This window comes from Sciurus carolinensis, chromosome 1 (genome assembly GCF_902686445.1).
Source record: "Sciurus carolinensis chromosome 1, mSciCar1.2, whole genome shotgun sequence".
Lineage (NCBI taxonomy): Eukaryota > Metazoa > Chordata > Mammalia > Rodentia > Sciuridae > Sciurus > Sciurus carolinensis.
Window position 1 is genome coordinate 29,654,073 of NC_062213.1, and position 72,089 is coordinate 29,726,161.

Genomic DNA, 72,089 nt, shown 5'->3' on the forward strand with positions numbered 1-72,089 from the left:
AGCCATTTAAAGGAATTAAGTCCTGTCATTTGTGACAACATAGATAGAACTGAAGATTGATATGTGAGGTGAAACAAACCAAGTACAGAAAGACAAGTACTGCATGATCTCGCTCATGTGCAGTCTAAAAACTTGATTTTATAGAAGTTGAGGAATGATTGAGAGATTGATTCATATGTATTAAGTCATAGTTAGATCAGAGTAAGAAGTTTTGACGTATTATAGTATATGATAATGGAATGTATATTTCAAAATGGTAAAAGAAAGGAGTTTGAATGTTTTTTACCATAAAGAGATGATAAATATTTGAGAACATAGATATTTTTAGCCTGATTTAAACATTACAGAATCTATACATGTATGAAAATATCATGATGTCTCATAAATACGTACCATTTTATGTTTTATGTATCTATTAAAAGTAAATTAAAGTTATGAAACTAAAATGAGTTTTAACTTCTAAAATATATATATGAACCATTCAAAAACCCCAGGTAATATGAACCAAGTACAGATAATTGACCATAAATAAATGGAAAGTTGGTCTTATTCCTATCACATATTATCTATTTGACCTAAAGCTTTCTACTCCTCCATTTCCTGATAAAGCAAAACAGGAGTAAAAATAGTTGTGTAATCAGTGTTTTCTTTATAATTAATGATGAATTATCTCTTAGTAAAGCATGTGGCACAAAGCAGGCATCCAGTCAGCATCAGCTATTATCATTTGCTTGATCCTGAAAATGGGAAAGCCCAAGCAGGCTTATGTTACCAGTCACACTACAATAACATGATTTCTGAACTGACCAATCAAATTCTTTAAACCATTTATGATTTAGAAAAAGTGCATATTTTTCCTAGTAAGGGTGCATAAAAAGTATGTTTTAATGAAATTTTAGGTTTATTTCTTTGTTTATACAAAATCTATGTCATTATTCATTTTATTTACCAGTTTTTAACAGTTTGGTAGTGAAAAAAAAAATAAGCAAAGAAATAGATGTTAAAAATCAGAATCCCAATATGAATTGTAGTGATTTCAGGAGGACTTTAGTAAGTGACTTCCTCATTAATCCAGATTAGTTGAACGACCTTCAGTATTTGTTGTTGTTGTTTTTTTTCCCAAATCCCAATGAACAACTTACTTTTGTAATCGAACTAACCCAATCCAACTATGCTGTTGAGTATTATATTTATTAGCTATATCCTCCCAGCTTATAACATGGCAATATAAAGATCTCAAAAAGTAAAGTCCATAAGTGAATGTTCAGCATCATTCCACTCTCTCAAATACCAAGTCACTTATCTTCTCTGTGTCCCAGTTTCTTTGGTTAAGTGGTAATCAAATTACTAAATATGGAAGAGTACAAATGGATTGCCAGAACATTTCCAAAAACTAAGACTGCTAATTTGCTTATTGCTGCCAATTTTGACATCTGTTGGGATCCTGTATTAGGGTTTTCCGGCAAAACTGAACTAATAGAACACAAGCACACATATCCATGTCCATATCTATTTATCTCTCCTCTCTCTTTTTCAGAATATATATATATATATATATATATATATATATTTATATATGCAGTTATCTGTATGTATGTATATATACAGAGAACAAGAGAAAGAGATTTATTAGACATATTAACAAATTGGCTCACATGATTAAGGAGCTTGAGCAGTCCCACAATAGGCAATTTACATGCTGGAGAACCAGGTGAGTCAGTACTATGCCTTATTCCTAGTATAAAGGTTTCAGAACTAGGAAGATGATGGTATACTTCTCAATTCAAGGCAGTCCACGGATCTAGGCATATGCTGGTGGAAGTCCCAGAGTCCTAAGAAAAAGAATAGAATCTGAAGTTCTGATGTCCCAGGACAAGAGAAGCAAGGTGTCCCATCCTGAGAAGAAATTTTGAATTCAACCTTCCTCTGCCTTTTTTTTTTTTTTTTTTTTTTACTTGAGTCCTGATCCAATTGCATGGTGTCTGCAGACATCGATTAAGGACAAATCTTTTTTACTTAGTCCATTGACTCTGATGCTCCTCTCATTCAGAAACACTCTCACAAACACCCCAGAAATAAAGCTTTATTAGCTACCTGTGAGTCCTTTAATCCAGTTAAATGACATCTAAAATTAACCATCACATATGCAAACTCTTAAGGTTAAAATAAAGAAAGTCAATTAATCACTAAGTGTTTATCAAGAAGTGATTTTGTATTCTACACCAAACATCAAGTCCTTCCTCAAAAAAATATTAAATAAATATGTAGGTTTTAAAAGCTCTTTAATGAATCACATAATACAAAACAATGTAAGAGACATAAAGAAGAAGATATGTAATACAGGGAAATAGGAACAAGAAGCAACTGGGAATAACAAACATGCTAGGTAAATGAACCTTTCTACCTTCTATAGTTGTTTCTCAAGGTGACACACAAAAATAAAAGCATCAATATGTTTATATTCTAGGGAAGATGAGGATGCAGGAACAGAAGTATACATTGTCAGATTAATATATGATAGTAGATAGCACAACAAATGAAAAGAGAATTTCTATATAAATGTATTTATATATTAAAATAACAATGTTTTTCTGCCAGGTAAAATAGTTATACTTTTTTAGGAGTAAGGTTTGCCACATCCACATTTCCTTGTGGGGATATGTACATGAAGCAGGAAAAGCAGATATTTCTTGAGTTAATATGTTTGAGTACAAATTTTTAAGAACTAAAAAAGACATGTGAAAAGGCAGTTATCTAGTCAATATTATGTTTAAAAACCATTATCCATAGAGCACCTGTAATTTGCCAATAATTTATAAATAGCTCTATGATGTTGCAAAGGGTCACTGTGAGAATATCTATAACATTTAGACAAATGTGACAGGCAAGTAAAACTGGAATTTTTTCTTAAAATTACTGTTTTGACCACTGTCGCAAACTAAAAATAAAGCAAAATGAACAGGCAGCTCCTTCATGAAAAATAATGGAAACCAACAAAGAAGCACAAATTTTTTACAATTCCTTGTGATAATGACTATTACATTGTATTGTATTACAGTAAATCTGTCAAAATGAACCTACATCATAAACTTCTGTATTTTGAAACATATTAACAAGATCATAAACAGGATACTAGAAAGAGAAGAACATTTTTCATTTTGGGGAAAGTAGGGCAATACAAACCTTGTTGTTTTCAGAGCAATTACTATGAGATGACAGTGACTTATGTGTTCATCAATAGGGCAATACTTATTCGCTCCAGGAGTTTGCGTTCAGAGAGGACCATTGCAAACCAGAGCTAGTTCTTAACTCGGGATCAAATTTAGTTTATTAATGAAAGTCTTCTCATACATTCTAAAAGGGTGAATTGGTAAGTCATACCATTCAATTTCTTGTCTTCCACAATACAGTAAGTAGTTTCCAATAGAAAGCCTGACTTGATGAGCAATTGAAGCATATTTATATCCTAAAGGAACATTCAAGTTCCTTTCAGTGGAGTGTGGATTATTGCAACAATAAAGAAAACATAGTAGTCCCCGCTTACCTGTGGAAGATACATCCCAATACCCACAGAAGGACCTCTTGAACCAGGGAGAGTATTGAACACAATTCATACTGTTTTTTCTACACATACAGATAATAGGGTTTAATTTATAAATAAGAAACAGCAAAAGATTAAACAACAATTAGGAGCAAAACTGAACAATTAAGACAATATGATCTACTGTAAGTCGTGTGTATTACAGTCTTTCTCTGAACATACCCTGTACTGCTTCTACAGTATTTACTCTTTCTTCTTTTGATGGTATAAGATGTTACAAAGTTTATGTATGATATGAAGTGAAATGAATGACACAGGCATTTTCACGTATATAAAGCACTTGTATATGAACACAAGCACTGTGATTCCATGACAGTGTATCCGATAACCAAGAAGGCTGTTAAGTGACTAATGGGTAAGTAATGCACAGTCTGAATACACTGGACAAAGGGATAGTTCACATCCTGGGCTATAAAGAGCAGAATGTTGTGGGATTTTATTATACTACTTAGGATGGTAAAAATTTAAAACTATAAATTGTTTGTTTCTGGAACTTTCCATTTAGTATTTCCAGAACATGGTTGACCATGGGTAACTAAAACTCTGGGTAAGAAAACCACAGATAAAGAAGGAGTACTGTAAACATACAAAATAATTTATATGGTGAAAGGTTATCATTTTCTTGCCTAAAGTAATTAACATAAAAAGATTTTTTTTTTAAATCAGCCATTAAAAAGAGATACTTTAAAGATTTTAGGTAAATGAGTTTTATGAAATGAAAACAAATGTGATGGAATGAGCATTTGCTAAACAAAATGGAAATTTATTTTATCTATTTTTGTATTTGATCTTTAAATGTAATTCAAACACTACCTTGCATAAGAAGTTCAAATATTATATATATTCTAAGTTGGCTGCATCAAAGTTCTTACATATTGACTTAATATTATGTAATAAACTAGTTCATTAGTGTTGATCATACTAGTTCTTCAAATTAATTAAATGAGATCTATGCTTTACATTGAAATCCGTACATTTTTTTAAAGGAATTGTTGCTTATATTTAATGGATAGTTGAAGATATTACAGTGTCTAAGTATATATAATGCCTATGCATTTTTAAACACTAGCATGTGACACATTAAAATATCAATTTTTCATATAATTAATTTTTACGATTTAATTTTTTTAATAAACTAGACTTCGACTACTTTATCATCAAATATTCTGTTGTGGAATAGCCTAAGACAAATTTTTAAAATACTAATTATATGAGAAAGTGTTTTTGAAATTACTATAATATATCTCAGGTAAATTTATAAAATATACGCCATTTTAAAGATGGCTTCTACCTTTATCAAAAGAAACTAGCTGATAATCTGCAAATATATCTTAAATAATACTCAGACACTGAATAGACAAGCATTGTTGACAAAATCAATATACAAATAAAATACAAATATTAAAATACAGTATACAATTCAGCTTAAATACATTGGCTTTTTAGTTCATCTGCATTGCAAACTTAGGTTGCCATGATTATTAACACGGACTACTATACATCCAATTCATGACATTTAAAAATCTATGTAATATCTTCTTCACTTAGAATACAAAAGTGAAACATTTTCAACGTGGCACTGTAGGCCAGATTAACATCAGTTTTTAAGTTCCTCTTAGTGATACTATGGAAATGAACCAAGATTAATTATTAAACCAACAGTTAGGAATAACCCAGACTATATAAGCAAGTTCAGATAAAACTTCCTGTCCTTAACCCAGCTTCCCCACTACAGTCAGTCTGGATTTAACAAAAATCTGACAATTCTGGAATTTGATAAGGATAAGGAGATTTGCAAAATTGAACTTGAAACTTCTTTATTCAACTTTACCGTTAGCTGAAAACTATGACCCAGAGCTGCTCTTTCCTCCAAATGATTGGTTCATGGAGGTGCAGGGAAAATAATATTTATCTGATATAGGTGATGTGTCTATATTTAGAACAGAAATGCATATTAATTATATTGAGTAGGGTATTTATGAACTTAAGTAAGAGGCTAAATTAGATTGACTGATAGTTGAGTGAAAGAATTATCATAAAAATAAAGTTGCATGACAGATATGTTATTTTTACATTCCTGTGGACAAAATGTCTTTTAACCAACACAGCTGTAACTAGCAGCTGATCTATGAAATCAAAATTCTTCACCAATCCCTCCAATATCTTGCCATATTAATTAGAATGCTTCCCACTTTACAACAATTTAGCCAGTAAACATGACATCAAAACATAAGATTAACTGATGATTTTGATGATAAAAGTTACACTTGAAGTAGCAAAAATAAAATGACCAATGAAAATTGTGAACTGCAAATATAATGAAACCAAATCCATGTAACATCTTCAGAAGACAAAGTAATGATTTTGAATTACAAATTGTTATGTTCAAGAAATAAAGTTATTTAACTTTTGAAGGAACTATTTCCCAAAAGTTATATTAAATATGCATAATATATATTCCAACAATGCTTTTCAACCTATAAGCTTTTTTGTTACCTTTTTTATTCATGCGGGCATTTGCTACAGAACAAATTTTTGACTGAGTTTATCAATGATTAAATGACTCAGCTAATGACATATAATTTGTCAGTTTAGGAAAGCATTAGGTTCAATTGCATGTAATGAAAATGTCAAAATAATAGTGGTTTAAATAAAATAGACGCTTTTTTCCTTACATAAAACAAAGACATTTTCAATACTTTTGTCTTAAAACTGATTTCTTGGATTCCTTTTCTAAAGGACTCAGGAGACTCCTTGCAGTTTGCAAAATAGGCATATTACATAAGCACATTACAGTCAACAAGAATAAGAGTAGAAAAAGTTGCCCATTTCATTGAAATTCCACTTCCATGCTTTTCTCTAAAATACCCCACAACACTTTGATTTGCTGCTCACCATCTAGAATTTGGTCACATGGCATTCCTACTTATGGAGAGTTTTTGAAATGTGATCTTTTAACTCTCATTTGTTATTTAAAAGAAAATAGAAGTTCTATTCTCAGAAAGATGGAAAATAGATATTAGATGAAAATTATAGTCTTCTGTAAATACTGTTTAGAGGTCATATAAGGCCCTGTTTCTCTTTCTTTCTTTCTTTCTTCTTTTTTAGGTTACTGCGTGCTAACATTTTAAAAATAAATTGTTAATCCCTTAGGTCAGTGATATAGCTACTCATGTAATACTTAAGGAGCTTAGAGAAAGTTCTGCAAGAATGACAGGGACAGTTACATTGGTTTTTCCCAATCTAAATATCAAAATTATGATGTTACTTTATAGTTAGCATATACTATGTTAAGTTTGCTGTATAAAAGCTTACTTACATTTATTAACTTTTTTATTTTTCTCTACAGTTTCCCTGAATTAGGACTGTTTGGATCCATTCTTTGATTTTTTAGGGGCAACATCACAAAAAGATGACAACATTTAATGTAAGACCTAAGGAACGGCAATAACTGATTATGAGTAAAAATTTTAAAAATTAAATCCAACTGTGAGTTTCAATATAATAGTGACCGATAGAATCAATTAAGTGAGTCATGATCAGCTATTAAAAAATAAGATAAAGTCTTTATTCGTACTGGGTTTGCCGCCTGAACACAGTGTAAAATCCATCACTAAATCAAAGCCAAAACAGGAAAGAAAAAGACTCATATAAACATCATTGTCATTGGACACATAGGTGGATTTGGGCAGGCCCACCACTACTGGCCAATGTGGTGGGATTGACAAAAAAAAAAAAAAAACCTCTGAAATTTTTGAAAAGGAGGCTGCTGAGATGGGAAAGAGCTGCTGCAGTTATCCCTGGATCCCTGGATCTTGAAAGCTGAGTGTGAGCATGGAATCACCACTGATATCTCCCTGTAGAAATTTGAGACCAGAAAATATTATATGCCTCTCATTGATGCCCCACGACCCAGAGACTTTCTCAAAAACATGATTACAGGCACATTGCAGGCTGTGTTGAACTAATTGTTACTGATGGTATTGGTGAATTTGAAGCTGGTGTCTCCAAGAATAGGCAAATCCATGAGCATGCCCTTCTGGCTCACACACTAGCTGTGAAACAACTAATTGTTGGTGTTAACAAAACGGATTTCACCTAACTACCCTACAGTCAGAAGAGATGAGGAAATTGTTAAATCAGCACCTACATTAAGACAATTGGCTATATTCCTGAGACAGTAGCATCTCTGCCAGTTTCTGTTTGGAATGGTGACAAGATGTTGAAGTCAAGTGTTAACATGCCTTGGTTCAAGGCATGGAAAGTCACCCATAAAGATGGCAGTCCTAGTGGAACCACACTGCTTGAAGCTTTAGATTGCATCCTGCCAGAAACTTGTCCAAATAAGCATTTGTCTCTACCTCTCCAGGAAGTCTATAAAATTGGTGGTATTGGTACTGTCCCTATGGGCTGAGTGGAGACTTATGTTCTCAAGGCTGCCATGGTGGTCACCTTTGCTCCAGTTAATGCCACAACTGAAGTAAAGTCAGTTGAAATGCACCATGAAACTTTGAGTGAAGCTCTTCCTGGGGACAATATGGGCTTCACTGTCAAGAACCTGTCAGTCAAAGATGGTCTTCATGGCAATGTTGCTTCTGGAAGCAAAAATGACCCACTAATGGAAGCAGGTGGTTTTATTGCTCAGGTGATTATCCTGAACCATCTAGAACTAATCGGTAATGGCTATGCCCCTGTACTGGATTATCACACAGCTCACTTTACAAATTTACTGAACTGAAAAAAAGAGATGGATCACTGTTTCTGGTAAGAAGCTGGAAGATGGTTCTAAATACTTGAAATCTAGTAATACTGCCATTGTTGATATTGATATGGTTCCAGGAAAGCCCATGAGTGTTGAGAGCTTCTCTGACTCCTCATCTGGGTCATTTTGCTATTTGTGATATGAGGCAGACAGTTGTTGTGTGTGTCATCAAACCTGTGGACAAGAAGGCTGTTGGAGCTGGCAAGGTCACCAAGTTGGCCCAGAAATCTTGGAAGGCTAAACAAGCATTAACCCTAACAGCTGCCACCCCAGTCTTAGTGGTGGAAGAACAATCTCAAAACTGTTTGTCTCAATTAGCCATTTAAGATTGATAGTAAAAGTCTGGCTAATGATAATGATGCATCATAAAACCTTCAGATAATGTTTTGCAGACAATTTGGGTTTTTTGTGTGTGTGTGTGTGTGGCAGTTTTACGTTATTAGTTTTTAAAATCAGTATCTTTTAATGGAAACAACATGACCAAAATTCTGTCACATAATTTTGAGACCCATCAAAAGAAAAGTTTAATGAGAAAAAAATAATAAAATAAAATAAAGCATCTAAGTGCATATGTATGTAAGATTTGCTCATGGGTAAATGAAATCATTTTTTTCTAAATTTTCCTGTACTAAATACAGAGTATGGATTCTTTTAAGCAAACTAAGTAAATAAAATAGAAAAAAAGCAGAGATATTACATATGGCAAAGATAAGGATACATATTGTGTTGTAAAACTTTCATTCTCATTTCAGTTTTGCACACGCATACACACAGTGGGTCATAGTATGAGATCTATTTCTTACTGTGAGATCTGGCCACAAAGGTTTAAAAGAGTTTTTGGATAGAGGAGATAGTACATACAGAGGTCATAAAGGAAAAAAAAAAATGTTTGGAATCCAAGGAACTAAAGGAGCTGGTTGAGCCCCCACCTTAATGGGCTCTGGGTGGGACAGGTGTGTAATGGAGATAGGGGGACGTCAGGATGAAGAGGTTGGCAGGGCCTGCTCATGCATGGTGCGTAGGACATGGTCATGAATTCTAATGTTATTCTAGAGCATGGGGGGGACCAGTGGCCATTCTGCATTCCACTTAGAAATGTTGACTCAGCTGTGTGACCAGAATGTTGGAGAACTTCAAGAGCAGTAGCAGGGTTGCTGCTACACAAACTACAGAGGTGGTCCAGGCAAGAGATGATCATGGAGAGCTCACAGGTGGTAGTGATGGTTGGAGGCAGATTCTTTTGGGAAGAGATTGAAAAATGTGCACCACAGTAATGCCAATAATGTAATATCTTAACTGACTTGGAATTTTTTTTCTTTTCTCATACTTCATCTGTAGTTATCAATCACCATACTCATGTGATTTGCAAAAATGTGTAACTACTGAAATTTTATTAAATATATTTGCTTATCTTGACTCAATGTGACTGACTTTTCCCATTCATCTTCCTTCTCATATTCCTTCAGTTATCTTTCTGAATTTTCACAAAAACAAGCACTATGTTTAAAATTGAAAGTACTGTGAAAATGAAGTCACCATCCCTCCAAGAAACACCATGCAATGTAAGATTTAATGTCAGAATCTCCAGCTGTCAATATTAGGCTGTCCTCAGTTAGCTGTTTCCAAGACTGATGGTGCCCCTAGAGTTACAGTATTCAAATTGCACTTTCCTGTTTTAAGAGACACTACAGGGCAATGATTGAAAATTATTTGTTGAAAGTTTGCTTCACATTACTTTGTTTAGTTTTTATTTTCCATTAGAACATGTTTTCTGATTTTTGCTAAGCCAAGTGGAAATAGCCTCCTTCAGATATGAAAGGAATAAGGGGTGGGGTGGATTTCTGAGTAAATTGGAACTCTATTTTGCTGTAGCTCAGTACTTTTCAGTGACTTTTACAGAATGATCAGAACTCTTTTTACTTTTAATTTTACACTAACTTAAATGTAAAAATAAGAGTACAGAAAATTTCCAGGAAGATTTAACATGTACAGATTACTTTACATTTTCTTGAGACACCACTTCTTTGGACCATACTTCAAGATGCTTATGAATAGGGGCATTTTATTTAAAGGGGATGAGTTCTTTCCTCATTATATATATGCACCCTGGTCACTCAAAGTCCCACACAAGTCTTTAAATATCCTGGATGTGGGGCCAGCCTCTTCTTTGCCTTACTTATTCTCTCTTACTAAGAAAACCCAGGTTAGCAATTTGCCTTTAAGCTTTATGTATGTGGGTAACAGTTGCAGTTTTGTGCATGAGATGCACCATTGTCTATAAGTATTCTCCCTGTATACATTCCAAATGTAGGGTCTGTCCAATTGTTTTTCTTAAAGAAAATTAACTCGTTATTCTAGATCTTTTTGACTTGGAATTTTGTGTCACTCTGATGAGATTTTATCTATGTAATTTTACAGTGCTAAAGGACAGAGAAAAGTAGACACGAAGCATTAGTGATACAGATACTATAAATACCTTTTAGAATAATTTCAGAAAAAAAAATTTAATTATACCGTATGATTAATTGATTATCATGAATACAATTTTATGGACATATTTGAGCAACTCACAGAGATGATCTCAGGACAATTCTAAATCTTGATATAGTGCATGAATATATGTTGCCTCATTGAGACAGAAAGTCACTACATACAGGTAATGGCCAACTTGGGTCCGTCATTGTCTAATTCACCAACTCCCACCCATTATGACTTAACACAGAAAAATCCATTACTCTTGGTTTTAATGTACCATATATTTTTATTACACATCAATCAAAAATATACAAGATAGGATAAGCATAGAGATTCATGGGATAAGCACTAACTATACCTTTTATTCCTTGCTCATTTCTTATGGGAACCCTATTTCCTTATATCAATATGAAATATCTGGAAGAAGTGATTAATCTTATTTCCAGTTCTTTTTGTTATATGCATTTTCAGAAGTTGGTATTGTGTTCTGCCTTCAAGTTTCATTAATTGCCTTTTTTTCTTGACATAAATCTCTGCTATTTTACCTTTATTTTTAAATAGAAATCCCACTAATGGAATTTCCAATAAGCAATTGCTCCAGTCTGAGTTTCGTGAGACAAGACTGCCACCTACTGGTAAAATAAATTCAGTTCACAGTTGGAATAAGTTTTCAGATGTATTGCTTTGTGAGTCACAGATATTGTTTTAAAATTACTTATTTCACGAATGAATCAAACATTACCCTATGTAAATTTAGGATTACACAAATGGTATGCCTTTACGCCATGTACAGAGAAACAACATGTATCCCATTTGTTTACAATAAAAAAATAAAATAAAATAATTAGTTATTTCAAAATAAAAACTATAAAATATCATTATCCATATTCATGTTATCTAAGTTCTATTTAAAAGATAAAAATTGGATAATATCTACCAAGTTCAAGAAATTTTTAAAAATCTACAAACTGCTATTTTGATTTCAAAACAAATTAGAACCAATCTATCTGGATTCATTACTATAAAAAATTGTGCTGCAAAGGATTAACTTAATAACTATAGATAGAAATAAATACAGAAATCTCAGGACAGCTTAAAAACATTTGAAGTTAGGAATATATTGTCTTACAAGATGGTTCCATTATTAGTGTTTCTAAGTCTAGGCTAGATAAATATCAGTTAGAAATACAAATCAGTGATTTATGTACTAGACGTGATGCAGACAATGATATTTAAGGCTATTGCTTTTGCTATCCAGACCTGTTTGTACACACCAGAATGTAGCAAGAAAGTCTACCTAGTCACTCAACTGCAAAACTTAACAAGCATCCTTAATTTCCTGCTTCCCCTTCTCTTTTTATCCATTTCTTGGGCAAGTTTTTGTGTTTTACTCTCCATCCAAAATATTTCCTATATTTATCTTTTCACTTAAACTTTACTGCTACCCTTATCCCATCACCATCTTCCCAGTGGAATATTGGGCTGTTAATTGGCCATCTTACTTCTACTACATTGCAATCCTAACAATCATATACTCAATACAGAGTGATTTTTTTTTAAATGCAAATCCACATTTAAATTGCATCATGAGCTGCTCAAGGAAAGTGATTCTGTAATACTGGTGTTTTTCTCATCATGCTATGCCCATCAGAATTTCTTTGTATTCTGAAAATAAACATCACATTAAGCCTCTTAATTCACACACACAATTGTATTTAGAATGTATATAATCAGTCATTAAACCTGTGATTAAACTGGTTATATTTGTGATATATTTTACACATAGTCTCCAGATTTATGAATATTCTAGAAAAAAATAATCTTACTTTTTATAATTGTGATTCCACAAACTTGCTCTAGAAGAGTAATAAAATTTTACCTGTTAATTATTTGACCTTAATTTTTTTTTTCATTAAATAGTTTGACTATAAATTATAGCCATCAAAGACTGCTCTGGATATCTAGAAGACTTGTAACAGCTTACTGAGGTATAACTGACATATGGTAAACTGCATATATTTAAATAGTACAGTTGATATATTGGCATGTTTAAATACCCATGAAATCATGACCCAATCAAGGTAATGACCACACCTCTAATCATGATGCTTCTTCTAACCCTCTTGTAACCTACCTCTAGCTCCTTACTACCTTGCCAACCCCTGCACAGACAACAACCAGTTAGTTTTCCGTTAATAGAAATTAGTTTGCATTTCCTACAACTTTAAAAAAATGAGATCATACAGTTTTTGACTGACTTCTTTCATTCAATAAAATTGTTTTGTGAATCATTCTTTTTGTAGCACACGTCAATATTCCATTCCTTTCAGTGTCCAGTAGAGCTCCACCGTAGGGACAAGGATATAGTTAATCCACTCACTTGTTGGCACATACTTGGGTTGTGCTCTTTGTACATCTTTGCATTACATCTACTTGCTTTCGTTTTCCTTGTGTGAAGATACAGGAGTGACATGTCTGGATCATAGGAGTTGTGTATTCTTAACCTCTTAAGAAGCTGCCGGACCATTTCCAAACTTCCTTCACATTCTTGCATATACACTTGATGTGATAAGACTATTTCATTTTAGTCATTCTAAAAGACATTTAGTACTATCTCATGTGGTCTTGATCACTATTCCCTTAGTAAGTTATGTACATCTTTTCTTGATTTTATTTCCTATCTGTATATCTTCTTTGAAGGCTCTACTCATATATTTTGTTCATTTATTATTAATTCTTTTTCCCATTTAATTTGAAAACAAATATATGATGTAGATTCAAGTCTTTTATCATCTACATTTATTACAGATATTTTTCCCATCTGTGCCTTTTCTTCTCATTCTCTTAATAACTTTGAAAAGACTCAAGTTTTTAGTTGTGATGAGTCAGAATTAGTCAATTTGTTCTATTATGAATCATGCCTCTGATGTCATGTCTTTTTCCCCCCAAGGTGTAAAATTTTTATTACATAATTTTTATTCTTAAGGTTTGGTAGGGTTAGTTTTGCCTTTAGAAGTTTACATTTATATTTAAAATGAAGTGGAGTCCTCTAACTTTGTTCTAATTTAAAGTTGTTTTGAGTTGTCTTCATCCTTGTATTTCTGTATCAATTCTAGTACTGGTTTTTAATTTCTACCAAAAAAATAACTTCTGACTAACATTGAGTTGAATCTATAGGTCAATTTTGGAAAATTTGATATCTAAAATTTTTGAAAAATTTGACTCATGAGTGCAATCATCTATTTATTTAAACACTTCTTTAACTTCTTCCAGCAATGTTTTGTACATATGTGTTCAATTCTTAAGAAGTTTTGTCAGATTTGCCTCTAAGCATTTTATATTTTCAATGCAATTTTAAATAGCATTATTTATATGCTCTCAGTTTGTGCTTGGTTTTTGCTAACATATAGAAATGTACTCCACTTGTGTTTAGTGATCTTGTGTTCTGAAACCCTGCTGAAGTGGTTTAACATTTCTAATAGCTTTTGTAGATTCCATTAGGTTTTTCATATATATTATTCGGTGTGTCAGAACTAAATATATTTTTACTTTTTTCTCTCCAACTGGAATGCCTTTTATACCTTTCTTTTTCTTTATTGTATAGTCCAGAGCTCTCAATTGAATAGAGTGATAACAATGGACAGTTATTTCTTATTTCCTTTCTTAGGAGGAAAGCATTTATTCTTTCCTAATAATGTTCATCACTCATTAATAAATTCATCAATAATGAATATAACATTCCCAATAAGGATGATGTTTGCTAAAGTATTTTCACAGATGATCTTCACCAGGTTGAAAAAAATTCACATTTATTTCTAATTTTTTACATTATTTTAAACATTAATGGATATCTGACTTTATCAAAGGATTTTTTATGCATCTGTCAAATAATCACATGATTTTTACTTTTTAGATGATTAATATAATGAATTACATTTACTGTCCTCCATGTTTATATTTGTGGTTAAATGTATAACTCTCCTGATTGTTCATATATGTGGTTGAATTTGCTATATATTTTGGAAGTTTTTTGTGTGTGCATGTATATATTACATATATATATTCTTGAAGAGTGTCAACTTTCTTTTCTTTTAATGTATTGTCTGGGTTTGATATTAATGTCTGATACTAGTCCAGCTGTCTTTATACAAAGGGTTTCAATTTCTTGGAAGTGCTTCCATTGAATTGGTATCATCTCTTCTTTAAAGATTTGGATGAATTTACCACTGAAACCACCTGGGCCCAGAGTGTTTTTGGTGGAAGAGTTAACTGCAAATTCTGTTCCTTTTTTAGATAATTATAGTGCTAAGAAAGTTATCTACATATCTTAAACTGAGCTTTGGTAGAAAATTTCCATTTTAACTACAATATTAAGTGAGATTGTTCAAAATATTTTTCTGTTGTTTTCCAAAACATTTTTTGCTTGTTCTAAATTTTAATATCAACAAAATCTGATATTCTGTTACCTGAATTGCAGTGCGTACTCTGTGTGACCCTATTCTGTTTGCCTAGAAGTTTAGTAATTTTATTCACTGGAAAGTAACAACTTTAGGTCCCAATCATTTTCTTCCCTGTGTTTATTCATTTTCAGTGTTCTCAAGTTGTGCTTTGCCCTTTAGTGTTTCCTTTCTTGTACTTATTTTACAGTTAATTTACTCTTCTATTCTAGGTTCTTAACGCAAAAACTGAGGTTAAAGATTTAAGAACTTTCTTATTTTCTAATACAGCAATCCATTTCTATAAAGTTTGTCAAAATAACTGCTTTAAAGTTGCCCGAGAAATTTTGACATGTTATGTTTTCATTTGCATCTAATTCACAATTCTTTGTAAATTTTGTTCTTGGTTTCTTCTTTGAACCAAAGATGAATTACAAGTGTTATATTTGCTTTCCAATTATTGGGGAGTAATCAGAAATATTTCCCTTATTAATTTGTAATTCAATTACTTTTTTGACAGAGAACTTAACTTTCATTGACTTGAAGATTTTCAATTTATTGAGACTTCTATGGATCATGGTATGAGCTATCTTAGGAGTCTATGTGCACTTGAAAAGAATGTGCAATCTGCTGTTGTTTGTGAAGTGTTCTTTAAGTGTCAGTCCAAGTTGCTTGACTGTGCTGTTCACATTCTCTCCATTCATACTGATTTCTGTCTACATGTTCTATGACTTTGGAAGATGTGTTGAAATCTTGGGCTCTTAATGTGGCTTAGTCTCAGTGTTCTTTTTGCTTTTCAAATCTCTGAATTTGTTTCACAAACATTTGTAAATGCTATGTCTTCCTATTTCTTAATCATCTTTTCCTCTTTTGCTTTCTATCAATTGAATTTATTTTATGATTCATTTTTATCTTCTTTCTGGTTAGGAGTTTTCAAACTGCTTTTTTTTTCTTTTTTCAGTGATTGTTTTATATTGTAGTATGTTGTAATAGAACACAATAAAGTATAATGTAGATTATGAAGTGATATTCTGCCTCCATATAAAAATCTTATGAGTATCCTTCCATTTTTCCTTGATCAATTGTTGCAATATTGTCATCATGCATTTTACCTTTTGATATGTCATAAAACCCTCTGTACATTATTTGCTTAAATAATTATCTTCAGAATAATTTAAATTGATAATAAACAGTGTAATGGTTAAATTGAATTGTCAACTTGATTGGATTAAGTGATGCTGATAATTAAGAGGCTTCTGGGTGTGTCAATGAGGGTGTGTTTAGGAATGACTGGAATGTGGGATAGCCAAAGAAGTGAGGCAATGGGCTCATGCTCATGGGATTCACTGGTCTTACCATGTTCCCTACCATCCTGAAGTAGCTGGTTTGATAGACCCATGGAAATGGACTGTGTAACTGGAGGCAGGTAGAGTATGGCTGGAGGGAGTGGTTCATTGGGGATGTGTCTATGGAGTATGTATTTTGTGTCTGGAGAGCGGAGTCTTTCTCTCTCTCTGCTTCCTGATGATGGAAGGTACAGAGAAGCCAGTTCTTGATTATGAAAAAATATTGCAGTTGGTTTATAATAAATGAAAACTAATACAAACTAATTATAAAACTATCCTTACCTATCAAAAACCTTGGAAAACTATAATTGAGAAAAAAATAACATTCTAAAATTAAGGTCATAAGAACCTAGATAAAAAAGTAAAAGAGAAACCATCTTTTCAGCATAGCTTTCCATGGGTATATATAACAGAGCTACAGTAAGAAGAAATTGAACTTGAAAATGAAGAGGTTATGCTGCTACCTAATTTACTAGTAAGAAGAAAATTAAAAGTGAGTATCAGAATACCACTGTGAAGATTTTTGTTTAAATCTGATGTATACACTTTAAATTTATTGTATCAAATATGTTTTATTGATCGCATACATTTCACAATGTGTACTGTTCAATCATATTCAACTAGAACTTTCATTGTCTTCATTTAAATAATTTAAGCAATAGAGATTATTGAGTTGAACAGATTTAAACAAGATTTTATTGCTATATAGTCTAACAAAAGGCACCACTAAAACAATGTTGCTTTAAAAAAGATAATTTCTGTCTAGGCATAAATTACTATAATAGAAAAAGGGCTTTGCAAAGAAAGTGTTTAATGTCTCTGATATTTTCCTATTAATCCTGTTTTAAATTTATTAAAATATATCAGCATGACATAGGTATACAAGAGATCATATAAAATATTGATAGAAAAATACACTGAACCTTCCTACAGAAGTCTTTTTTTCCAGTACAAAAATCAGATAAAATGCAACTCATTCTATCTACACAGTATGTCAGGAAAAATATCAACTGAAATACTATTATAACAGATCTATAATGACAAAAGAGAAAGTATTCACATAACAAAATAGATAAAGTATTTACATCTTGGTAAGAATCATGTAGCTCTTATATGAAGAAAACTTCAAAACTTATCCCACATGCATAGAGAAAAGTACTTTCAATAAAGGTTCTACCCGAAGTATCTATTAGGAAAGGCCCAATATGATATTATGAATTTGTTTTCACCAAAATAAACTAGATTCAACCTTGACACAATTAAATTCCTAATGGCTTCTCTTTTATCTGAACACCAATGTTCTAAAGTCGTTCTGATGAAATAACAGTATGAAGTCAAAATAATAAAAATGTAGCTGATGTGTGCTACAATTAATAAGTAAACAGAATAATTTGGGGACTTATAAAGCCAAGAAACAGGCTTAACCATCAGTAAGACTAATATGAGATGACAGTGGCACTCACGGAGGAAGAGAACAGACTGTGCAGTGACCAGAAACAAAACCAGATCCATACCACTCCTTCAGGATAAAAATAAATGCATATTTTATTTACTTATAATAAAACTTTTCTGAAATATGGCTTGTATAAGTAATATTTCGAAAGAGGTTAATACTGAGAAGAATACAAATGTATTACCATTAGAGATCTGAAAATGGGAATATGTTCTTTGTAAGGTAAACCCACACTTTGAAATTATGTTTGTTTTTTAAAATAGATGTATAAATTATGTGATAACAGCAATGCTGGTGCAACCTCTGGACTAATCTGCTAAATTATCATTGTATGAATAATAGTCCTCCAGTGAAATATCCTGGATGGGTTTTAAATAGACTTTAGATAGAGAAAGTCTTCATTGGGTTTTTATTTTTAATAGATCCATAAATAGAGTCAAAGGATCAAGGAAGACAGATCCAACTTGATTGAATCCTGCCAAACCTTTGGGAGCTGCAAACAGAAATGAAATTAAAAGAAACAAAGGGATACTTGTGAATTTTGTCCTCATACAAAATAACATATGCAGTTTAAATTAATCACCTCCCTTTTGTGCTTCAGAGTTCTTGTAGAGTGTAACAAAGGAATGTTCTTGAGTTGAAATTACTTAAGAAAACCCTGTGTGAGCTGCCTCAGACCCTACTTTCTCCATGTAGCCTCTCCCCACACCATACTGCAATCTTTGGGAAGGAGAAACCCTTAGGGGCTTTTTCCCCCACTGCTATTCTCTCCACATCTACTACAGTGCTTGATCTGTAAAGGATGTTTAGCATGGGTTGCTGAAAAAAGATGAGTGATTAAAAGCCAGAAGAATTTGAGGAGAAAAATGAGAAGAGAATGATCACATGTAAGAAAACAGTAGATATAACCACAGAGAGCAATATGAGAACTTATTGAAATTGCATCCATGAGAAACTACAGAACAAATAAAACATGGAGAAGAAAGTGTGAGGATAGAGATGAGGAAGATCCTCCCAGGTCGGCAAATTAGTGAAAGAGGGAAAGACCACCCACCTAAGCACAGGTTTACATTGCAAGGGGAAGATTCTCATTTTAGAAAACTCATGTGGACGGACGTGCAGAGAATAGGTTGACTTAATATTTTTAAAGTATTTTTCAATATAAGAGAGAGCTCTTTTTCCTTGAGCCATCACTTTTACAACAAAATTTTGAAGTTCTCTTTAGAGAGTGTATTTCCTCTTTTTAATTCAACATTATGAGAGAATAACTTGGTAAAAATGTTACCCTATCAGTAATAAGCTTGCAGAGATGCCTCTAAAAAAAAATCTTACAAACTAAGCACAATTTGCCTAACAATCTTAGTTCCACCATGTTATTTGCCTTCTGAGTTTGTAAGTAATTTGTATTATACCAAGCAGCACTTAAAATGTATTGTCAATGACAACTATTATTTTTCTTTTTCTTTCAATGATTGTTCCTTTATTTTACCAGTCAGTGATGCCATTTCTGATTTTTAAAATAAGACTTTCTAGCTACTTTTAAAAAGTCATCAAGAAAGCCTCTGGCACTGAAAATTAAATGTCTCTAGGAATATTTTCATGTCATTAGGATGTGAACTAATGATGAGCTATCAGATTGAGTCTCTACCTGGAAACTGCTCAGCAGAACCAGATTTTAACTGAAGGCAGCCAGTTAAACAGGGCTGTCTTGCCATGCCAGGCAACCCTTAGGTCTCAGACAAGTTGCTGAGCATTTTTCATAACCAATTAATACATGACATCTTAAATAACATGGATTTGCTATTCTTTATTTAAAGAAACTAGGGCAGGGCTGCTAAACGAAAAAATGTTAATAACTGCAACTAGGACAATTAGATTTCTGTTCAGAATTCCTTTCAATTATTTCTAAAGATAACCGAGGTGACCTTAAGATTTTCCACCAGTTGTATTACTATCTAAACCTTTCCTACTACAAGGAAAATGTGACTATTATGCACATGGATAGTTACTGAAAATATTTCTGAAGATGATGGTTCTTTATCATCATTTGGTGAATAACAAATGATCTGAGGTTTTTATATGATCTGTTGAATCATTACAATTTGTTCACATTTCTGTAAGGACTAATCCATTCTTTCAGCTGTGTCTTCAGAGGAGTTTGCATGATATCCCTTCCAGAGAAAAAGGAATCTGTAGACTAGTCCTTTTGCTTCTCTTTGCACAAAAGTGAGCAAAGTCTATATAAATAGCTCTATTTATTAAATACGATAAATTCAGATATCATCGGCAGACTTCATATTTTTTAAAATGTTATTTGAAAACTGGTTGTTTTAAACTCACAAGAGATTTCTAATAGCAAGAAAATTGTTATTGCTGACAAGTATTTAAACTCCCACACATCCTATTTACCACATATTCTATAGTCTACACATGGTATTAATTGCTATAAAATTGAATTGAAGGATATTATACAGACTGTGGAGGGTTTTGTGAGTCACTATACATATTTGCAAGTACAGATTTTTGAGGGCATGAAAAGGGATTTAAAATACTGACAACAAATTATACTCTTTATTTATTTACTTATTTATTTTTAATTGGCAATAATTGTATATGTTTTTAGGGTATAATATGATGCCTTGGTCTGTGTGCACATTGTAGAAAGATTCAAGATAATTTTCAAGATAATTAATCTAATTCAAACTAATTAACATATATCCCTCTTTACCAAATTATTTTTTGTGGTAAGAATGATAAAAATCTAATCTTTAAGCAACTTGAAAATATGCATTTCTTTCTTATTGCCACCAGGCAGTTCAACAGATCACTAAAACTTACTTTTCCACTCTCATTAAATTTTGTACTCTTTGATCAACATCTCTCCTTTCCTATTTCCTCCCCCTCTGCCCAGTTTCTGGTAACCATCTTTTGACTCTCTGTCTAAATTCACTTCAGACTGAAAGAGAAGAAGTATTAATAAGTTATTTTCTTTGGTTTTCCTGAGTCTAAAACAGTCTTAGGCAAAATTTTCCAAGGTCTCGTCTAAACCCAAATCTTACTGTCTCTCCAGCTTCATAGTATATCATTCTACCACTCCCAAGATATCTCAGAAAAGAAGAATCCCTTTAAAGATTCACTAAACCAAGTCAGAAGACTGACAACAAAGAGTCAAAGTATAAATAACAAACATAAAGGGGAAAATGACTAATTTCTTCTTCTACAAATTCCATTTTTGCAAATTTTTACAAAAAAAAGTCACAATAGAAAATGGATAAAGGACCTGACTCAGAAAAAGGGGGGAAAAATGGCTCATGAACATTTGAAAAGATACTCAATTTCTCAAAGAAATGAAAGATAAAACAAGAATAAGGAAATCATTTTCATCCATCAGATTTTAAAATAATGCACATTTTATTGTATTCCATTTTGCCAAAGAAATGGAAATTTGAGACATCGTATTAACATTAGTGGGAAATAAAATGAAGCACTGTGTATGGAGAGTATTTGGAAAAGATTTGCCAATGCTTAAAATGCACAAACATATCTGCTTAGTAATTCTACTTGTAAGAATTTATGTACTTAGATAGGTCATACTTTAGATGTACAATCATGTGAAATGAAAGCAAAGACATACATACTTTGCTGCTCATTTAAAAATCTTCTAAAATGGTAAGTGATGAGAATGAAACTAAATATTCATTTGTACGTGGTGATGAAATACATTATGGAGCATAAATATAATATGCCACAATAAAAGAAAAATTAAGTGCCATTACAAAAAGGTACTACATATTCTAGAACACTATTTATAACATAGTCCTTTTTGTTATTGTTGTTGTTTTGGCGGTTTTTGTTTGTCTGTTTTTTTGTTTATCTATTTTTTTCTTTTTCTGTGGTACCAGGAATTGAACCCAGGGGCACTTAACCCCTGACCCCTTTTCGAGACAGGGTCTTGCTAAGTTGCATAAGGCCTAGCTAAGTTGCTGAGGCAGGCTTTGAACTCACAATCCTCCTGCTTCAGCCCCCTGAGCTGGTGGGATTACAGGTGTGTGCCACCATGCCTGGCTACATGGTCCTTTTTTGAGTAAAAGAAAAAAAATCTTAAAAATGGATGAATAGATATCCAAAACTCACTGGACTTCCTCTGTGGAAAGAACTTAAAGCTATAAGGTAGGAATAATACTATTTTAGAGCAAAAAACATGTATTTTTTATATTTTTAATATTGTATATGTACATGTGACAATGTGTATTTTAAAAGTAACTCTGATATATATATGTCATTCCCAAATGTTTTCCTTTACATCCCCATAATGAATGGGGATGAATTTCACTAATCGATCTCATATTAAAATTTGTATATATCCCAATTTCTCACATCCATGTCACACAGCTAGAAAGAGACAGAACTAGAATTCAAATTGTTCTCTGATCAAAGACAAAATTTAAAAAAAAAAGTTACAAATCAAGTTTCAACTGGTAAATTACAGTGATGTGACCATTTCAGTCAAAACTGAAGTAGATCCATTAAAAGAGGATAAAAAGGAAATGTGCCGTTTCTCCAATTATCTGAGTTTTAAATTCCCTTTAGCACTTTATGATTCCTAAGTTTTTACATTGCCTTCTTTTATTTGTCTCTAAGCTTGTCAGTTTTCACAAAACTTTTCTTTCCCTTTTCTATATGAACATACTGGGATTTATCAGCCCTGTCATAGAGACTTCATTTATTCAGTTTTTCTTGGCAATATGTTTTAGCACCTACTTTATGTCACCTAATTTACTAGGCATATAGATTGAAAAATGAGTAAGACAGGATCCTTGTTCTGAACAGTTTTTCTGTGTTCTTGGATACACAGCTTTACTTGAGTAGTTTGAAATAAATGTTAAGCTTCCAGATTGATAACATCAGTTATATTTACCCACTAACTTGAAAGAAACCAGATTTTATATTTGCTAGAACATATCAAAATCTTGCACTCAACCTAGTGACAAGTTGTTCTGTTTCTCGACTTGTGTATTACACTTTGTCAGTCTTTTGATTTCACAGCCCAGAAGAGATGAAAGCAGAGAAGGAGGCTCCCCCACAGTCTACTGGTTCCTAAATAAGAAAACTTACTTTCTTTATACTGACATTAATGGGGTAAGTTTTATCCTGGTACAGGCAGAACCCTAAAAGAACTGACACTGTCTTCAAAAATACGTCCCAAGTCTTGAGATTCTTAGTGTAATCTTGAAGACAAGCAGAAAGTTAAAAGACTGAAAAAAAAAAAAAAATAAAAGATGAAAAGTCAGAGACTGTAGTTTAGAAAATATCAGTGTACATCACGGAAACCTGTTACATAAATACAATAGTTAAATCTGTGAAATTAACAATTTGTTTTGCATTTAATGTCTTTCCCAGGACTTTATATTTAAAGCTTAAATAAAATTCAGTCTCTATTGCTGAGAAATGTCTTATTTTATCTTCATGTGAAACACTTAAAGGAAGCACAATAGCTTATTCGGTTTAAACCCTAAGACAAATTTATAGGATTTGCTGCATACATGCTTGAAGAAAAATAATGACAACTGATTCTAGTCCTCCATGGAGGTCTGAGTGCTTCACCGCTCCCTGATTTGCATTCTGGTTTCATTTTCAACACCTATGAATAAGTATTATGTCTCTTTTATTCTAGTTATCAATTAGTTTGATTTTTTAAAAATCTCATAGAAGTTGGTGTAGTGAATCCTCAAATTAGATTAATATTGGTTATCTCAAAACCTTCTGACCTACCTTTCTTCTCATGAGGTACCTTCCCACCCAAGACCCCCTTCCTCCCCTCCACCACATACTGTCTACCTTTTGATGCTTGATGGATCCGAAAATCCATGGCCAAACTCTCAGCATCCCTCCTCTCCCGTTGGCCACCCAGCAGTATGCATAATTCTATTTTCACTATACCTCTCCTTCTAGGTTCAAAATTTAATCTCATCTGGGTTTTGTTGGGGGAATTTTTCAGTTTCTGTGATTTTCTTTTGTGCCTCTCGGACTAAGACATCTCCCTCTTTCAATGTGGTTAGCATATACACAAAATCTATTTTGATAACCAGAGGGTAACTGAAGAGAACTTATAGGACTGTTATGCTTTTAGGAAAACAATTTCTACTCTAAGCCTAAGGATTTGCACCACAGCTTTCGACTTTCTTCCTTCATTTGGACTCATTTCTACAGGATTTTGTTATATTCTTTCTAATGTGTTGATCGTGGTTCTAACCATTAATTTGTTTCACTATGTATAAAAGTTATGTCTATTTTTCTTTTACTTTTTATTGTAATTTTAAAGGGGTTCAGAGACAAAGAAGAAAGTAAAATTATATATATTTCAATTGATTACCTGTTTTTTCCACGTAAATATCCATTGTTGGTAAGTATACAGGAAAATACACAGTGCTGTTGACAAACGCAAATTGCTACAACCTTTGATATAGGAATTTGTATTTCCTGTATACAACAAGATCCTTTATGGTGAAGATGTCTTTTGTTCTGCAAAATTCCCTGCCAGGATTACATCAAAAGTGCATAAATACTTTGCCTAACATCAATGCATCATGCACAATTTCATGCACTGTGTTTATTGAATACAGTGAAGATTTGGGAAACATATTCATAACTAAAAAATTATGCAGTAAATAATGGGATCTCATATCATGATTTTAAATGTTATAGAGGTGCATCGGAAGTATAGAAGAATGTCCATTTTGTCATTATTTTGAAAAACTTAAGAGCAGGTAAACCATTTTCATAAAAAAGAATATATAAATAATAAAAAAAATTGTGTAAAATAACAATGTAAATAATAAAGAGATTGTGAGTGGTTTTATTACTTATGTATGCAGTATTTTCTACAGTGAACTTTCAGTGATATTTAAGTGTTTTTTTAATTAAAAAATAAGGCAGGAGAAAAGATTAATAAGATTTTCCTAGTGTCAGCAACTTCATTTTTTGAATCCTAATTTCTTAGAATTTACTTAGGTTTTTTAGTTCAAATTTTTGCTGGAATTTTGAAAATAAGATATGAAGAAATATTTTAAATCTAGAAGTAAAAATTAAATTAGGTGCACTAAAAATTAGCATAGCAAAGAACTGGAAGTGTTTTCAGAATACAAAAGAGAGAGCTTTTGTAATGACCTTGAGAAAATAGGATAAAATTATGTTACTGCCATTTATTTATTTAAATTCTAATATTATTCATCTAGTTTTACATTGCTATTTAATGTACAACTGTTCTAATGTTCAGTTTTTCATTCATGATTCCTTTGTTTGCAAATAGCCAAAATGTGATTAATATTTTTTCATAAAAAATGGAACTTTATTGGCTTATAAAACACAGAGGTCTTTGAAGAGATGCAGATATGCCCAGTTACACTGTATGAAATATTCTTATACAGTCCAGTTTTTTGCTATGTCTCTGTTCTACTTTTCTGTCTCTATTCCCAGGCTCCATAGTTTGGTCCCTTATCCCCTTCAAGTTGAATAATTTTGTTTTTTAACCAAGAATCTCAATTGGAAAACAATATCATCTTCCTAACCATTCCCTAAGTTCACATTCCTGAACTCATTACTAGGTGCAGGGGGATATGAGGATCCATCAGCCACATCCAGGTCACATGATCTGGAGTATGGAGCTGGAGTCAACTCCAAAAGAGTATTCCACCATAAAAACATTGAATGGGAACTTGATTAGAATAAGTTATACTCAATGCAGGTATAATATGTCAAAATAAAGTATTTTACTGTCATGTATATCTAAAAAGAACAAGTTTTAAAAATCGAGTGCTTTCCAATAAAGAAAAGGGTGTTTTGTTCAAGGAGGGGGGTATGAAAAATGGAGGAATGAGACAGATATCATTACCCTATGTACATGTATGATTACACGAATGGTATGAATCTACATTGCGTACAACCATAGAAACGAAATTATGTACCCCATTTGTGTACAACGAATCAAAATGCAGTCTGTAAAAAATTAAAAGCTAAATAAAAATAATAAAAAAAGAAGGCTGAAGAAATGTGGACAGCAAAATAGCAGGTAGCATCAGCTAGACATGAAGATCAATGAACTTACACCATGAGATTCACCATTACAGTCACCAACCCATCCCACAACTAAATGTAGTTTCTTGCCAAATAATGGAGTGATAATTTATTCAAAACTATTACTGAGTTTAAAGCAGTGCCTTTCAATGTTCAAGGTGATCTACATTATACAGTGAAATAAATGAAGCGTAAGGAAAACATTTTATGTTGTCTAGTTTTTCTCCTTTGGGCAACACAGTAAGACATCATGTAAATAAATAGACAATAGACAGATGATAGACCAACAAAAGTGGGGCAAAATATGTAGGCTAGGGGAGTAGAAATCTATCAAAATCAAAAGTGTGCAGTTAATTTCTTTTTCTTTACTGTACTAGTTATATGACTTTGAATGAAATTAACTTCTCTAGGCTATTTTATCTATAAAATTGAAATAGTACTATTTATATATCTCATGTATTTGTGGGAATTAAATGTGACCAAATGTCTGAAAATTCTATGCCAGGAGTAAAACTTTCTCAAGATAGTGCCTTAAAATATTTCCACAAGTAAATAAGCAGTTTGTGCTACTTTTATCACTTGTTTAATGCCATTTCCATTCCATAATTTACTCTTGGTTTTAAAGACAGCTCATTGCTTCACAAATAATAATAAACTTAAATAAAGTCAATGTATATGATTGAAATTAATTGAGGTAACTTTAGGCATTATGTGTCCTTAAAGCACAAAGAAAAAAAAAAAAAAAAACAGAATTAGTAGCAAGAAATTGAGTTGTTTTTAAAAGCTTCCATATGAAGAAAATAAGATATACTTTTACATAACTATAAACTGATTGAAAAGTTATCATTTCAAAAGAAAAAAGTATAATTACTAGAACACACACTCCCAGAGACCTCTGCAGAAGACAGGGAAACTGTTTAAGTTACTGGCTGTTTGGGGTTAAGTGTGTAAGATGTTAAGTCAGCCGACTTCTCTGTGTAGTGCTAAATATTCATTTAGGCTCTGAAAACCTTAAGGTCTCTGTCATCTATTCAACTGCCTGAGTAGCACAAAAGCAGCCATAGATAATACGTACATAAATATATCAATACCTGGGAGTATATGTTAATAAAAGCCTGTGCACAAAAAGGAAAAACAAAACTGGCTGTATCTGAACTGAGGGCAGTAGTTTATAGACCCTTGGTTCATGGCAACATAATCATTAACAAATTTAACTATACCTAAGTCAATTTATTTTTCCTTGTTTATATCTAGGCTTTTCAGGAAAAATCAAAGTAGAAGAAAGGCTTATAAAAATGTTACTTTCTTATGATAAAATATTATATTAAAATAATATATGATATTATGTTATAAACGAATAACCTGGGGATAGAAAATGTCCCAAAAGTCACTTTGTCATGCTAAATTTTGATGTGATTTAACTGAGCAAAATAATTGTTTAAAAAATAATCACTCTGCTATTGACTTACATTTACTCAGCTAGCTCCTTTTCCAAAGTGCCATTTCAATTATTATCAGTTAAAAAAATCAAAATAATTAATTCAAATAAAGTCAGTTACTAATCAACTTCAAAACTTGCCAATAAGCCACACACATACAACTTTCCAGGAAAAAAATCATGTATCTATGAAAAGGTGTAAAAATAATAAGAAGTGTGATAGCTATCATTTTTCTATCTTTTTCACTTTTCTTTCTATCTTTTTTTTTTTTTTTGATAAGCATTTTTCTGGCAACAGCTTCTACAATTTTGAGGAATTATTCTTTTCCATTCAACTATGAGTTTCTCCCATTCTCTATGTAGGCCTGAATACTTGGCCAATAAGAACATTTGCCCCTTCCAAGTCTTAGCTCTTGGCTAGGAGTTGGGAAAATAGATATAGTTCCCTCAAAATCTTCCTTGGAATTCTGATTTGAACTGGGAGAGATTCAGTATGTAATCTGCCAATATTGTGCTATATGTTTATGAAAATATTTTGATCAGACACTTCTCTACATATATGCACATAAAAAGATAAGATTTCTCACCATTTTTTACTAAAATGATATCATAACAGACTTTCAGTTGCCCAATTTACCCCAAAATATGCACTTTTTATTTATACTTACATTGTAGTTATTTTTATTAGTACATTATCTAATGTATATTCAAATGAGTATTGTGTTTGTATGCACTCACATACACACACACAAATTGTTCTCCCAAAGTATTTTACCATATATTCTCTCAAATACAGAATGATATTTACAGCTAACATTCATTGAATATTTAGGTGAGTGTGTGTGTGTGTGTGTGTGTGTGTGTGTGTGTATGTGCGCGCGCGTGCACTAGGGGTTGATGAACATTTCTACTTTTTGCATGTATAAACTAGCTTAACCCCTGAATTAACTAGCTAATTCCCTGTCAGGCAGTTGTTGCCATTTTAGTTATTATTGTTGTAATTACCATTTTTTAGAGGAGAGAGTCAAGAAAGGTTCAATAACTTTTGCTTGGTTTTCCAGTAAGTGGTATAACAGAGATTTGAACCCAGGCAATCTAGTTTCAAAGGAACAGCTTTTAACCACTGTGGTATTAGTCTTTTATGTATCTGAGAATATTGGTTTCTAATACCTTTATTAACATAAATAATATCATTCTTTCAAGTTTTATCAAGTCAATAGTTCAAAAATATTTCCATTCAATTTATTTGACTTACAGTGAGTTTGAACATTATTGAAGCTGATCATTATTGGTCATTTGATTTTCTTCTATGAATTACCAATTCAATGTCTTTCATCTTTTTTCTATTAGACTGCGTGTCTTTTACTTACTGATGTAAAGGAAGCCAATCTGTTATATGTGTTTCAACAATTTTCCTGTTTGTTGTCATTTACCTTTTTCATTTTTAATGTTTTTCTCTGTAAAGCTTTCTTGAATGTTTTGAAAAGTCAAATCCATCAATCATTTCTCTTATGAATTATAGGTATAGTGACTGAAAATGATTCACTATTAAATACACAATCATCTTACTAATAAATATGCACATTCTTACTAGCTTTTTGTCTTGTAATATTAAAATATTTACCATTATGAATTAAAAGATCTTAATTTATGTTCATCAAAATAAATAGCCCATTACCTCTGTCTGTTGAAGAACAAATACTTCCTACTAATTTCAAGTACCACAGAAGTCATTCCCAAACTTCCACAAATCCTCACTCCTGATTCTGAGCTTGTTCCTTCATTCCATTGATCTACCTTTTCCTAAATCAGAACCTTATTTCTTTAACCTCAATATAATACAAACTATTATCATAAAGTCATTGAAGGTATTTTGTAATACTTGTGAACAACAGTTGAAATATATTCTCTCAAATACAGAATGATATTTACAGTTAACATTCATTGAATATTTAGGTGAGTGTGTGTGTGTGTGTGTGTGTGTGTGTGTGTGTATGTGTGCACACTAGGGATTGATGAACATTTCTACTTTTTGCATGTAGGAACTAGCTTAATCCCTGAATTAACTAGCTAAGTCCCTGTCAGGCAGTTGTTGCTATTTTTAGTTATTATTGTTGGTGTTATCATTTTTTAGAGGAGAGAGTCAAGAAATACAGTGGAAATAGGTTCCAAGTAAATTTCTTGTTTTCAGAATTTTTTGACTTTTCTTACAAATCTGATAAATGGACACTAAAGTTAGTGTTGCATATTAACATGAGTGTATTTAGCATTCTTACTATGTTACACCTTCTATCCAGAAAACGTTCTTTCACACTGTTTATAGAGGACTTTTATCTTTTGCAATCTTACATGTCTTCTCATATTTGACCCATCACTTCTTATTTTTTTTGTTTTGTTACTTCTGTGAAAATAGTGTCATTTTCCCCCTTGCATTTGGTTATTTTTAAATTATACAAAATTAATGCTGTAGTTCAAATGTTGAATGACTCTTGAAGGCTCAAGTGTGAAAGCTTTGGTCCCTGCAGTGACACTACTAGGATGTATTGAGCCCTTTAAGAGGTGGGTCCTAGTCAGAGTTCCTTAAGTCATTTGAAAGTTCCTTGCTTTCAAAGGCCTTTGTGCAATCTCAGTCCCTTCTTTCTCCTTCATTTTGCTTCCTGGCATGAGGGGAGCAGTTTTCTTTTGCCATGAGCTCTGGCCATGATGTGCTGCCTAACTACAGGTCCAAATGAACAGGGCCAACTGATCATGAACTGGAACTTCCAAAACAGTAAGCTAAAATAATCATTTTCTCTTTATAAATTGATTTGCTCAGATATTTTGTTATAATCAGGGAAAACTAATAATTTACCTAAATACTTTTATATATTTAAAACTTTCAATAAAACATGAAAATTATTAATATTTACTAAGTTCATGTGTTTTGAAGTACTTATACATGTTACAAAATAATTAATACAAGTTATTTTATGTTTTCTTGCTATGAAAATATTAGAATTATATCAAGTAATTTATAACTGGTCTTGTATCAGCATTTTTCCTAGAATTCAGCTATTCTATTCAATGTCATATTATTCCTAATGGTTTGTAACTGAATTGAGTTTTGCTCGTAGACAGCCCTTTCAGTTATTAATAGGGATACATCACCTTCTTTCTGTGTATCTTTATATCATTTTTGGAGGGAGTACCAGGGATTGTACCTAGAGGTACTTAACCACAGAACCACATCCCTAGCCCTTTTTATATTTTATTTTGAGACAGGGTCTCACTTAGTTGCTTAGGCTGGCTTTGAAATTGTGATTCTCCGACCTCAGTATCCCAAGCACTGGGATTACTGACTTGTTCTGCCACACCTAGCTTTATATCATTTTTTAATTTCACCTAAAGTTATTTAAAATTATTCAGAGAAATAGAATATTCAGGATAATATTTACTTAAGCCCCACCACAGTAAAATAGCACTTATTTGAATGGCAATCACAAAAATGTATGTCCTTCCCAGCACCTGAGAATGTGGCATTATTTGGGAATAAGGTTGAAGTTGTGACTATTTAGGTTGCGATTGTAGTCCAGTGGACCCTGGATCTAATATGACTGGTGTTTCATTAGAAAAGGTGAAAGGAACATAAGGAGAGAGATTGGGGAAACACTGTGTAAAGACATACACTGGAGTGATTCGGTCATTTGATGCAAAAAATGACCAGCAAACACTAGAAACCAGAGGAGACGCACATAACAAATTCTCCTTCAGTGACCACCATAGTCACCAATCTGCTGACACCTTAATTCCAGCACTGAGCAATAATGAATTTCTGTTGTTTTGGCACCTGGTTTGCACCTGGTTTGTGACATTCCTAGGAAACTAATACAGATGTTGATTACAGTTTTTACTGACTGAAGGTGACATCTTTAGAACTGTAAAGACATTCTTTACCAAATTTAAGAAGTATCACTCTATTCTCTTTTATATGAAGTTTTTATTATGTTTGTTGAGTGTCATGAACTCTCAGCATGTGTTTTAGTCAGCCTTCAGTTGCTATGGCAAAATACCTCAGAAAAACAATTTAGAGAAGGAAAGATTCATTTTGGCTCACAGTTTCAGAAGTTTTAGTCCATGATCAAGTGACTCCATTGTTTCTAGATCTATGGTGAGGCATAAACATCATGGAGGAAGGGTGTTAAAGGAAGGCTTCTCACCTTCTGCAGCCTGGAAGCTGAGAGAAAGAACAAAGGCAAGGGTCCCAATGTGCACTTACAGGACACACCTCCAGTGACCTACTTTCTCCAATGAGGCCCTACCTCCTAACATTTTTGTCACCTCCCAACAACACCATCAGTTGGAAATCAAGCTTTTGGCATGTAGCCTTTGTGGGGATATTTCAGATCCAAACCATGACGGGAGTTTGTTGATATAATACTATTATTATCTTATCCTTTATTTTATTAATACAGTGACAGATAACAATCTCAATAACTCTCCACCTTTCTCTGTAGAAACACATTGCTACATGCACCTTTGTAGCTCCTGGCAATAAGGGGCGAGGTCTATTCCTCTATCCTTTGAAGTTCTGCTGACATTGTGTTTTACTTTGTCCAACAGAATGTGACAAAAGCAGTACTTTTCAATTCCAAATCTAGGGCTCAAAATAACTTTCTCTCTTCTGGATTTCCTATCAGAACCTGATCATCATGATGTGAGCAAGTCTTGCCGGGCGGACATATGATGGACTCTGCCTGAGCTAGCAAACAGTTAATTACCTGTTGTATAAGCAAAGGTTCTCAACTGCTAAATAAGAGACATGAGGGAGTCTTACCAGTCAGTCATGCCTGGTCTAGAACAGGAGCACTGCTGAGTTTACACCGAAACTCAGAGCAATAATTACTGGTTGCTGTTTTGGGTCACTATGATTTGGAGTGATTTGTAATGAGCAATAACAAGTAGCAATCCCTCCTGGGGTGCTAACACAGCCTACTTGTTCATCGTTTCAAGCCATAGTTTGCATCATGTCAACTGTCATTCTTCCTTCCAAACATAGATGTTTCTTTCAGTCCACAAATGTACATAACTATACTACATACTACATACTACCTACTATAGAACTATGTATATATGTATGTGTATATGTATAATAAACTAAATAAAAACATACAATAGATGTACATATAAGCAGTTTATCAATAGATTTTATAAAATTAAAGTATTATTGCTTTCCTATTAAAGAAGTGGTTGTACTACAAAATTATTATGAAACAATGTTGATTCAATTTGCTAATGCTGTATTAAGAATTTTTGCATATATGTTTCTGAATAAAGGACCTTAGTTTCCCAGTCACCAGGGCATACCAATGTGGAATTAAATTTTAAATAATTATGGGAATAATAAATACAGCATTTTCAGGTCAATTAAAGTTACCATAGCCAGATTGTGGAACCAACCTAGATGTCCTTCAATTGATGAATGGATAAAGAAACTGTGGCACATATATACAATGGAATATTATTCCGCCATAAAGAATGATAAAATTATGGCATTTGCAGGCAAATGGATGAAATTGGAGAATATCATGCTAAGTGAGATAAGCCAATCTCAAAAAACTAAAGGACAAATGATCTCACTGATAAGCGGATGAGGACATATAATGGGGGGTGGGAGGGGTTAGCATTAGGGTTAGGGTTAGGTTTAGGGTTAGGGTTAAGGAGGGTGGTAAGAATGGAGGAAGGAAGGACTGTATAGAGGGAAAAGAGGGGTGGGAGGGGTGGGGGGAGGGAAAAAAGAAACAATGAATCAAACAACATTACCCTATGTAAATTTATGATTACACAAATGGTATGCTTTGACTTCATGTACAGAGAAACATGTATCCCATTTGTTTACAATAATAAAAAAAAGAAAGTAAACCTACTGTACTGAAGGATGTTATCAATGTTGACAGACATCATGTTCAGAGATAAAAAGATGTCATTTTAAAAGCAGTAATTAACCCCAAATTGAACTTTAAAGTTAATACAATTTCAATAAAAAATCCACAAAAACTGCAAAAAAAAAAAAAAAAAGTTACTGGTTCAATTGGCAAATCCTTGGTTAGAGGGACATGAATGAATCTATTTCAATCTCTTACAGAAAAAAATTCCAAATAAATTAATAGTCAAAATCAGATATAAAGTTCTGTAAAGTCTCTGTCTTAAAATTATTTTAAAGGCTAATCTAAGAGTTAGACATAATAAAGAAGTCAGTGATACATTTAACATAAAATTTTTCAGTGGTTGGAATCTTAAACATGAGGAAAACCAACACTCAAATTAAACCCCATAATGTTAAAAAGTAAGTGACAAATGAAAAATGATTTACAACATATATGCTCTAAAAATTGTTATATAAATATGTGCTTAAATATTAACAGTAAAATAATGTGATCTCTAGTAGAAAGTGGGTTATGGCTTTGAATACAGCTGTTGAGGGTCATTCTGGGACTGCTCCTGAGCTCAGGAAGAGAGGACAGATGCCAGGGGTCTACTCTGGAGACAGTGACAGATTTTCGTTACTTCTGACTTACGTCATTCCCCTGATGTAAAGTCTGCACATGCCTTTTCTCTGCTTGTCTGAGTTCTAACATTTTCAAAGTTTCATCTCAAGTCCCAGTACTTCAACAATTACCCTACTCTCTTTTCTATCCCAGCTTGTAACTATGTTATTTGTTCACTGCCACAAATAACAATCCCTCCTGGGGTGCTAACACAGCCTACTTGTTCATCTTTTCAAGCCATAGTTTGCATCATGTCAACTGTCATGCTTCCTTCCAAACACAGACATTTCTTTCAGTCCATAAATCTACATAACTAATAGATACACAGGTGTGTGATCAATCATATTGTTTCTTTCAGTGTCTATCAGTGATTGGTCACTGTCCATTTGATATTCATCTCACACACAGATTAATTTCATTCAGAAAAAGTACCTCTGTTGTCATCATGCAATGACCCCTTCGATTGGGTTATTATTATCTCTCTTTTTATATGTGAATAAATTAAGAGAAAGAAGCAGTGAGACTGTGCTACTGTTATGCAGGTATGAAGAGCCAGAGTTTGAAATTTGACTCCTCTATATCTGAATTTATAGTCCAGATTTTTTTCCATTTTACTATGCATATTTCCCCAAAAAAATTTATACATGTAAAAGATGACCACATTTTTAATGCAGCACGTATCTTCTATGGTTTAGGCTATAGGTCATAATATCTGCTGAAATCATTCACATCCAGGTTTTGCTGATGTAAGCCTGTAATGCAAGATCAATGGTCTACTAGTCTTTTCTAGTTTAAATGAACAAGACTTTCAGCAGCTCATTGCAGACACCATTTCTGGTTTTATACAGTCTGTTTTACTGGCAAAATATTGGCATGCTACCACAAGACCGAGAAAAGTATATTTGCTTAAGCTAATACATGACCCAGAATTTCCATTTAGAAATAAAGTTATGAAGCAACATAACTTTGCACAGGAGAGTGACTGTAAATAGAAGTGTAAGACCTCTGAGAGAAGTGGATGGAGATGCTCTATGATTTCAGAATATTGCTTTTCCTGCTGGGAAAATTAAACTCTGATAAAGATCTCTAAGTATGGGGAGCAAAAATGAGTCTTTAATTTCTTTGCATTTAAAGGCATTTAATTCCCATAGATCTAAACTCTTTGCCAATCATGCAATCATCAAAACACTTCAGTAAATTCTTAACTAGGAAACTTAACACCTACTTACATTATTGTTAGCTTCAATAGTTCAAAGAATGCAAAGTCAATAGCAATTAGGGAAGAAAACCTTTGAAAAAGGGAAAGATAGCTATAAAACACCTAATTGTTTCTTTTAAAACCTACTCCCTTGGTACCTTCAAATGTTAATGAAATGTCATTTCCCTAAGTCAAGTAGCACAAGGGTCTTTCTCTTATAGATGGGGGGGAGGGCATAAACCATACTGTGACAATGTATATAATACACTTCATCATAAAAACTTGCATTATTCCAATGTTACTGGCTTATAATTAACATGTAAGTGATTCTAGAAGCTTAACCTCCATCCCCTATTTGTTACTTAGCAACAATCAAGCTGTGTGAAATACTGCTAGGGTCACAATGGATAAACCTGGGTGGGAATTATGGAGGTGGGATTGCTCTCTCTGGAGCCTCATAATTCAATCAATGCAAGCATGTCTTGCTAGTGGAAATCTGGTCTAAATAAATATGGAACTATATGAAAACAGCCTTATTGTAGACATTTTACTACAATAAAGTAATTATTACTAAAGAACACATTGAATTCTACTGCGTTTAACAATTTCTTGCTTTAAAAAAAAAAATCAGTGTTAACTGTACTTCGTGGTGTAAATGCAATGATTTTGTCTTCTCGAATCACAGCAGAATCTGCAGATGTAACTGGGCACCCTGTGTGCTCCGAGAGCATTCTTGGGTCTAACAATGCAAGGTAAAGTAAAGATGGTGCTGGTTACCCCCAAAATTCAGATCACTTTCAATAAAACAGACAGACAGTAAAGACAAATATAAGGGCTTTATTAAGTAAAGAGATTCATATGGATGTGTGCAATACTACCATGATGATTTGTGACCTAACCAATTCAACTACAACTCTGTCCCCTCTTTGTTTTCTCCTTTATAGCTCTATGAGTTAATCTTTGATTTTCCACTATTTTTACAGAGACTTAAGCACATAAAAATACTTTTTTCTGTAGTTCTAAAAATATGTTAAGATGCAAAGTTATTGTTACCGGTGTAGATTTCAGTTTTAGTATGGAGAAAAGGGACTATGGCTGCTCAGTTGTTGCTATTACTTTTTTTTTAGATGTTAGTTTTTCACACACACACACACACACACACACACACAGTCATGTATAGTAAAGACATTTGGGTAGATCGTAGATTATATTGTGATGGTCCCAAAATATTTTAATGGAACTGAAAACACTCTGCCCTCTTATAGCAGCAGCAGTCTAAACCTCTTATGTTTATTGCATCTCTATCTCTTGTTGGAACCATTTTCTCTTGTGCTTCACTTAATCTTTCATCACTTTGTTCATCGTGGTTCATGTGATATATGATATATATCACATTTCTCAGAATTATCCCTGTCATAAAGTAGCACATGACTACATAGACAGATGAAAGATTGAGAGATATGACATATATGTACACACACTTTGCATTTTTCTTTATTAATTTATTTTTTAATTCATACATAAACACATCCATTTAAAAAAAAAACCCTCTGTGAAGGCCTAAAAACACATATGCACTCACAGTTCATCCCTGCATTACTTATTTGTGACCCCAAATTTGTATAACCAAAATTGCAAATACAAGAGATGCCCTCAAGGCAAGTAGTCTGTACCTATAGATATCCACTCTATATGAAAACGTAAAAACACGTACCAGAAATAGGTTATAAAACACCATTGGTTGAAGAAGCTATCTTTTCTCCAATGTATATTTATAGTGTCTTTGTCTAGTGTGAGATAACTGCTTGTCTGTATTTGTCTCCGTGTCTTCTATTCTGTACCATTGGTCTTCATGTGTGTTTTGGTGCCAATACCAAGCCATTTTTGTTACTTAGCTCTGTAGTATAAAGTCTTGTATTATGATGTCTCCTGCTTCACTTTTCTCACTGTTCTGATTCTCCTATTTTTCCAAATGAATTTCATGATCACTTTTTCTATTTGTATGAAGAACATCATTGAAATCTTAATAGGAATTGCATTAAATCTGTAAAATCCTTTTGTAGTGTGACCACTTTGACAATATTATCCCTGCCTATCCAATAATATGGGAGATTCTTTTCCATCACCTAAGGTGATGAAAAAGTATCCTCTCTTTTTCCAGTTTTTAAAGGGAATGCTTTCAATTTTTCTCCATTTAGAATGATGTTGGCCTTGGGTTTAGCTAGCTTTTACAATGTTGAGGTATGTTCCTACTATCCCTAGTTTTTCTACTGTTTTGAACATGAAGGGATGTTGTAGTTTGTCAAATGACTTTTCTGCATTTACTGAGATAATCATGGGCTTCTTGTCCTTAAGTCTATTGATGTGATGAATTATATTTATTGATTTCCATATGTTGAATCAACCTTGCATTCCTGAGATGAACCCCTCTTGATCATGGTGCACTATCTTTTAAATATGTTTTTGTATGTGATTCACCAGAATGTTTTTTAAGAATTTTTGCATCTATATTCATCAGAGATATTGGTCTGAAATTTTTAAGTTGCCATTTTTTAATCTCATATACATTTTAGGGAGGGAAACACTATTTTCTCTTTCCTACTGCGATATATTTATTTATTCATTCTAAATTTGGAATATTTAAAGTTTGAATATTTTACCAAAATTTATCATAATTTAAGATTTTTGTTAGATATAAAATGTAAGTTCAAAATTGTTCTGTTCCTTATCCAGACAATGTTGGAAAAGTTTGCTACATTCAACTCAATTTTATCTTGAATGATGTAACAGATCAGTGAACACATTCTTTACCCTGATCTTAATATTGTTTAATAGTGTTTATCCACTTAATAATAAAAGTCCACACAGAGTCTACGTTAAGATGTATAAATGTATAGTTGTGAAAAGATTGTATATATACAAATTAGTTCATCTATTTAAAACGAATTCTGCCTCTGAATGAATCCTGTTAAAGATCTGAAAAAATCTAGAAGAAATGCAACAAAAGATAAAGAACTATCAACATGCTGCTGGTACAGCCACTGAAAAGCAACTGATGTCTTGGATGTGTAAATCTCCTGTGCCAAGTGTAGTCTTCAAGAGAAGGAGATTCTAGGTTCTCATGACTTAATCAAATCATCCAGTAAATAATTACTGTGCTTTCTCAGTCCTAATTGACTATTCATGCCAAACAACTTTTCCATTACAATTTGACTTCACTTGTAAATTTGCCTTCAGAAGAAAGGTTGCTAAGCAACTTAAAATTGAAATTCACTAGGCAATTGTATTACTTATCATTTGTATATATGATATAAATGATGCTACATATGTATGTGTGTATGTATATTTTTTTGGTGGTTATAAAAACCACCAAAAATGTTATATACAGATAGATAGCTAGATAGATATACATATACATATAGATTTTATATATATATGAACATATACTTTTACAGATAAATTTTACATATGTAACATATATATGTATCTATATCTGACATTTTTAGCAGTTCTATAGTCCTTTAAGTTTAATTATCATATGTTAGCTCTCTGAACATATTTGCTTCTGAATACAGACCTAATCAAGTTCATAAGCCTGCAAACTATGAGAATTAGATGTAGATCATGATGAACATCAAATTTATGGAAGGGATTTTATAAATACTCAACAGAAGCACCTGTAGAGACTGATTAATGAGGTATGGAATGACACATCTCTGTTTGTAAAACTACAGATTCACTGCTGACTTATTGGAGTGAATAGATCAACATATCCTCTCTCCAAAATCCAGCTGAACCCAAAGAAACAAAAAAGAAGGAAATAGTAAAGACTAAAGGGAGATAAATGAACTAGAAAACAGAAAACATAGGGGAAAAAAAATCATGAAACCAGAAGCCATTTTATTAAAATATATCAATAATATCAACAAATACTTAAGCCAACTAAGAAAATAAGAGAAAATATAAAAATGACCTAAATCAGATATAAAGGAAGAAACATCACTATATGTTATAAATATTTAAAAGAATATTAAAGAATGTTTTGAATAAATGTTCTAGTGAAATAGGCAAAACATAAAAATAATATTTGAAGAGATGGAAAAGTTAGTAACACTGATTTGTCATTACCCATTGTATATATGTATCAAATTAACAATATTGCATTTCAAAAATAATTATGAATATTAGAGAAATGCAATTAACCATTAGAATTCAATTGAAAAAAAGAAAATTGAACAACCATATAGTAAATATACTCAATTAGTAATTGAAAACCATTCTACAAAGAAAAGTCTAGATCCAGATGGTCTCATTCTTATTCCCCCCAAGTTATTTTGAAATTTATACTAAATCGGTGTAGACTATGGTTATTTTACTGTGTTATAGAATGTTAAAAGGGTTTTCCCCACTTAAATATTTTGGTTTAATTCTGATAATTTTGTCACTTTAGAAATTTTCCCATGACATTTAAATCACCCCATGTGAATTTAGATGCAAAGATTCTAAGTAATAAAAAAATTGCTGTATTTATTAACAAATATAGGCTAATGATGTGATGGAATTTGATTGTATCACAACCAAGAAGAGTTCATTGCAGGAAAGCAAAGGCAAAAGCAAAGGAGGAAATTTATTTATTTATTAAACCTGATTTGTTCAGTGTCCTGTGTCCTTTTGCACCAAGAGCTTTATAATTTTGTTGCAAATTTTACTGAAAGTTAATACATAACCTTTTCCTCTTGTCGCCTGCTTATGATAGCCAGTAAAAACCAGTAAAAAAGAAACAACTAAATAACCAATGTAATTTCAGTTAGTAATTAATGCCATGAAGAAAAGTAGATTAAAAAACTGAGATAGGCATACACTGAGGCTATTGTAATGAAAAATGAAATTCCAGCAAAGATCTAAACAATGGGAAATGTCACCTATACAAGTTCTTAGGAAAAGAACCTCCTGGGAAATTCTAAAGATCCTGAGGCCCAATATGTCAATATATGATATTATTTATTGTGCTACAGTTTTTTTTTTCTATCTCAAGCATTTTGATATTAAGCTTAGATTAGTTTATAATAGGAATTATGAAATTTTTAATCTTTTTATAGTTTAGAACACTTTGAAAGCATAGAAACTTTCTATTTTTTAAGTTATTTAATATTCAGGTATAAAATATCAATTTTTATCTTCAATTTTATCTTCATATTGATAAGAACATATATAAATTTAATTGCCAATTTGTTTACAATATTCCAATTCTGGAATATTTGCATTTTATTTCAAAATTGTTATCTCTAGATGTTTACATTTTTATTGTTTGATAAATGTTTATGATTTGTTTTGATCATTTCTACATATGAATATATTTCCACATTTATTCCTAAACCTTTAAATGTTTTTTCTTGTTAATTTTAAATCTGGTCACTATATCAGCTTTATTGTTGATTCTGCTTTCTGAGAAGTAACCTTAGAATGTATTTAGATAGGCTGTTGTCTTTCAATTAAATTTAATGATTTGTCATGTAATTTTCTCACTCTTATTATTTTAGCTCACTTTGTTGTTTCCCTGAAGTTTTAAAATATGTAACTTAGTTTTTATTCCTGTTATTTTTCTTAGTAGTAGCATTTAAATTACCATTTACTTTGTAATAAGTTAATGGTGTTCTATGTTTCAGTATAAAATGCTATCTTTTTATTGGTCTTTAGTGTTAAAAGTTAATTGAAATTTCATTTTTATTCCAGGGGATATTAACTAAAATACTTAACAATTTACAATTAGTTAAGATTTTTTTTTTCACTTAATAGCTATAGTAAGTCATTTTCTGATCAAAATATTATAGAGATTTTGAAGCTCAGCAGCACTTGACTAAGAGACCAAACATCTAATTTTTAATTAGAAATTTTGACTATACACAAAGTCCTTATGTGTATGAGGGGATTTAACTAGATGATCTTGAAGTTCCTAATTATAAATAATATATAAATACATGTATATGTAATATAAACATACACAAACATTCACATTTTGGGGGACAGTTTTAGGGTCAGAACAAAACACAGCAAAGAGTACAGAGATTTCCCATTATCCCTCCAGCACCCACAAACACAAACCTGTAAATTGTATTATTTTAAACATATTGATCTTGTAATGACAGGAAAATAATGACTTTTTCATTATTATAATAAATTTTTCAAAACTTATTTTGTTTCATAAACAAAATTTTTTAACTTTCAAAAAAATCTTTTTTTTCCTTTTTAGAACCAAAATAATGTTAGTATTTTTTCAAAGATGAAAGACCCCTTGTCAAAATGCTATTAAAAATGCAAGCAAATTTTTTCTTTAAATTTATTTGTTATTTTCCCTCTGTTCAGAATTACAACATGTTTCTTTATTAATGATATTTAGACTCCTCACTTAGAAATCCTGATATGTTGCCATACCTACATTCATTCCATAAATTCTAATAACCCTGCCCATAATCTTTGTTGCTAAAATAGCAGTAGATCAGTTTAGTTACCAGAAATCTTGCTAGTAAACAAATAGGTTTATAACTTAATGGCATAGCTTTCTTATATTGAGGAACATCTCAAGTCTTTGCTCTCATTTTAGTGTATTTCACTAGTAAAGTTCTTTTTCTTTCTGCATTTGACTTCATTATTCATTAATTTCCAATCTGAAGATATATATTTGGATTCCAAACCAATGATTTCCCTCTGGTTTATCCTTTTGTTGTAAACCTCAGTAGGCAATTAACTTCCCTTGCATGACCCGCCTACTTGGCCTCCCCTACCAGCTTTGGGAAACATTAGGAGATCAATTTTCTCATGAATATTGTTTCAACTTAGATTTCTCTTTCCTGATGATTGCAGTTAAGAGTTGCCACTCATTCCTGAGAAGTCGCTCTCTTCACCTTTTCCATCTCAGGCTAACTAGCTGAAATCTTAATTCTGTTTTCCTCCAGAGAAAATTGCTTATTAGAGAAATTTTATGTAACTTTGACATTACCATTGGCTTTAAAAATAGTTTAACAGTTTGCAAATTTACTGTAAATGATAATGGGTGGTTACAATTCAAAAAATGGACATCAAGTATCCAAAACTAAGTGAGGTAAGAAAAAAAACTACAAAGAGAAATTTCAAGTAACAGTGAGCTGGGGCCAGAATTCTCCTCAATCCAAGTTATTTGATAAACCTGAAGTTCTCTTCATCCCAGCATATATAATTTAAAACCACAGAGACTGATTTCACAGAAAAAAGGTGAGATTGCCCTACAAAAGTCAGTATGTATTGCTTCATTAAAAGTTTAGAAGCAGGGTTGGAGGTGTAGCTCAGTGGTATAGCAGTTGTTCAACATGTTCCAAGACCTGGGCTCGATCTTCAGTACTGCAAAAATAAAATTTAAATTGTCTAGTGGTTTTTGTATTGCATGTACAGTCACATACTTTAAAAAATATGTCAGTCTACTTGATGATGATGTGATATACATTTCTACACTAAGGTTATTTTTTCAACACTTAAAGTATCTTAATCAGGAATCAATCCTATATGCAGTAGCATTTCAGATGTCATTATGGAAATCTACACCATAGATTATGTTTATTAGAAAAATAGGTTTAGAAGAAATCTTTTCATTGATAAAATAGTAATAATCAGGAAAAGGATTTGGTTAGGAATATTAACAGATCTCATTTTTCTAAGACTAGGTTCCTATAACCTTGTTGGTCCTGGTAGTAGCTTATGTCATTCCTCAAGCTTTTCACCTATCTCTGTGTCCACATCCTTTGCCACCTGATTTGATTGTTTCTTACTTCAAAGGTGGAACACATTTATCTGTCCCTTCATGACTGATTTGGTCATATGATTTGTTTTAATCAATAAAATATCTGTATAAGTGAATATCCAAAAGTTTTTAAATAGCTTGTGTAATTAGGTGTGTCTTCTTCTGTCTCCCCTGTGCTGATAAGTTGAGTTTCTCCCAGGGAACTGCTTCTTCATTTGCCTGGGCCTCAGATGAAACCATAGTAAGAAGTCCTGACCAGGAGGAGCTGCAGCTTAAAGCAGAAACACGCAGCCAAGCCTAAGACACAGCAGCCAGAACTGTCATCCTAACCTACCAACCTTCTGAAACATGAACTAAATATTTATTTACTTTTTAGGTTTTTTTATGTAATTGAAATTTCTATTATGTAGTATTACTATAGTAATTGCAAACTGATACATTCTTACATCCAACTCATATGAAACTTATACTTTCCTTCACTATAAGTTCCGCCAGATTTATCCTCAAAGAATTCATGAGGTCACCTTACACTCACGTCTTCATGAAACAAGCAGTGAGAAAAGCTAACACAGAAGCATTTGTCTGAGTTACTGAATAGGCTGTATGACCGATTTGTGAATGCACGCTATTAAATATTTGTACAGTAAGTACTATTTGCTGTCTTTGACACCTACCACCTGGTACTAAGGATATCAGAGAAGGAAAATATAGTTCCCACCTACCTCTCAACCCCAGAGACTGAATATTTACCAAATATCCCTGACATTTGCTGAATTCACCAAAGGGCTTAGGCAAGTTTGCAACAGTAGAAAAGAACAGTAATGCTCAATTTCAGAAAATCATAGACTTTTATCAGAGAAAATTTCATGTCTGCTTCATAAGATGCTCCATCTTTACACAGCTATATTCTTTCTGCTCCCGTCCACACAAGGATAAAACAGAATACTTTCAGAATTGGCAGCAACATCTATAAGTTTTTGAGTTATATTTCAGCATAAGTGATAGTCATAGGTATCTGAAAATTTACACTTCTTTAATCTATGATTTGCAGATTCCTACAATTTATGACAAATTTTTACAACCTCTTTCATATCTACACTGTTTTCTCTCACTTCTGGAATTGGTTTTGCATTTGTTTATGCTTTTCTCTTCTCTATTGCTCAGATGCTGAATTTATATCAGCTGCCATTTTTCAACCTTCAGAACTGTAATTCAACTTAGAAATTACTACCTAGAGATGTTCTCATTTATTCACATCATGTTCTAAAGTCTGATTCTCAAAACTCAATTAAATTCATCTATTTTTGATATAAATGTCATACAATTGTTTTAAGAAGGGAAGGAAGAATTCTTTAAGAGAAATATTATACATAATGATAAATAAATACAAATTTATTGTAAAGACCCAACATAGGTAAATATTCTCATTTAAAAAAAAAGAAATAAAAATCACTTTTCTGAATTGAATATCCTTTCATGTGAGAAATGATAAGAGGAAAAATACTTTAAGGTTCTAATAACAATATCCTGATGCTGGGAGGAACTTTAGCAAGGAGATAACAGCCTAAATTGCGTGTTAGTGGAGAAGAGTACAGATATTGAAGGAACTGGAGGGGTCTTTCCATTCCTCTCACATTTCCTATAATACACTGAATTCATTACCAACCCAAATATTTGAAGATGATAACTTTAATCAGAATACTGATGACAAGAAATTATTAAAATACTTACTGAACTTTTATATGAATTTGAATTATATAGAATATGACAATAGTAGAACTACTGTCTCAGATATGACAACATAACATTCAATCTAGCTGGTCATCCACTGACCCAAGTTGTTTCTAATATCAGAATTGGATATTTTGTCCTGTGTCTATTAGTTTATTTATAAATGCCATATCTTTCTGTGTTCTGCTGTTTTCTAAATAACTATCATTGTTTCTTCAAATGTGTGACATTAAAAAAAATACACATGGTTGTAAAGTTGTCATCAGAAACTCTGGAAATGAAACTTTGGAATTTGAAGTGAGTGATTTGAAGGTGGAGATGTCACCAGAAGCAGCCATCTGGTGGTTTCTCCCTGTGTACTATACCCCGGGTAAACCAACCTTGATCTGGCAACTAACCTCAACTGTGAAGATGAAGAAACAGATTTGTTCAAAGAATAATTGGGGAGCAGTGAATTGACTTTGACAATTATTTGTGCAAATGAGCAGTCCCTTATCAAGAAAATCCCTGATTGGCATAGGAATTTAGGAAAGCAAATTAGTTTGGATGATGGCGACAAAGTAAAGTGAGACAAATAATGACAGAAAATTTCTCCCATAACTCAAACAGGGAATACTACCTTCTCAAAAAACCCAATCATGTCTGCTAAATTGAGTTTTCCTTTTCCCTAGACAGTTCTGAAATCTTCTTATTCACTGTGTGTTGTTGTTGTTGTTGTTGTTTGTTTGTTTGTTTTCTGGTTTGTTTTTGTTTTTCTCCTCAGGTGACTACTCATCTATTATTTTTTTGAGATTTGGTTTAATACAATTGATACTCAATTGCAATCATAGTTGTGCCATGTGTTCCTGAGAATACAGTCATTTTATCTTAAGTTGTGAAGAATCTTAAACTTATCAGTAACACAATATGCAGAAATTGATGACTCATCTGCTAATAACATACCAGGAATAACTGTGTCAGCGGAATGCAGTAGCTGTTTGTTTTTTTCAATTTAAGTGCTTAGTTATTTCTATTATCCTCTCTAATTTCCCCTCCTGAAAGCTGACTTTATCCATGGCATTCTCTCTGAAAGTCCAGTAATTAGAATACCAATAATGACTATAGGTAACAACAGACACTTATGATCTTTCTCCAGTGCCAGGCATATTACACATACTTTGAAAATATTAATTCATTCATTCTTCACATCAACTCTAACACTGTGTTCCATTTTGATGTAAGGAAAGGGAAGCTCAGAGACATTACACAACTCTCCAGTTTTACCCAAATGGGAAGTAATGAGGGCAGGATAGCTTCATCCTGGACTCCAGAAATCCTCTCCAGACCTTCACTGAGCACTTAGCTTATGCCATTTCCTGGTTCACTAAAGGCAAAAACTGAGCCTAATAACTGTCCATTGGGCAAATGCTCAGGAATAAATGTTTTGGCTGGCAATGGTCATGTTTCTGTGTTTTTAGTGATTTTTTCTGTCTTATGAGAATATAAAACTCATGTTATTATCACTTTATTGAATATACACTCTCTCAATAACTATTTGAAGTTTTTAAAAGCATAAATGTTAAATGCTTAATGATTTATTTCTAGTTAGACAGTGATAGTTGTTAGTCCCAGTATCTGCTCTTCCAGTCTTCCTTAACAGAGAACCATGAAGTTCTAGGATTGAATTCTGACCAGAGAGAACTAAAATAGAATTGTTTGATAACAGCTTTCAAGAAAACGCAAAGAAAAATGTTAACTAGTTTGACTTTGCCACTCCATGATGTACACAAACATCAAAATATCAAGTTGTACATCATACACAATTTTTACTTGCCAATTAAAAGTTGAATAAGAATAAATAAATGATACATAGCCTTTCCTTATCATCTACTTTGATTCTTCCCTTAACCTGGCTGCTTAAAAGTCAACTTGTACCATGAAAATGGAACTTATGCAAGCAATCGTAGAACAGAGGGAAAAGGAACCCTTCTTGTATGAAATGCTCACTACTCACCAGGACTGCTTACCTCTTGGCTTAATTCAAATAACAGCAAGTTAAGCTCCAATTTACTCAAATCTAATTACTAACTGATATATTCTTTAAATATTGAATAGTACTTATTGTATTCATTGGCAGAGTTTTGATTTGATCCTCATCTTGGAAGTACCAATGGAAAACAATGCACACAATTTAGAGAAAGCACTGTTCAGGGAATAGATGTGCAAACTTCTTGAAAAGAAAGGCAGAAATAACTAATTGGGAAGAAAAAAAATTTTTTTTTTCCAACCATGACATATCTTTTATCATAGAATATAGTTTTGGTTTGGTTGATCTGATTTGGGTTAGTTTATTTTGGTTGGTTTGGTCAAAACAACCTATTCTCACCAATAATAGCTGGTGTTATAGCTTTTCCATAGTTGGAACAAGTTGAAGGTTATGTTTAATTCTCCAGTCCTTTCTTCTAATGACTCCTGTTTCTTCTCTATGATCTATTATAGAATTTGTTGACTAAATCATATGCCCTACATTCTTGTGTGTAGCCAACAGCACACACACACATACACGTACACACACATACACACATATCTTGGCACCCATAGAGACACATGCAAACAGATATAATTTAGATAGCATGTAATTTGACCAAATAATTATAAAATAACAAGTTGTATGAAAGTTTAGAAATGTAAGGGATCTTGAGAAATGCTTCCCAGAATGAAATGTACTTGATCACTGCTGAACGTTTAGATAGACTATAGGTGAGAAGAATGGAAAGAAAATGATTATCAATAAAAAAAAATTATAAAGAAGCAAAAGGACTAGACAGGGAAGGAGTTTTGTTTAAGGAAGTACAAAAACTACTGCACTGTCTGGCTGATGATAGCTTTGTTGAATGTGGCCAGAATTTTGAGTACCTCATTTGTCTAGAACTCATATGGCCCGAGACATCTTTAAAGTAAACCAGTATTTTCTACAGAATATTTTGCAGCTCTGATGTCCTTTTGAAATATTCTGCACAGTGGTATTCCAGTAATCAAATAGGTGTGAAAACACTTCATAGTGATTATTATATTTTTTTGTCCAGTATTATTGGCCATTTTCAAAAGCATTTTGTTTTGTTTGTATGTTTGTGCATTCATTTTTGAGCTCTTCATTTCTAACCATATGGATCTGGGAACTAACCAGTCATAGGGTCCTATTCCCAAGGAAAATATTTCAAGCAAAGTTCATTATATGCTTTCAAGCTTTTATTGTTTTAATTGAAAACAAAAAAATAAATAAAAGGGTCAGATTTTCTTTATTGATAAAACCCTTAAACGTTAGTGGAATGTACCATGCCGCAGTGAAAAAGACAGTCTGAGAAATAAAGAATGAAATGGATAAAAAGAGAGCAGCAGAAATAAGACATGGAGAAAGGCTTACCATTTTCTTTTCCTTCACTCCATTTTTAATTTGAACAACTTTTTAACTTTGCCGTGTATTTCTGTAATTTGGTGTGACAAATTGAATTTTTTTGTTGTAGTTGTTCCCCCTTAAACTCATTCCAGCTGGAGTCCCCTTTCTTAGAACCAAAATAAACCTGATTAATTCAAGCTATAGACTTTTCTCATCTGTTGAAGATGAGCAATGCATAGTATTAGCATATTCAAAGCTCCAAAATTACTGTTTAGGCTGTTTAACATAACCCAATATTTTCCCAAAACAGAAAAGGAAAATTGCATTAATTTTTAAGTTTGTTTCTCTAAATTCATATACCTTCTCTCCTTCCCTGGTGAGCTAAATAGTACTGAAGCAAGAGCAAAAGATAGAAAGATAGTGTAGGTAGATGATGAGGTTGGGAAGGTGGAATGCTAATACCTTCAGACACATCCCCCTCCCCTCACCTGTGGCAAAGTCATCTGCCTCCAGGGGATTGTTCCTCCCAGCAGGGAAATGTTAATGAGTATTTTCTGACACTCTCTTCCAAATTTTCTGGGCAGACAATGGAAAATGGGAAGAGGTACCCCTGGATTGCCCCCTAGGGATAGAAGGGTGTGTGAGAAGTAAGAGAACTAGAAACTATAAGAAGACAAAATTCACCCCCTCCCATGGATATGAGTTCTGGATCTCTTTTCCCTCAGGAGAAGTATGTTTCCATTCTATTCTTTAAGTAAAACTTACTTTCTACACTTGCCTGAGTGTTTCTCGGGAGTTCAATTGTCACATTAGGGAAATGGGACATGGCTCTGATTCTCATCATTGGTATTAGCACCTTGGTTGACTTACGTAGCTCTGTTGTCCCTCTATCCTTAGAATATATGAAAAATAAATTTTATCTTGAATACCAATTCTGATAGATAAGGGGTAGTCTTTTGGAATGCTAGATTAAGAAAAATTCTGATTATATATAGCTTAGTGAAAAATAGTGCCATATTAATTAGTGGCATCTGTCAGTGATCATTATGTATAGCAATGATAAAATGAGGTAGGTACCTCAAATTTATCTCTCTTTAATATATACTAAGCTTTCCCCTTGGATGTAGATACAGCATCAAAGAAAGGGAGGAAAGTTGGCCCAAGATGTGTTCTTTTATTTCTCTGTCTCTCAGCAATCACCTTCAGTTCTGTTGCATCTTTGAAAAGTGGCTAGCCTTCTTGGTTTGAGACAGTCTCAGGGTTCTTATACTATAACAACAGAATGTAAGTTAGGAGAGATGAAAGGAAAGCTGAGAAGAACTAGCTCCCGAAATGTATCCAATAGAAAGCAATGGCATTTAACAGTCTTTTCTCTTCCTCCTAGAAATTTGTGTCATATTCTCTTTGACTCACATAATCTCTCCTCTTCTGAGGACATTCAGTGGGGTGAATTCTTATCCCTAACCCAGAGGACAAGAAGCCTAGGTGATGTAATGGATAAAGGACAGCTGCAGTGACACAGGAAAGTATCAGGAGAATTGAAAGTGGATCTGTAGGGATAAATGCAAAATATCCAGGGCAGATGCTAAGGGGCATTTATGGATCTGCATGGAAAAAGGATCAATAACACCTTTATCTCTGAAACAATAAAGAGGAATTATGAAGTGTTGTAGGTATCAAACGAAAACTGAACTCCCCTTCCTTATAAACTCACAGACTTAACATGACCAGGTTTCAGAAATACTGTAGCAAGAGAACTTCCAAAGCATCAGAATCAAAAAGATGGGTTTGAAAAATGATTCTTAAAGAAAGAAACCAAGAGGATGTTGTTTTGTTTTATTTCATTTTGCCTAGCTTTGCCTGGTTCCATTATTGTTTACCTCACACTTAAGTAACACTTAAATATCTAATGAGCATTGTTAGAAGTGATTCGCAAATGTTAACTTGTTTCATCTATTCAATCCTATAACATAGGTTTTATGCTTTCTCTTAGGGCAGAAACAAATCCAGTATGGTCCATCACCTTTATAGAAGGCAAGATTGGTAAGTGAGCACTCTTCCCTGACAGACTACCAGGCCAAGAAAATCCTGTTCTCCCCACAACAAAGACAGGTCACCTTAGGAAAGGTATCATCTCCATCTCACAAACATTGAAGCAAGGACAGTGAGATGTTCCTTGAATGATATGGAAAATGACAAGCCCCAGGAAGAAAGGAGGACAGTGGTATAACCTGGGAGGAGGGAAAGGGGAGAAGGCAAACATTCATCTCTTCACAGTGGCAATGGCTCCTGAAGAGAGGAAATACTGAGCACTGCACTCTGGACTTTCATTCTTCCCCAGTAAATCCTGGAGGGAGAAAGCAAACAGTGATCTTTGGGTAATAACTGGTCCCAGAGGAAGAAGATAAACTGAGCTCCAGCTGAGCTTTGGATTTTCATCCCTTCCCAGTAACAATGAGTTTTGGACTTTTACAACTTTTTTCCTGACTGCTCAAAGGGACACATTCTGCTTAAGTCTCCAGTGATTAATTCACCCTCATTGTGACCTATAAACCACAGACCCCTTCTGTAACTGATAACCATTTTTCACCCCAAAAATGAGCCCCTCCAATGCCTAACTGATTGACTCCACAAGTTAATAAAAGGCTGTGGAGGTCTGCTCTCCTCTCCGTTATTTGTGCTTACATTCCCTATCCTGTTCCTTAATAATATACACTTTGATAAGAAAGGACTCACTCAAAATATTTTTATTAAATTGTTGTTTCATGCATAGTCCACAAGGTTCCATTTTTCTTAAACTTTCTCATCCCTTCTATTTTTTGTTTGTTTTCGAAAGATTAGCTATGTTCCATTGGTTACTTTAGAGTCCTACTTTGATTCTCCAAATTCATAATCCACAAAAAGGTTTTTTCCCAAGTTCAACTGCCAGTGCCTATCTGTTTCAAAGTCAAACTCTGGGCATAATTCTTCAATGCACTTCTGGACTGTCCCTCTTCTGTATTAGTCAGGCTTCTCCAGAGAAACAAATCAATATGGCACATAGATGGATAAAAGGGAATTTATTAGGATACTTGGTTTATGTGATAGTGGAGGCTGGGAAGTCCCACAATAGACCATCTGAAAATTGGAGACCTTGGGGTGATGATGGAGTGGATCAATCCAAGTCCAAAAGCCTCTGAACCAGAAAAACCAATAGTGTGATTCTCAGTCTGAGACCAAAGGCCTGAGAACTTAATAGGCAGCTGGTATAACTCCTAGAACCAAAGGTCAGAGAACCCAGAGTTCTGATGTCCAAGGGCAGGAACCAAGAGTCTCAGCTTCAGGAGAGAGAGAGATGACAGGACTTCTTCTCAGCCTTGTTTGTCCTATCGGGATTCCCAACTGATTGGACAGTATCTATCCACATTGAAGGCAGATTTCCCATCTCACATGCCAATCTCTTCTGAAAATACAGTTAATAGACACACCTTGAAGTAATGCTCTACCAGATCTCTAGGAATTCCTTAGTCAAGTCAACACCTAAAATTAACCATCACACACTTAATCACCTGTCAATCCAAAATTCTTTCAAAAGTCAGAAAAATCTCTTAGGTGTCTCATGATTTTTTTTCTTGTCGACCTTAGCCAGAAATATTTCCATCTATTGAGATGTTTCTCAAAGTATGATCCTTAAGGTGTTGCCGCCTGCAGCAAGGAGACCACGGGAAAGAATCGGAGGTGGACTGGGAATGAACAACTTCTTTATTTTTCTTTAGTGATGTTTCCTTGCTTGCCTCTCTTTGCCTTGTAGACACCTTGGTGCCAATACCAGCTCTGCCTTCCAGGATGGTTAAGGCCTCTCTTTGCCTTGTGGGACAAGATACCGGTGGCATCTTCCCGGTCCAAGTGCAGGTCTTGCCGGCTGAAGTGCGGGCTGAAGTGCTGGTCTGGCATAGAGTGTCACCCCCAGGAGCCCGCACCTCACCCACGAGGTTGCTGGGGCCCTGCTGCAAGTGCAGCTGGGGCCGCTTGCGCTCATAAGGGCGGGGGAGGAGGCCTCACGGGCCAGCAGGTGGGCGTGGCCTCCTCCCCAAACAGTTGCAAGCATGTTGCTACATTGAAGTTTTTATTAAAACTTTAAATTCTAGAAGGTGACTCTGAATCTCCATAGTAAAAAGGTCCCAGAGATTCTAATACCTACAAAACTTCAAGTATTATTATTAGTACAGTGCTTTTCTTTTTCCTGTGTTGTGACACTCACCAATTTCTGCCATGGATTCTAGCTATTCTGTATTTATCACCATATTATAGGTACTTCACAGCCATGGATCATGCTTTCAGGTTTGTTTCCTTTTTAGGCTTGTTTACTATATTGCTCTGTATTAGGTGGATGTTTAATAAATATTCATTGAATTTTAATTTTTTTTCTGGGAAGAAAAATAATTTTATTTTAGATATACTTACATTAATGCAACCAAGAAATTTGAGGATTCATTCCTTTTATTTAATAGCTAACTAGATGACAGCTAGATTGATTGACAGAAATGCCTATGCAACCATACCATATAGATATACTACATTCTGTGTATATACGTAAATCTTACTTGCTTATCAGTATTAACAACAAAGCATAAGTCTTAAAAGTTACCAACCAGATACATATATATATATATATATATATAATTGGACTCAGAGCAAACTCAGGACAGTAGTAAGATTTAAAAATAAAAGATTTAAAAAGAGTCCAAGATATTCCTTGAGCTAAACAGCAATGGGCCTCAATGATAGGAAATGCTCCAAGGAATGTGCCCCAGTCTGTACCCATGCTTCCCCTCAGATCATTTAAAGAAGAGCCCCATCGAGTTGCATGCCTCCTTTTGAAATTATATCTGCTTCAGGCAGAGCTAGGCTCAAAGGGACCAATTATAGTGAAAAGGGAGTTGGTTATTTCCCTTTAAAGTCCCTTGGCTCAGTAAAGTTAGCTCTCCTTTCTCAGGCCTTCTGTGGGTCTTTCTTAGGACTACAAACCAAGTTGGGGAGACTGCTTCTTCCTGCAAATTCCCTACAGTTCCTCACTCCAAGCTTCCCATAACACACCCAGAACTTTAGTAAACAGTGTAAGTTGGTGATAAAATGCCCATCTGTTTGTGCTCCACAGTGCTTAATTCATTTAGTGCAAGTTCAGCTTTATAAAAGCAGCATATTTCAAGCAGAGAGGATTTAGCTCTGAATTTTTGGAAAGGTTAATATCTATCTAGTTATCCAGAAAGTTTCACATGAAGATCAATTAACCTTTTTTTTTTTTCTTTCAAACTAGGCTTTCCTGCCTTTGGGGAGGTTGACTATTTTAAAAGCCAGTCAGAAAGGTTTTTATTAAATAGCTCTACAGTCTAGCAACTTTTACTCTTTGAAAACCTTAGCCAGACATATTACTACAGAGGAGACTTTAGGCAATTAAATCAAAGAAACCTGGGGTATACACCCATTATCCATGTTTCAGCAGTTCTCTTTGTTGCAGGTACAACTCAGGTGAAGCTCTCTTTTTTAATTCCTCTTCTCATATTTGACATGGTTCTATGAAGTCCGTCACAGAGCAATTAAAAAGGGAATCCAATCACACAATTCAACAGTATCTTAAAGTTCCAGCTTGTTCAGGTGAGAAAGCTGAGTCTTTCACATAAAGAAAGAAAAGAGGCTTATAGAATACCTTTTCTATATCATTTTTATTAACCATAAATGTGTGTGTATACTGAATAATAACATTTAGGCACTTATAATCTCATATTAATGTTTTGGCTACACAATATTACAGCTATAAGCTTGATGTTTCTAATACATATAAGAAGAAAACAAGCTAAAATTATATATATAATATATGTATATATATTATACATATATGATTTTAAATTACAGCTAGTCTCAGGCAACATAAAATTAGATTGATTGATTATTCCAATTAATCTAACTGCTTAGCAGGAACTGGGAAAAATTCTATGTTAATGAATTAAAACATTTGGTCTTTGATTCCATAGGAGGATAGAACTATACTAGGAAAAACACACAGAATAAAAACCCATCCTTGACTATATTATCAGTCTTACAAAGAGAACCAGATTATGGTATAGATCTTGAGTTCTATTCTTTGCTTTACCGAGTTGTTCACAAAGATAAAACTTTGGATAAATCCAAAATGACTGTAGGTGGGAAAGGGGACTATTTTTAGTGCTGATTGCATGCCTAATCCTATGCATGTTGTATGATTAATATTACAGATAATTTCCTGATTTCTTTTCAGTCATAGAGACATCTGTCATGGATTAAGTCAAAGTATCTTTTATTGAATCATCCATTCCTAGAGATTTTTTTCTATAAAAGTTCGGATTTCACCTTCCAAACAATATGCTGGTTCTTATTTAATTCTAACACTGGATATACACATCCAAACCAAAGAAAAACCGTGAAATAAATGAACAAGCAGTGCTGATGTTTGAGTTATTCAAGGGTCATTTGTTAGTCTTAAAAATCAAAGGCATAGGTTTTTACAGTCTTGTGAATATAGAAGAATCAGAGAAGATGGAGAACTAAAACCATGACTTTAAAGTAAGGGCAGAACTCTTGAAAGGCTACATTCTTAGTGAAAAGGATAGACAAGGAAAAAGGAGAAAGAAAGTTTACCTTTAGGTTTGATATAATCCCATCTGTCTCTTTTTGCTGATTCCATGTGCTTTTGTGGTCTTTTCCAAAAGTATTCTTTTTTATTTCAATGTCCTGAATCATTTTCTCCATGTTTTTCTTACTAGTTTCAGGTTTTTTAAAAAATTTTATTAGTGCTATATAATTATACATGATCACCAGATTCATTATGATGTATGCATACATGCTCAGAATTTGATCAGTCTCCAATGTCTCCACTTTATTTTTTCCTCTCATTTCCCCATGAGTCCTTTCCTTTACTAGTTTCCTTTCTGTTGTCATGAATTATTTTCCTTTTTCTATTTTTTTTGCTCTAGCTTCCACATATGGGAGTATGAGAGGAACATATTATCATTGGTTTTCTGAATCTGGCTTATTTCACTTAAGATGATGTTTCCCTGTTTTAACCATTGTCCTGCAAATGACATAAGTTCATTTTTCTTTATGGCAGAGTAAACTCCATTGTGTATATACACAGTCTATTCTTAACGAACATCAAGGCTAGTTCCATACCTCAGCTATTGTGAATTTCACTGCTATGACCATCAATATGAATGTATTGATATAGTATGCTGACTTTAGCTCTTTTGAATAGGTACCAGGGAGTGGTGTAGCTGGGTCATGTGGTGGTTACATTTGTGGCCATTGGAGGAACATCCATAATGATTTTCATAGTACTTGTGTTAATTTACAATCCCACAGTGTATAAGTGTTCTTTTTGCCCCTACATCCATGTCAGAATTTATGATTTGTATTTTTTATTATTGAGATTCTAACTGGAATACAATAAAATTTTGGTGTACATTTGGTTTTAATCTCTAATTGCTAGTGATATTGTACTTTTTTTCATATGTTTGTTAGATATTTTTGTTTCTTCTCTTGAAAAGTGTTTGTTTGTTTTGTTTGCCCATTTATTGAGTTCTTGGTGTTAAATATTTTGAGGTTTTTATGTATTCTGGATACATAAAAACCTGGTGGAGGAGTAGATGGCAAAAATTTTCTCCTGTTCTACAGTCTCATCATTCGTTCTCTAGTTTCCTTTACTGTGCAGAAGGTTAACTTGCTTTCATCCCATTTTTAATTCTTTGTATTTTCTGAGATTTAAAAAGTCTTATTGAGGAATCTATTGCCTGTGCCTACCTGTTGGAGTGTTAATCATATGTTTTCTCCTAACAGTTGCAAAGTTTCTGGTTTACTTCCTAGTATTTAAGTCATTAACTTATATCAAGTTGATATGTGTAACTGGTAAGAGGAATCTAGGTTCATTCTTCTGTGTGTGAATATCTAATTTTTCCAGGATCATTTGTTGAAAAGACTGTCCTGATTCCAATGTGTATTCTTAGCATCTTTGTCAAACATCAGTGGGCTATAGATATGTAGGTTTATTGCTAGGCTCTTGAGACTGTGGAGAAAAGAGAAAACTTGCACACTGTTGATGGGATTGTAAATGAGTAAATGCATTATGTAAAACCTCATGAGATTCCTTAAAAAGTTAAAAATAGAAATACCATATTATAAACAAATCTCATTATTCAAAAGAATTAAAACCAGTGTGTAAAAGAGACATCAGATCTCCAATTTTCATTACAGTACTATTCAAAATAGTTAAGAAATGGAACCAAAGTATCCATCAACTGATAAATGGATAAAGAAAAATGTGGTATATTAACACAATGGAATACTATTCAACTACAGAAAAGGATGGAATCTAGTCATTTGTGATAACATTCCATTAAATGAAATAATCTAAGCACAGAAAGACAAGTTCTAAAAAGTCTTACTCATTTGCCATCTAAAATCATTTATCTCATAAAGGTCAAGAATAGAATGGTGGTATCTAAAAACTGAGGAGATAACTGGGGAAGGGAAAGTTGAGAAATGTTGCTCAATAAGTCATAGTTAAATAGGAATAAGGATTTCTAATGTACTACTACACAGCAGATTAACTATAGATAATAACAATATAACATATTTTAAATGCTTTCATCACAAAAAAGCATATGTGTTTGAGAAGATAGTATGTATACCCTGATTTGAATATGGTGCAATGTATAACTGTATCAAAATATCACAATTCTCCATAAGTATATATGAATTTTATGCTTTATATATCCCTTAAATAAATTCAAATCAATATAAGATAATATAGGCATTTTACAAAAGATATATAAAGAAAGGAATACATTATGAATACCTCAACTTTAAAAATTGGAAAAAATAGATAATACACTATAGAAATAAAGGTTACCAAACTTAATAAGAGATAGAAAACATTAATGAAGTCTATACAGTAATGGATAAGATAGGATAGTTTATTGGTCCCAATTAAAGGCTTTTTTTTTTAAATATAAAGACTAATCCATGAGGCCTGACCTATAGGAACATTCCAAACATTTCAGCCAAATCTTTGTCCATTAGTAGCAGTAAAAATGAAAATGAAGGTGGACCCCAATGGAGGTTACATGGAAGTTCAAACTCAAAGAATGAAAGGGCACAGTCAATTAGAAGATTATGGGCCAAACCAATAGCATTAGTACATTTCCAATACCTGTTTAGCATAGGTATTGGTTAGTACCTCTACCTCATTGCTACATAAGCCCCTAGACTAGTACACTTAACATGCCAACCTGCTGTTCAGGTTCCCTCTTACCCTGTAAAAGTTCTGTCTCTTTTCTTCTTACTTGAATAAATCCCACTACTTTCACTCTTGCCTTCTGTTATTGTCTCTGGATTTCATTCATGAAGCAAGAACCCAGAAGGAGATCAACAGTGAGTTACTGGGATATGCTTCAAACCTGAAGTGTATAACCTGCTATTAAAAGCTGCAGCATACCACTCAATAGTAGTTGAGAAGAATCCAGTTTTGCCAGCTGTGATCCTCATAGATGATGCTATCAGGCATCTCCTGCCTTGATTAATTGCTAACGCAAAACAGGCTTTTTCAGCTGCACAGGATAAACTAAAGCACCATAGTTTGAAAAAGAAATTCCTCATAGCTATATTATTCCTGGAAATTGAAATAAGCAAACACTATCCAATCAATGTGTACACCAGTATAAATTTGTTAGGCAAAGACTGGTAATTAGAGTAATATAGTCCATAAAGATTTAGCTGGAATCAAGATCAATCAGTTAGAGACTACATTTCCCATCAGATATGGCCATATATTTTATTTTCACTTTAGCCAATGATAAAAAGTCATATATAAAACTTCTGAATAACATTCTTAAAAAAGAAACTATTTGTCTTTACTTTCCTCCTTCTTTTTCTGAAGATCTGAAAATGGATGAAGTGCTTAGGACCATCACTAACCAAAAGATGAAGAAAATATAGTAGGAGGGTATGCAACAAGACTTTAGAAGTATCTGGATCCCATAGAGAGTCTTTCTTAATATCTGAATTACCAGCTCCATTTTCACTAAGAGAGAAATGAACGTTTATATCTCCTTTGAACTATGGTGATTGTCCCTCTATTAAACATCATCCTTTCCTTTATCCTAACTACCACACCAGCTCCAGGAAAGGACACCATGAGAAAATAACATAAGGGATAATTTCATTTTTGTAAATAAATCCAAAGGAATAAATGAAATTCCAGCAAAATAAGTCTTCCAAAATATTTTAAAAGGAAAAACACTGGGGAAGTTTGGATTATCTAAGAAATACAAGGATGGTTTAACTTTAGAATATCCCCTTTAACACAGATTAGAGGGGAAATAAAAGAACTATCACACTAGATACAGAAACAAATATAAGATTAAAGGTGACACATTCAAAATTAAAATGGAAAAATATAGACACGTGTCAGCTTTATGTTGCTGTGACTAATATACCTGAGAACAACTCGGAGGAGGAAAAGTTCATTTGTGTCTCATGACTTCATAGGTTCAGTCCATGGTCAGCTGACTCCATTGATCTGGAACTAAGGTGAAGCAGAACATCATGGCAGAAAAGGTTGCCAGAGAAAAGCAGCTCAGGACATGACAGCCAGGAGCAGAGAAAGCTTGAATGCAAAGAGTCAGAGATAATATAATCCCCAAGGGCATGCACCCTTGACTTACTTCTTCCAGTCACACTCTACCTGCCTACAGTTACCACCCATTAATGCATTCAAATTATTAATTCATCAAATGGATTAATCCACTTATTAGGTTACAGCTCTCATAACCTAATCATTTCACTCTGAACATTCTTAGATTGTCTTACATAAGAGCTTTGGTGTGGCGGATATGCCAATTCAAACCACAACAAACAACTCTAGCAATCTAGAGTTTTTGTTTTATTAAACAAAAAAGTTTCATAAAGTGCATTTACCAAAAACCTCTAACAAGAATATAATGGATATTAAAATATTAGAAACATTAAGAGTTTGAATAAAGCAAGACACTTTTATCACAGTAGAACATAAATATCATCCTAAAGGACTCAGTCAGTGCATCTGAACAAGAAAAACAAGTAAAAGACAAACAAAATCAGTAATGAGCTTTTCAAAATGTGCTTTGAATGCTCAGGGATAGAGTAATTGCTAGCTTGTCAAGGCCGAGGGCTTGATTGTCAGCATCATCATATGCGGTATGTGTGTGTGTCTGTGTGTATAAAACATAATTCCCAGGACTACCACAAATATATATGTGTGTATGTGGATCTGCACACATACTTTGAAAATAAATGTTCACAATTCTATGTATATATGTGTTTAAAATAAAATAATATCAAAAAACAATTTAAAGATATTTTTGTGTGTGAGGGAAAACTATCCAAAAATCTGTATGAAAGAAGAGAATTTCAAGAATATCTAAAACAGTCTGCAATTAAAAACACACCACATATGATATACAAAGTTTCGATAAAATCATAATAATTAGGTCAGCCTGGTATTAGTATAGGGATAATTCAGAAGACAAATGAAATAGAATAGGATCTATAAAACAGACATGTCTAGATGAAATGATAATTATAATGACAAATGGAATTGACTACTAATGTAAAAAATGTTGGGTTGATTTTAAAAATACTACTGGAATAATATGTTTAAACTATGTCAATGCCTATTTTATGCTATACATAAAAGTACATTAACAAGAAAAATAACAATTTTAATTTTCCAGACAAAATATAGATCTTTTTACTTCCATATAATGACAATTTCTTTAAGAAAACAAAAAAGTATAAAAATAAATTAAAATGTTGCAAGTTTTAGCTCTATTTAAATAACAAGACATGTGTATCAAAGGGAAATAAATATAAGCAATAAAGAAAAATCATAGATGAGGATAGCCAACTGTAATGTACATATTATCAAGGTAATATAGCAGCCATACCATATTATAAATAAATTCAGAAGAGAAAATGTGATTTTCAATTAATATGTAAAAATGTTCAACTTCATAAGTAATCATAGACATACCAAAGCCACAGTTAAATTTAATTTCACATGTTCAGACTGCTAGAAATATATTAAGTTGATCAGAAGGTAAAGAAATTGAAAATTTTAACTATTAATAAGGGGAGCACAATTTAGCACATTGGCATCTGAAAACTAAATGATAAATTCAGAATAAACTCAACTAGATGCATATACTTAAACCAAACCATTCTATTCTAGGTTTATGCCCTAGAGAAACTTAAATATTTTCTCTACAGACACATATAAGAATGCTCAAAGCACCAGTATTTAAAATCTCAAGAATTTAGAAATAGCTCAAATGTCTATTTGCAGAACAGACGGTAAATTTTAGTATATATATTCACTAGGGCATTCAACAGCTCTAGAAATAAGTTATACAAAGTGCTGTGAATTTTAATTATACAGTACTAAATACTCAAACATGGAAAATAATAAAATATGTTTCAATTTACATGAGAATATACACAGCATATATGTAATTTATACCATATATGATCTATATCATATGTTAATATGTATTTGTTATAATATATACATTAAATATATTGTATAATAATATAAACATGTATAATAATATAAACCAAAATATAAATGAATAAAGAAGTAAAACCTAATTCAAATTAAAAGTAATGATAAAATATATCAAAGTGAGGAGAATACGATCCAGGACAACTTGAGAAAGTTTCTCTGATTTAAGTATTTTGTATCTTGAATGGATTATGGGTATATTCCATATTACCATTTGGTATGCAATTCCTTCTCTCTCTCTCACACACACACACACATTGTTTAAAATTATTCCATGATAAAAGTAAAATGTATAAATGCAAAATGTGTAAATAAAATGTATAAATACATTTAGATACTTTTTGGAGTATATGACTACCACTTCATTTAATTACAGAGGAATGATAAGAAAGGAACACACATTTTCATTTAAGAGAACCATATATAACACATAACACTGGAAGTACAGCCCTTCACATGAGTTGACTTAATATTGGATACACACATTTTGAGCGCAGACCCCCATCACAATAAAGTCATTTCTTTAAAGTATCTAATCTTTCTGTCTTTGATGCAGATAAATTTTCTCCAACTCAGGAACAGGTAAATAATAAAGGCACTGGAGGCACAAAGAGCGTGTCATCAAGCTAGGAATTCATCTGCCTTTCTGATTAATATTAAATGTGAGCAATTTTAGACTACAGATTAGATTTATCAATAATTAATGCAATGTTATTGTGACTGATTAAGGTTATTTCTTTGAATAGGATTTTCAAATCACTTTTAACATCTTGATATAAATTCTTCATGACATATAGCCTGGTATACACTTTGGCAGGTCCACCAGACAAGCTTTGTAATGAATCATCCAGTTTCAGGGCACTCAGGAGGAAAGAATTTGGGGGTTTATATCTAATCAATGCTTCTAGTAAGACCTTAAAGGTTAGCTAGACTCTTCTTCAAACCTAGTCTTAGCAACTTTTTTATCACTCCATCATTTAATTTATTTTTTGATGTTTATTCTATATTTTATTCACACATGAATAAAGAAAGTAGAAATAACAGCCTCAGTCAATTTGATAAGTCAATATTGTAATATTTCAATTGGTATTGAGGTTCCTTTCATATTTAGAGATCTTGAACATAAAATTCCATTAAAATAAAATGTTTGCCTTCATAAAAAAATAGACTATGGTGTTATTTCAAAATATTTAATATTTGTCCTTCAAATAGTTCCCTGCTGTGCCAGAATTGTGATTTTAAGTGAAATTAGTACGTATTTATTTTTGAGGCCTATCCTGAAAATGAAAAAGTTGAGAAGGTAATAAGATTACATTGTGAATTCCTAATTAAAGAAGACAGCTATTAGGGCTGGGGAGATAGCTCAGTTGGTAGAGTGCTTGCATGGCAAGCACAAGAGTGGTATCCACAATTTTAGACATTCTATAAAATATTGAATAATTTGCTCAGGATTCTGTGCAAAGCATCTATTTTAAAATACATTTCTAAAAGGCTTTGACTCCATTCCAAAACACATTTTGAACTGTTTAAAACATTTAAAGTATATAAGGTTATGACTGGATCATATCTTAATGTCAAAGAGTTTAGCTTAAAGCAACATACTCAATATATAATGGCAAGAAAAATATAAAAAATAATAAAATATCTATGCACCGATTGATTTTGAAATATGCAATCCAGTACAAAAATCTGACAAACTTTTTCTTAAATTACACATTTTAAAAAATGATGGGACAACTTATGACTGAACAACAAAAAAGAATATTTTAAAAACTATTTTTTTCACTCAATAAATATTTACTTAAATTTAATTTCTGAAAGTATAAAATAAACTTTAAGCTTCCTTTTTCCAAATACCTATATATAAGATACATGTAATATATGATATATATATATATGTATACACACATATATTGGATATACTTTAGATTTTTAATTTTATGTGTCAACCTGAGTAAACATCCAGAGATTTGGCCAAATATTATTCTGTGTGTGTTTGCATGGATGGGATCTTTTTTTTTTTAATTTTTATTGTAAACAAATGGAATACATGTTGTTTCTCTGTTTGTACATGGAGTAAAGGCGTACCATTTGTGTAATCATAGATTTACATAGGGTAATGTTGTTTGATTCATTGTTATTTTTTCCCTTCCCCCTCACCACTCCCCGCCCTCTTTTCCCTCTATACAGTCCTTCCTTCCTCCAATCTTGCCCCCATCCCTAACCTTAAATCTAACCCTAACACTAACCCCTCCCACCCCCCATTATGTTTCATTATCCACTTATCAGCGAGATCATTCGTCCTTTGGATTTTTGAGATTGGCTTATCTCACTTAGCATGATATTCTCCAATTTCATCCATTTGCTTGCAAATGCCATAATTTTATCATTCTTTATGACTGAGTAATATTCCATTATATATATATATATACCACAGTTTCTTTATCCATTCATCAATTGAAGGGCATCTAGGTTGGTTCCACAATCTGGCTATTGTGAATTGAGCAGCTATGAATATTGACGTGGCTGTATCTCTGTAGTATGCTCATTTTAAGTCCTTTGGGTATAGGCCAAGGAGTGGGATAGTAGGGTCAAATGGTGGTTCCATTCCAAGTTTTCTAAGGAATCTCCACACTGTTTTCCAGAGTGGCTGCACTAATTTGCAGCCCCACTGGCAATGTATAAGTGTACCTTTTTCACCACATCCTCGCCAACACCTGTTGTATTCTTGATAATTGCCATTCTAATTGGGGTGAGATGGAATCATAGAGTGGTTTTGATTTGCATTTCTCTTATTACTGGAGAAGTTGAACATTTTTTCAGATGTTTGTTGATTGCTTGTAGATCTTCTTCTGTGAAGTGTCTGTTCATTTCCTTAGCCCATTTGTCGATTGGGTTATTTGCATTCTTGGTGTAGAGATTTTGAGTTCTTTATATATTTTGGAAATTAGTGCTCTATCTGAAGTATGATTGGCAAAGATTTTCTCCCACTTTGTAGGCTCTTTCTTCGCATTGCTGATAGTTTCCTTTGCTGAGAGAAAGCTTTTTAGTTTGAATCTATCCCAGTTATTAATTCTTGCTTTTATTTCTTGTGCTATGGGAGTCCTGTTGAGGAAGTCTAGTCCTAAGCCGACATGTTGAAGCTCTGGACCTACTTTTTCTTCTATAAGATGCAGGGTCTCTGGTCTGATTTCGAGGTCCTTAATCCATTTTGAGTTTAGTTTCGTGCACGGTGAGAGATATGGGTTTAGTTTCATTTTGTTGCATATGGATTTCCAATTATCCCAGCACCATTTGTTGAAGAGGCTATCTTTTCTCCATTGCATATTTTTGGCCCCTTTGTCTAGTATGAGAAAATTGTATTTATTTGGGTTTGTGTCCGTGTTCTCTATTCTGTACCATTGATCTACCTTTCTATTTTGGTACCAATACCATGCCGCTTTTGTTACTATTGCTTTGTAGTAGAGTTGAAGATCTGGTATTGGGATACCCACTGCTTCGCTCTTTCTGCTAAGGATTGCTTTAGCTATTCTGGGTTTTTTATTCTTCCAGATGAATTTCATAATTGCTTGCTCTATTTCTAAAGGTATGTCATTGAGATTTTAATTGGAATTGCATTGAATCTGTATAGCACTTTTGGTAGTATGACCATTTTGACAATATTAATTCTTCCTATCCAAGAACATGGGAGATCTTTCCATCTTCTAAGGTTTTCTTTAATTTCTTTCTTTAGTGTTCTGTAGTTCTCATTGTAGAGGTCTTTCACCTCTTTTGTGAGATTGATTACCAAGTATTTTATTTTTTTCGATGCTATTGTGAATGGTGTAGTTTTCCTAATTATTCTTTCCAAAGATTCATCACTTATGTATAAAAATGCATTCATTAGAGTTATGTGCATTGATCTTATATCCCGCTACTTTACTGAATTCACTTATGAGTTCTAAAAGTTTTCTGGTGGAATTTCCTGGTTCCTCTAAGTATATAATCATATCATCAGCAAATAGGGATAGTTTGAGTTCTTCTTTTCCTGTTCATATCCCTTTAATTTCTTTGGTCTGTCTAATTGCTCTGGCTAGAGTTTCAAGGACGATATTGAATAGAAGTGGTGAAAGAGGGCATCCCGGCCTTGTTCCAGTTTATAGGGGAAATGCTTTCAGTTTTTCACCACTTAGAATGATATTAGCCATGGGCTTAGCATAGATGGTCTTTACAATGTTAAGGAATGTTCCCACTATCCCTATTTTTTCTAGTATTTTGAGCATGAAGGGATGCTGTATTTTATCAACTGTTTTTTCTGCATCTATTGAAATAATCATGTGATTCTTAACTTTAAGTCTGTTGATATGGTGAATTACATTTATTGATTTCCGCATGTTGAACCAACCTTGCATCCCTGGGATGAAACCCACTTGATCATGGTGCACTCTTTTTAATATATTTTTGTATGCAATTTGCTAAAATTTTGTTGAGAATTTTTGCGTCGATGTTCATTAAGAATATTGGTCTGAAATTTTCATTCTTCGATGTGTCTCTGTCTGGTTTAGGTATCAGGGTAATATTGGCTTCATAGAATGAGTTTGGGAGGGTTCCCTCCTCTTCTATTTCATGGAATACTTTGAGAAGTATTGGAATGAACTCTTCTTTAAAGGTTTTGTAGAACTTGGCTGAGAACCCATCTGGTCCCAGACTTTTCTTTGTTGGTAGACTTTTGATGACTTCTTCTATTTCATTACTTGAAATTGCTCCATTTAAATTGTGTATGTCCTCCTCGTTCAGTTTAGGCAATTCATATGTCTCTAAAACCTGTTGATGTCTTCGAAATTTTCTATTTTGTTGGAGTATAGATTTTCAAAATAGCTTCTAATTATGTTTTGTATTTCAGTTGTGTCTGTTGTGATATTTCCTTGTTCATTCCGAGTTTGGTTTTCTCTTGTCTTCTCTTTGTTAGTGTGGCTAAGGGTTTATCAATTTTGTTTATTTTTTCAATGAACTGACTATTTATTTTGTCAATTTTTTGTATTGTTTCTTTTGTTTCAATTTCCTTGATTTCAGCTCTGAGTTTAACTATTTCCTGTCTTCTACTACTTTAGATGTTAGTCTGTTCTTCTTTTTCTAGGGCTTTGAGCTGTAGTGTTAAGTCGTTTATTTGTTGAGTTTTACTTCTTTTATTAAATGTGCTCCATGAAATAAATTTTCCTCTAAGTACTGCTTTCATAGTGTCCCAGAGATTTTGATATGATGTTTCTTTGTTCTCATTTACCTCTAAGAAGTTTTTAATTTCCTTCCTAATATCTTCTGTTATCCATTCATCATATAATAGCATATTGTTTAATCTCCAGTTGTTGGAGTAATTTCTGTTTTTTACTCTTTCATTTATTTCTAACTTCAATCCATTATGATCTGATAGAATACAAGGTAGTGTCTCTATCTTCTTGTATTTGCTAACATTAGCTTTGTGGCATAATATATGGTCTGTTTTAGAGAAGGATCCATGTGCTGCTGAGGAGAAAGTGTATTCACTTTTGGTTGGATGGTATATTCTATAAATGTCCATTAAGTCTAAATTATTGATTGTGATATTGAGATCTATGGTTTCTTTGTTCAATTTTTGTTTGGAAGATCTGTCCAGTGGTGAGAGAGGCGTGTTAAAATCACCTAGTATTATTGTGTTATGGTCTATTTGGTTTCTGAAATTGAGAAGGATTTGTTTGACATACATGGATGAGCCACTGTTTGGGGCGTAGATGTTTATGATTGTTATGTCTTGCTGATTTATGTTTCCCTTAAGCAGTATGAAATGTCCTTCTTTATCCCTTCTGACTAACTTTGTCTTGAAGTCCACATTATCTGAAATGAGGTTGGATACCCCAGCTTTTTTGCTGAGTCCATGTGCATGGTATGTTTTTCCCCATCCTTTCACCTTTAGTCTATGGGTATCTCTTTCTATGAGGTGAGTCTCTTGTAGGCAACATATTGTTGGATCTTTCTTTTTAATTCAATCTGCCAGTCTATGTCTTTTGATTGATGAGTTCAGGCCATTAACATTCAGGGTTATTATTGAGATATGATTTGTATTCCCCGTCATTTGGCTCATTTTTTTTTATTTTATTATTTGACAATTCCTTTAGGATAATTCCTCCCTTTGCTGATTTGCTTCTTTGTTTTTCATCTCTTCCTCATGGAATATTTTGCTGAGAATGTTCTGTAATGCTGGCTTTCTTTTTGTAAATTCTTTTAGCTTTTGTTTATCATGGAAGGATTTTATTTCATTGTCAAATTTGAAGGTAAGTTTTGCTGGGTATAAGATTCTTGGTTGGCATCCATTTTCTTTCAGGGCTTGAAAAATGTTGTTCCAGGCCCTTCTAGCTTTTAGGGTCTGGATTGAAAAATCTGCTGATATCTGTATTGGTTTCCCCGTGAATGTAATTTGGTTCTTTTCTCTCACAGCCTTTAAAATTCTGCCTTTATTTTGTATGTTAGGTATTTTCATTATAATGTGCCTTGGTGTGGGTCTGTTGTAATTTTGTGTATTTGGAGACCTATAAGCCTCTTGAACTTATTTTCCATTTCATTCTTCAGATTTGGGAAATTTTCTGATATTATTTCATTGAATAGATTGTTCATTCTTTTGATTTGTTTCTCTAAGCCTTCCTCAATCCCAATAATTCTTAAATTTGGCCTTTTCATGATATCCCTTAATTCTTGTAGATTCTGTTCATGATTTCTTACCATCTTCTCTGTTTGGTCAACTTTGTTTTCAAGGTTAAATATTTTGTCTTCAATATCTGAGGTTCTGTCTTCCAGGTGTTCTATCCTATTGGTTATACTTTGTATGGAGTTCTTTATTTGGTTTATTGTTTCCTTCATTTCAAGGATTTCTGTTTGGTTTTTTTTCAATATCTCTAACTCTTTATTGAAATGCACTTTTGCTTCCTGTATTTGCTCTTTTAACTGTTGATTGGTGTGATCATTCAATGCCTGCATTTGCTCTTTATTCTCATTGTTCAATGCCTGCATTTGCTCTTTCATCTCATTGTTTGCATTCCTGATCATTTTAATTATGTACATTCTGAACTCCCTTTCTGTCATTTCTTCTGCCATGCTGTCATTGGATTTTATTGATGTAACATCTAGATTTGTTTGGGGCATTTTCTTCCCTTGTTTTCTCATATTGTTCAGGTATCTATGAACTGCTGAGATATTGCAGATTTCCTCTATTGATTTATAATGTCCCTGAAGATTTCTAGTTTATCCCCTCTTAGCCTTCAGTAGCCTGAAGTCTCGGAGGAAGTTGATAATGCGGTGCTCCACAAGGAAGTTGCCTCTCTAGGGATGGTAGCCTTCAGGTGGGGTATATTCCCTGCTAGTGGGCAGAAGTGCCTCCAGTTGTTGACCAATGGTCATCCAATGGGGAACTAGGCTGCTGACTGAGGCAAGGCCTGTTTGGGCCTGTGTCTCTGGTTTTACTGTCCTTGTGGGAAAACCTCTCCCAGCAGGGAAGACACACCCAGTGGGGGGGTCTCGCTGGTCAGTTCCCCTCCTAGAGATTCCCCTCAATCTACACCTACTGCCTGGGTTGGACAGCCTTCTTCTTCAATGTTCCCAGGGGCCTGGGCCTACCTCCTGGACCTGGGAGCCTCGCCCTTCGCAGATGAGTCTCCTTAGGCTGCCCCTCCTCAGAGAATCTGCCCACAGTCTTGGAACCTTCGCTCTGCCCCTCAGCCTATCTCTGTGCGGCTCTTCCACCAAGAAGCTGCCTAGGTCCTGGGACCCTGCTCTGACCTAATCACCTGGTTATGCGGCCCTTCCTCTGAGCAGCCACCTGGAGCCCCGTACAGTCACTCCAAGTCCCAGCGACCCACCACACCCTTCTTCCTCTGGGCAGCCACCCGTATTCTGGTGTGGTTGCTAGGAGTCCAAGCAACTCACTGCCCATCTCCTCCTCCCGACAGCTGCCCAACAGCTGCCCGTAGCCCTGGTGCAGTCACTACGATTCCAAGCGACCTACCACGCTCCTCCTCCTCCTTGGGGGGCAGCCCCCCGGTGTTCAGGAGTGGTCGCTCTGGTCGCTCTGAGTCCAAACAGCTCACCACACAGCTCCTCCTCTGGGCAGCTGCCCAGTACCCCAGTGGGTTGCTCCAAGTTCAAGCGCTGTGCTGAGCGGCCTCCTCTCCAATGCTCCCAGTTGTCCGAGTTCACTGCTCCAGCGGAGGGAGGGATGTCTCGTTGGGCAACTCTACTTCGCAAAGTTCCTGCATTCTGGGACTACTGTCCCATCCGGGCCGCCTCCCCAACGGGAGAGACTCACCCGGTGGCTTTGAGTTGGTCCCAAGTCTCTCAATATCTCCTCTTCTTGAATCCTGAGTCCTGGAGCAACATGAAATGCAGCCACCTTCTAGTTGAAAAACCTTAAAAACTATTTTTTAAACATTATTTTAATAGAATAGAAAGCCCATAGGCAGATATGTCTTATATTATCATATATAGCTTGTTATAATTATAACAAAACATACAGAATGAGATAAAACATGTAATAAAATTTTCCCATATACACAGTGAATGTTCAACTGTCTTCTGCAAAAGCCTCAATGCAAGATGATAGGATTTTCCCCAGGCCTCAGAAGTGTATTACAAAATATGTGGGATATACATTGTATCACTGTTAAAATATGAAAAATTATGAACTCTACCACAAACTTGATACTAATGATTTTAGTTTATACCTATTAGTAAATCAAAAAAAGCATCCAAAATAACTTATAAATATTCAAAAATAAGGAAGATTTAAAAAAAAAAACTAAGGATTTTATGCCCTTAATATATAATGAGTACTTCAAAATTGGAAAAAAGAGGGTGCTTAAAATGCCAACAGGAAAACACCTGGGAAGGAAACAAAGTAGACAGACAACCAAAGATGAAGAATGACTGATTATTAAAAAAAAATAAAGAGAGAAAAAAAGAAACTGTAAAACCTCATCAGTAATCAAATATCAAATATAGAAATTTAATTATTGCTGAGACATTTTCACACTCTGCAATTATTAAGATTTTTTAAAGGCACTAATACACATATTTGATACAGTCTGTAAAATCAGAAGGATTTCTACTAGTTACACTATAAATCAATATACTTCTAAAAACCAATTAGCTATTTGTATGACTCAGCAACAGAGTGTATTATGTTTATATATGTATTTATATGAATATATGTGTATATATGTGTATATATATATATGGGGAGGTGTATATAAATATATATAGCAAATAATCTTGGGAAAAATATAAAAATTTTATTGTATTTCTTGTCACATTACTAATAGTGAAAAATTAGAAAACAATATCTAATAAGAGATTTTGTTAAATAAAGAAATATCTCTGCAAGGCATTACTGCAAAGGTTACAAATTATATTTTGGAAAATAATGACAGAAGAACAGTTAAATATCAGATTACAAAATAGTATACATGTGGCCATATTTATGGTTTATACATTTTACACACACACACACACACACACACACACACACACACACACACATAAATATATTTTTAAAGCATTTTATTGTACCAAATCGCTTTAAGCCCAGTTCTAAGTCCCTTGATTTGAGAAGAATCCAAATATCAGTCCTTATAATCAATTACTTCCTGCCTTTATGTCCTGAAAAAGTACTTGGGCTTACACAATACAAAACATGTAGAAAAGTTTGTTTGTGAGGTCCATTTATATCTACACAGCTTTGTCCTAAATAATAGTTACTGTATTTATGTCCAATTGTACTTTGGCTATTCTAGTTTTCCCAACATTTCAGAACAAATTGCAGTATAAAAGTATCCTTGTACCAACAATAAAATTAAAACCATCCCATCTCTTCAAGAGACTTCAAACACTTAATTGCCCCGTAACTCCAGTATTCCCTATTCCTTGTGTAATTTCTTGAGGTTATTCTTTTCTCCAAACTTTGTATCTCCCTTTCTTCCTGCTAAGGCAGTGACAAACTTCCTTAATAATGTCGTCTAGTAAAGGAATTCAGACCTATCACGGAGCAAGTCTTGGTAGTACTTTGAAAGTTGGTCAGTGAATATAAAAAATGCTTCTCATATTTTGGTCACCACTTGGAGAAGAAAATAAGACAAGTATGTAAGAAATCATTGATTTATTGATTCATGAAATTAGAGATATAGATAGTACCTAGTAAAATAAAAAATGTTGGAAACATTCATCAGATAAATAAAGATAAATGCAACAGTATTCAAAATATTTTTGATCTCTAAAAAACCAGATTTGATTAGATTAATGATAAAGGTCCATCTTTATTTAGCTTTAAATTTCTATAAGTAAAAGACTTTGTAATTTAATGAAAGGTTAATTGTTAGGTTTCTTTTTGACTATTCTCTAATCTTTCTACTTATTCCTAATTCATTTGAGAGGGAAGTAAAACAGTTTAGTAGTTAGGAGCACATTCTCTGAGCTCAGATTATTTGACTGTGAACCTCAGTTCTGCAACTTCCTGCCTGTGTGAACTTGAGGGAGATTATTAGTTTATCTGTGTCTCTGTTTATACAGATTTAAAATGGAGTTGATAGTATCTCTTGTATGTGATTATGAACATTATATTAGTTGTAAGAATCTTAGAACACTGCTTGATAGGTAGTGAACATTATGTAAATCTTACTAATAATTATAAAGTATTCAAAAGTAACATTTCTTTTTCTTTACTCTAGCTATAATGAATATAATGAGGATCAGAAAATGTTCACTGACAAGAAAGAAAAAAAAGCTAATAAAAAATGTTTAGCTTAATCTTTTATTAATAATGTTACAAAGTGAATATATTTCAAGAAGAGTGTTCTGGAGATGAGCAAGTTAATTAACGATTTTATGGCATAAAGAGAGGAAGATCAGTGTTTGTTCAAGATGGCAAATAGAGGTCACTTTCCTGGCTGTTCCATGCTGTGAAACCAAGAAAGCAGACAGGCAGTTTCTCAGCAAAGTGGGTGAACAAAAAAGGTGTGTGAGGGGGAATTTACTGGAATTGTAAAAGGACATTCAAAGCAGACTGGGGACTCAGGAGGCTGGATTTAATAAAATAAGGAAGAAATCCCCAATGGCACAGTTGCTGCTGTGGCTGGGCCAGAAGAACCAGGCAGAGCCATCCCTCCACTTTGCTTGTGGGAATTAAAGAAACTTACGTCTTTAGTAGACCTGAGGCATGTCTTGGACAGAGTGTTTAGAGATCAAGGACATTCCCAACTAAGAGAAAGGTGTGCTGCACAATATCCAGAAGTGGTCATCTCTCCA

The 72,089-nt window shown here is 33.3% G+C and overlaps 1 pseudogene; it reads left to right on the top strand.

Moving 5' to 3' along the window:
* The first annotated feature begins 3,952 nt into the window (after positions 1-3,952).
* On the top strand, positions 3,953-52,204 carry LOC124979135 (elongation factor 1-alpha 1-like; annotated as a pseudogene).
* The last annotated feature ends 19,885 nt before the right edge of the window (positions 52,205-72,089 follow it).